Source organism: Emydura macquarii, unplaced genomic scaffold (assembly GCF_026122565.2).
Source record: "Emydura macquarii macquarii isolate MOO-44397 ecotype Brisbane River unplaced genomic scaffold, CSIRO-AGI_Emac_v2 contig_915, whole genome shotgun sequence".
NCBI lineage: Eukaryota > Metazoa > Chordata > Testudines > Chelidae > Emydura > Emydura macquarii.
The window spans coordinates 708,195-776,247 of NW_027131052.1; the positions used below are offsets into that span (position 1 = coordinate 708,195).

Sequence of the window (68,053 nt, forward strand, 5' to 3'; positions counted from 1 at the left end):
GCACACACAGAGCAGACGGGTGGGCCTGGCTCTGCCCGCGGGGCTAGTGGCCGTCTCCCTGGGCCAGGGCGCGCTGCCAGCACCCGAGCACCTCCCAAGGACCCAAAACTGAGACTTGCGCTCTCCCTCCCCCGTGGGAGCAAACCTGCCGATCCCGCGGAGCTGGCGTGTGAAGGGCTTGCTGGGGGCACAGCTGGGCTTGCATGCAGCCCGGGGCATGGCGAGGCGCGGCGCCGTTCTCTCTTGGGCAGCGAGTGCCACACCTGGGCCAGCTCCTGGGCCGGGCCAGCTCAGCCTGCCACGCTCGCAAGCCTCCCCCTCGGCAAGCGGCTGTAGCTGGGGGCAGGGGCTGGTCGCGGAGGGAAGGCGACTCTCGTGGGGACCTGGAATATCAGGACGGACCTGGGCCTGGGCTCTGTTCTCGGGGAGCCCCTGCAGAGCTGGGCGCTGGGGCATGTGCTGCCAGAGACCTGTGCTGCTGCACCCATGGGCTGCCATGCTCTGGACCCGCGGGCGCTTTCGCAGGGCGTGCGGCTCCTGCTCCAGACAGAATGAGCTGTGGCCAAGCCAGTGTGGGATGGGCCCGGGCCCGGGCCAGGTGTGCATGGACCATGGGCCATAGCACGGGGAGTCCAACAGGTCCCGGGACACTGAGGGCTGGATTCTGGGGGTTACCAAGGCGGCAGCTTCCCTCCTTTCACCATCCTCACCTCTGCCTGGCCTGGGCTCCCCACTGATCTCAGCCAGGCATGCTGCGCTGGGAGGCGGCTGCATGGTGATCTGCCCCAGAGGAGGTGCAGAGCCCAGGTCGTCCCCCAGCAAGAAGCATTTCCCAGGCCTGGCGTGCGGCTCTGCGGAGGCAGCTCAGCCACCGGGCCAGTCACAGAGAAGTTGGTGTCTCCGGGCCCAGCGCCTGGTGAGCCACCCCAGCATTGCAGACTGGACACTTGCCAGCCTGCTCCCAGCCACCAACGGCCTATTGCCATTGAGTCAACGGCCATGAGACACCGCCACAGCTTTGAGCATCTGGGCCTAGGTGCCCTGCGCCAGCGGCTGGCTCCCTGCCCTGGGCTGACAGACACCCGTGAACAATGGGCGTGTGACACTCCCAGACTGACCTGAGGTGCCCGGGCTGATGCGCTGCCGCCTGGTGCCAGCTCTGCTGGCAGCACAAGTGCTCAGCTCCGTGCACGAGCACCGCTCTGCCATGCGACAGGCCAGCAATTAGCACCCCCCGCCCCGTGTTATACGAGTGCCAGCCCCCTGCCTTCTGGCCCCCCGCACCGAGCCTGAAGCACTGGCTCCGTGGAAGCCGGGCAGCCCGGGTCACGCCACGCTTGCCTTAGCACAAGGCACTTGTTCGTGTCCATTGTGAAACCAAACGTACGTTTATTGACCAGCGCACGAGAGACGGAGCCAGCACAGCAGCAAGTCCAAGGGTTGCAAATACCTGGCTACAGATAAAAGAAACGCCCCAGGCAGCCTGAGCCGCGCTAGGGACACGTTCCTGTCCGGCCTCATGAGGTGCTTCTCCCCCGGTCAGTCCGCACAGCGCCTGTCCAGCCCAGAGAGCTGGGATCCGCTTTCCGGGCGGCACGTGGCTGTGTGCCGCCCGCACTGATGGTAACGCCATGTGCCCTGCCCCTTTCCTTGCTCAGACAGTCCCAGCCTTTGTCTCTTCGTCATCCGGGCCCTGAGGGTCTTTTCTTGGGGTGCTTGTGTCTTCACCACTGCTCAGCCCTGCGTCCGGGCCAGACTGGAGACCCGGGCAGGGCTGGGAGGGGTGGAAGGCGGCTGATCGGTCTCCCTCAGTTGAGTTAGCTGAGACCCAACCTGCCTGGGGTCACCTGCTTCAGCTCCCGTCGTTTGGAGCATCAGCTCCTACGTTACAAAAACATCCCCCATGCAAACACCCGGCACTAACAGCGCTGCCCAGCGAGCTCCTGGCTTTTGGCAGAGACCCCGCCATGGTGGAGCACCTGGAGCCGGTCAGACGCCGTCCTAGCCCTGCCACAGCATGCCTGGGCATGCCCATCTCACAATGCTCTCAGCAGATGGGTCACTGCAGCCCAGCCCAGCCCAGCCCAGCCAGGGGCTCGTCCCTCCCCGCCTCCCACCCCCTGGGACATGCCGGCTGCTCTGCAGCAGCTGTGGAGGAGACAGTAGCCGCAGCTGCGGGCTCAGGCTGCCCGATGGCGCTGCCATGGCGCTGTGCCCCGGACGATGCCCAGCGCGCTGTGCCGAGCTGCCACCGCTCCCATAGGGGGGTTGTTGGCAATGGAGGCAGCGCTGAGCACGGGTTCCCCCCACACTGGCTCCTGCAGCGCCCATGGCTGGGGGCAGCCTACACCCGGGAAGCTGCCAGATCGCCAGGCCTCGGGCTGCCGCCTGCTGAGAAACGATGGCCTTGGCAGGGCCACCACCAGGGCAGACCCATCTCAGGGCCTGTCCTGGGGAGAGCAGCGGGGCACCCTCCGCCGGGTGCAAGGCAGCCTTTCTTCCCCAGCACAGCCGGGCCCGGCCCAGCCACACACCCAGCGGTCGCCCTTGTCTCTCGGCTGTGCCGCCCCCACACTACGGAGACCGGATCGCTCCGGCTGTACCGCGACTGTGCCTCAGTCGTCTGACAGGCGCTAGCACAAATGGTACCAAGAGTCCTGCTGCTGCAGGCGAGTGTGAGGAGCCGAGCCCCGGCTCACAGCCTCCTCTGGGGCCAGCTGAGCCCCCTGCCCCACCCAGGCCACTCCATAAATCCCCCCACCCCCGCGTTGTTCTCCCTCATGCCCCAGCTCTGGCTCCAGTGACCGCTAGAGTTACTGCACCAGGGACGTGGCACAGCCTGCGGGCCCCGTGGGGCACTTCTCGAGGCAGTGATGGCGTGGGGGGAGGCGGAGCGGGACAGCTGGGGTCAGCCAGGCCGGAGGAAGTTCCATCTAAGGGTCTGATGAAGGTCTGGGGAGTTGCTGGGCCGGAGCCCATGGGTAGGGGGAGGCGGAGGCCAGGGCTGGGGGCACATGTCCACAAGCATTGATGGAGGCAGGGGGAGGATAATGTGGGGAACACGGGAGGGGGGGATGGTGCTTCTGCCAGGGCTGCCTGCACAAGGGACAGGTGATGGTGGCTTGATGCAGCTGCTCATCTCCTAGGTCCTGGAGTGCGGCCTGCCCCGGCCCAGCCACTCATGCCTCCGGGGGGCCAGGCTGTGCTCCACACTACAGGGTAGGGTCTTGCAGGGAGGAACGCCCCTTGCACCTGAGGAGGATGATGACTCTGGTCCCTAACAATGGTGTTGCCCACAGGAGCACTGCCAAATGTCACCAGGGAGCTGCTAGTGAATGTTTTGACTGTTTACAGACTAACAGGGCTACCCGGCTTGAACTCTTCTAATGAATGTGCTTCCTCCCCTCGGGCTGCCCGCCCCCCTGCAGCCCCACTGCCCTCTCTCCGGCCTGGGCGCCCACTGTAAGGCGGCGGGGCAGGGGCCGCAGGGGCCAGCGCCTCGAGCTTCCGCGGATTTGGGGCCGCCCCCGGTTCGTGGGGGGAGCGCACGGGCTGCAGCGGCCCGTCCCGATCCCGCCCCGGGGCTCCGCATTCCCCAGCTCCGCGCTCGCCGGGGCCGGGGCGTCGGGCGGGATCGGGGCCCCCGGCTGGGGCGGGCAGGACTCGGAGCTGCCGGCGGCCCCCGGCTCCCTCGCCGGGCGGGCGGCAGCAGCGGGCAGGGACGCGGCCCGGCGCGGCGGGGATCCGCTTCCACTCCCCGGGCGGGGCAGGGCCGAGCGGTCCCGGTGCCCAGCCCAGCGCGCAGCCCCGGCGGGGGCCGGTGGGTCGCTCCTGCCCCCCGGGCCGGGCCGGGGCGGGCCGGGCCCGCGGCTGGCGGCGGCGGAGGCGGCAGGGGGCGCTGGGCTGGCTCCGGCTCCGGCGCGGCGGGCTCTGTGCAGTCACGTCCGGAGGGAGGCGCAGGGCAGCGGGGGCCGGGGGCGGCCTCTCCCGGGGAGCCGAGCTCGCATTCGGCAGCGCGCCGCGGCCGAGGGCAGGGAGCCGGGGAGCCGCCTGCGCCCGCCAGTCCCGCCCCGCCCAGAGACCCTCCCGGCCCCGGGGAGCCGCGGCCAGGGCCGGAGGCGGAGCGCGGGGCAGCGGCAGTGGGGCGCGGCTGCTCCGGGCGCCCTCGGCCGGCGGCGGGGATGGGGCGCCCCGGGGCGCAGCGCGAGCGGGGCAGCGGGCGCCGGGCCGGGCCGGGGCCGCTCCTGCTCCTGCTCCGGCTCCTGGCCGCGCTCTGGGCCGCCGAGCCCGGCGCCGCCAACCGCAGCCTGAGCCTGGCCGTGGTGCTGCCCGAGCGCAACCTGAGCTACGCGTGGGCCTGGCCGCGCGTGGGCCCCGCCATCAGCCTGGCCCTCGAGGCGCTGGAGCGCGGCGACCCCCCGCTGCTGCCCCGGCCGCTGGCCGCGCGCCTCCACTTCGCCAGCTCGGAGCTGGGGGGCGCCTGCTCCGAGTACGTGGCGCCCCTCAACGCCGTGGACCTGAAGCTCTACCACGACCCCGACGTGCTCTTCGGGCCGGGCTGCGTCTACGCCGCCGCCTCGGTGGGGCGCTTCGCCTCGCACTGGCGCCTGCCGCTGCTGACGGCCGGGGCGGTGGCCGGCGGCTTCGCGCTGAAGCAGGAGCACTACAGCACCACGGTGCGCACCGGGCCCTCGGCGCCCAAGCTGGGCGCCTTCGCCTCGCAGCTGCACGCGCACTTCAACTGGAGCGCGCGGGCCGCGCTGCTCTACGTGGACCACAAGACGGACGACCGGCCCTGCTACTTCACCGTCGAGGGCGTCTACCAGCAGCTGGGCGACGCCGACAACCTGACGGTGCGCTACCAGGTCTACGAGCCGGGCGGCGCCGAGGCCGCGGTGCACTTCATCAAGGGCAACGCGCGCGGTGAGTGCGCGCCAGGGGGCTGCGCGGGGCAGGGCGCAGGACAGGGCGCAGGACAGGGCCGGGCGCGGGGGGGGGCGGGGGGCCGGGCGCGCTCCTGGGCTCTTTCCGCAGGTGTCGCCCCCCCCCCCCCCGCTTTGATCCCTGGGTGGGCGCTGAGGGTGCGCAGCCCTTTGGAAATCGGGCTGAACGTCTGCGCAGGAGGCATGGCCGGGCGCACGGGGGCAGCGGCAAGAGCCGGGACATGCCCGGCCCGGGGAGTCTCCCTGCCCGCCCCGGCTACCGGCCAGCCCTGCTCCGCTCCACGCTCCACGGCACCTGCCAGCCTCCCTCCCTCGGCAGCGCCCCGCCGCCCCCAGCCCTGGGCACCAGCCGCCCAGCTCTCCTCGGGCCCCGCGGAGCCCGCTGGGACACGGCGCGCTGGCCGGCCGGGCGGCGTCCCGGGGCTGGGCGGGACGCGCTGCTGAGCTGCAGCCGGCCCGTGGCGCGGGGGAGCCGGAGCCGGAGCCTTGCGAGCAGCCGCGGACCGAGGCGCGCAAGTCCCGGTTCCTGCCGCGCCGGGCTGCGGAGCCTGGAGCCGGGCCGGGCACCGGCGGGGCAGGGGCAGGGGCAGTCCCCGAGGGAGTCGCGGCTCCGAGGCTGGGGAGGAGTCGGGGGGGGCTGGTGGACCCCAGCTCTGCGCCCCGGCCGGCGCTGGGCTGAGACCAGCCGGAGAGGCACGGTCTGCTCTGTAGGTCTGGTCTGCGCGCCCGGGGCGCCCGGCGCTGGCAGCTCCCGGCCCTGCAGCCGCCGTCACGGGGGGCTGAGACCTGCCTCGCTTGGGGCTTCTCTTGTTGTGCAGGATGGCCGCACCCGGGCACTGGGCTCAGGGGCCCTTGGGCCGGGCCGGCGCAGAGCCGGGGGCAGGCGGGGCAGAGCGGGGCGGGCGGAGGAGGTAGCGGTGCCGTGCTGGAGTTTCGGGCTGGGAAGAGCCGGGCAGGGGGCTAACGGCCCCGCGCAGGGGGCGGCCGGGCCAGGCCAGTCTCTGAGCTGGCACAGGCTGGGCAGAGGCTCGGGCTCGGGCCCCAGCGGGGTCCCCGCGAGGGGCAGCTGCCGGGGAGCTGGGCGTGAAGCCGGAAGCAAGTGCGTGACTTTTGCAGGCAGATGGGGGGGGGGGGGCTGCCGGCCCGCCGGGCGAGGTGGCCCTGGAGAGCGGCTCTCTCGGGAGGGAGCGCACGGAAATGGAGAGGATTACGGAGCCAGCTGGAGCCCAAGGGCAGCCTGCTGCTGCTTCATTATTGATGAGAAGGTTATTGATTCCGGAGGCAGCTGCTGGGCTCCTGGCTAATGGATGCTGAGATGCTGTGTCATTAAGGAGGGCAGGGAGTCGGGGGCGCTGGAGCCGGGGTGGCGGGCGGGCTGCAGGCGCGCTGCGCGCAGGGATGCCTGGCCACAGCAGGTGGGGCAGTCAGTCATTCGCACCGGCTCCTGCCCCAGGGGCTGGGACTGGGGCTGGCGGTGCCCTCCGTGCTGCCCCACACTCACACTGGGAGAAGGGGCAGGAAGGGGGGGTGCAGACCCAGGCTCAGTTATGGGTGCTGAGTTAGGAGCTGAGTGTGCAGTGACCTGGCCCTGGGGGGGCGTCCTGTCCCTGAAAGCATGAGGGGACCCGGCAGCCGAGCCCAGCACTGGCTCTGAATGCTGGGCCCCGAGAGCCCGATGCCCACCTCAGGGAGGGCTCAGGGACCCAGCCCCCCATTGCTAGGGTACCATCCACAGGGGGCTGTGATCATGGGGACTGGGCTGGCGGAGTGGGACTGGGTCTGTTCCAGTGGCCGGGGCAGGAGGCTGGTGGCAGGAGACCCAGCTTCTAGTCCCTGCGCCAGAGATGGTTTAATTATTTATGCTGGCGGTTGCTGACCTGGTCCAAGACACCCCATAGCCCGGTGTGTGTGGGGAGATTGCCAGATCCCTTCTGCTCATCGTGCGGTGGAGTCCCCAGCCTCCCCATGTCCCAGCTCAATGTCCTAAGCACACGCTGGGGCGAGAAGGGACCCACTGGTGTGTCCCGCCAGGCTTGGCTTGGACAAAAGGGCCTGAGGTCAGCCTGAGAAGTATTGGGCTGAGACGTAACGTTGGCATTAGGTCGAATCTAGCTGCCCCCTGCCCGGCGAGCGGCTCCGGCCATGTGTCCCCCCCCTGCCCGGCGAGCGGCTCCGGCCGTGTGTCCCCCCCTGCCCGGCGAGCGGCTCCGGCCGTGTGTCCCCCCGTGCCCGGCGAGCGGCTCTGGCTGTGCATCCTCAATTCACAATTCAGGCCGGGTGGAATGAAAGGGCATTTTTTGGCAAATAAACTACTAGCCCACAAAATTTTGCCCAGCTGTAGTTGGGTGTGTGCATGTGTGGAGGGGACATGGCTGAGCATAGGGAACAGATGACATAGATTCATAGACGATCAGGGTTGGAAGGGACCTCAGTCCAACCCCCTGCTCAAAGCAGGACTAACCTCAGCTATATCATCCCAGCCAGGCTTTGTCAAGCCTCAGCTTAAAAACCTCTAAAGATGGAGATTCCACCACCTCCCTAGGTAACCCATTCCAGTGCTTCACCACCCACCGAGTGAAAATGTTTTTCCTAATGTCCAACCTAGACCTCCCCAACTGCAACTTGAGACCATTGCTCCTTGTTCTGTCATCTGCCACCACCGAGAACAGCCTAGCTCCATCCTCCCTGGAACCCCCTTTCAGGTAGTTAAAGGCCGCTATCAAATGCCCCCTCATTCTTCTCTTCTGCAGACTAAACAAGCCCAGTTCCCTCAGCCTCTCCTCAGAAGTCCTGTGCTCCAGCCCCCTCATCATTTTCATTGCCCTCCGCTGGACTCTCTCCAATTTGTCCACATCCTTCCTCTGGTGGGGAGCCCAAAACTGGACACAATACTCCAAATGTGGCCTCACCAATGCTGAATAGACGGGAATAATCACTTCCCTCCATCTGCTGGCAATGCTCCTACTAATGCAGCCCATTATGCCATTAGTCTTTTTGACAACCAGGGCACACTGCTGACTCATATCCAGCTTTTTATCCACTGTTACCCCCAGGTCCTTTTCTGCAGAACTGCTGCCTAGCTCGTCGGTCCCCAGTCTGTAGCTGTGCGTGGGATTCTTCCGTCCTAAGTGCAGGACTTGTTGAACCTCATCAGATTTCTTTTGGCCCAGTCCTCCAGTTTGTTAAGGTCCTTCTGTATCCTATCCCTACCTTCCAGGGCATCTACCACTCCCCCTAGCTTAGTGTCATCTGCAAATTTGCTGAGAGTGCAATCTACCCCATCCTCCAGATCACTGATGAAGATGTTGAACAAAACCAGCCCCAGCACCAACCCCTGGGGCATTCGAGCCATTGATCACTACCCATTGAGCCTGATGATCTAACCAGCTCTCTATCTTGTAGTCCATTCATCCAACCCATACCTCTTTCACTTGCTGATAAGAATACTGTGGGAGGTGGTTGTTGGTCCAGGGATCTATTCAGATCAATTCATGTACCCACAGCTGGGCACCCAATAACCGTACCAGTGAAGACCAGGATTCAGTCTCTTGGATGCAGAGCCGTTTATTGAAAAGCAGGTATCACAGACAAATAGAAAGGACCATACAACGCCTCTCCTGCCTCTGCTTAGTAAGCCTCAATTTCCCAGTCATAAACCCTCAGTAACTCTGCTGGCCCCACGCAGTGTCCTGGTAGGTAAACAAGGCGGGACAGCTCCCACTCCTAGGTGACGAGTGTCTCTGCCTTCTTTAAGTTCCCACCGGTCTTTGGTCTGTTCTCTGACCCCTCGTAGTGGGGTCTTGGCTACCCCATGGCCCTCTGGTCTCACGTCCCTCTTCTGTCGGACAGTGTCACACAGAAAAATAGCGACAGATAGCGACAGAAAAAGCCAGCTGCCCTGTGAGCTTCACAGACTGACCCCCTCGTCCGTGTCCCCAGATCAGCAAAACCTGCTGTGCTAGCGAATGATCTGGCCTGTGACAATGATTCATGATTTGGGAGGGGGCTGCAGGGATTGGCTGATAGTCACCTTCCATAACTCCTCCCCCAGGCACCTGACATCAGGTCATTCCATGGGGTCAGGCGACCCAGATCCTCTAGTCCCAGATTCGCCGTCACACGCCTCCCTCCGCGGGTGCGCACCCGGCGAAGCGGCCATTGGCTGCCGTGACCGCTGGTCTCCCACCTCAGCACAGCTGCACGCCCGGGGCCTGGCAAGGGACAGGCTCATGGCAGTGCCAAGTGCGAGTTTGGCCTTGTCAGTGATTCCCCGCAGCCTCCTGCTAAGCGACCCTGCTCCCAGAATCCTCCAGCCTCAGCTCCCCAGACCTGTCCACTGTGCTACTGTGCAGGGACCCGGCTCCGGTGCCAGCGGCTTTGCTGAAGTCATGCCTGGGCAGGGTCCTGGCCGCGAGTCCCCGGTGCCCGCTCTGCCCGCGGTGTGGCACTAGCCGCATGTCCTTGGTGCTCCTATTTTCCGCTGCCCGGTGAGCAGTTCTCGCCACAGGTACCTGCTGTCCGCGCTGCTCTCTGCCTGCTGAGCCTCTCCGGCCACGTGCCCTTGGTGCCCACGCTGCCCTCGGCCCTGCCAACGGCTGTGGGTGGGTGTCCCCGTCCCTGCGTTCCCCTCTGCCCTGTGGCTCTTGGTTCTATGGAAGGAGCTGTGCTGGGTTTAGATCTTCGGCTGTGGAATTTCTTGCACCGCGACGTGTGTAACGAGCCGGTGCTGGGAACCGGCCCAGCAGGGCCAGGAGTAGCCGAGAGAAGGTGGCCCCCCGCAGCTTTTCCTTCCCTCTGGTGGGCGGGGGGGGGGGTCGAGTCCCACCCACCCCAGTCCAGCCCCATCACTGCTCTGCTTGTGGCCTGGCCAGCCCTGCCGTCTCCGTCTGCACTAGGCCAGCTCTGCGCCTCCTGGTTGCTGGGCCTGAGCGTGGGCCCTGCGCTCTGCTGGGGCTGCCTGGGGCGCTGCCCAGCCTGCCAGGCGGGGCTCTCGCCCGGGGCCGCGCTGGCTCCCGGCTATTGCCCGGTGGCATGTGGCTTTCAAGGCCTGTGGTGTCCGGCTGGATCGGGCCCTGCTGCCTGACAGGTGATGGTGTGCGGCTGGCTCAGGGTCCCCAGGAGGAGGGTCCCTGCATGGCCCGTGTGCTGACCTGCCAGGCCCGGCTCTGCTGGGGGGCAGGCGGTGCCGGGTGACCCTGAGCTCTGGGGGCTGCCTGGCCTTGGCTGGGCTGGTGGGGTTTGCACGCAGCTTTTGGGGAAGGCGTGTTTGTCCCCAGTCCCGCCGGCTCCGCACTCCAGCCTGGGAGACCTGCTGGTGCCTGGAGCCTGCGCGCTCCTTGACTCCTTCCAGCGCCCAGGCCCAGCGTCTCCCTCGTCCCCTGCCTGCAGTCTGGCCGGTGCCCCATCCCCCCACCGCAGGGCGTGGGCTCGCCTGTGTGCAGGGGCTTGGCCCACAGCAGCCTGTGACATTCCTGCTGCCGCCTCCTCCCCCCTCTTGCTCAATCCGACGTCCTGCTGGGGTGAGGGGGCCCCTTTGGGGAGGGGATTTTCAGCCGGGCTCCAGCCCAGAGCAGCTGGCAGCGGCGCCTGGGCCTGGGCTGGCGGTGGCCTGGGACTCGGCCCTGGGCAGTGCTGGCGGCGGGGGCGCTGGCTCCCCGGCTGCGCCTGGCTCTGGCCGCCCCCTTTCCTGCAAGCGGAGACGCCGGCAGGGCAGCCGCTCTGTTTCCAATTAGCGTCGGAGCGGCGCACGGGGCAGGAATCCAGGGACCTGCACATTCCTGCCACGGCACCGCAAACCCAAACATGTTTTTTACCCTGCCTGGAGCCTGGTGGCCGTGGTCAGGGATTCCCCGGCTGCGCCAGGCTCCTGGCCCCAGGGCCAGGTCTGAGCCAAGGGGGACAGGCCAGAGCAGGCTCCCCCAGCACTTGTCTGGCCCACACAGCCGGGCCCGCCGAGCAGCCAGGGCCTGTTTCGAAGCCTGTCCCCCATCCAGAGCGGGCGCTGGGCTGTACGAGGGGCTGGGCGCTGGGACAGTGAGGAAGAGGAGTCGGGCACCTGGAGCTGGTGGGGGCTGAGTTCTGGAGACGGGGGGTGGGAGGAGCAGACGGGAGCTGTGGGCGAGGGTGGGTTCCCACTCTGCTACTGGAGCAGTACTGGGGTCTGCCTGGTCTGTGGGGCTGCCTGGGGTCTGCCCTGTATGTGGGGCTGGCTGGAGGCCTGTAGGGGTGCAGTGCCCAGCATGTGGGGAGCTAGGAAAGGGGCTGACTGGGGGTCTGTAGGGGGCTGGCTGGCACATGGGGCTGGCTAGGGGTGTGTGGGAGAGTGGCTGGCTGAGGGTGTGGGGTAGAGGGGGGGCTGGCGACGGGTGGGGGGGTTGCTGAAGGCGTGTGGTGCGTGGGCTGGCTGGCTTGGGGCATGTGGGGAGCTGCGTGGGGCTATGTGGGGCACTGGCTAGGGTTCTATGGGAGCTGGCTAGAGGTCTGCGGAAGGGTGTGGGGGGCTGACTGGCATGTAGGGTTGACGGAGGGTGGGCGGGGGGCTGGCTGGGGTGGGCGGGAGGCGGGCTGGGGTCACTTTGCTGTGTGTAATTCGCTCTCCTGTGAGATAATGCCAGTCTCTGCAAGGCGTGGGGCGGGGCCGTGGGGGGATGTTCACGTTCTGGCTCTCGGTCAATGCAGCGTGGAGCCACGGACCCAGCTCGGCTCAGGCACCGTCGACTCTCTGGCCACAGCCTGCCTGCAGGAGAGGGACAGCGTGCGGGTGTGCGTGTGCCCGTGAGTGTGCCTGTGCGGGTGTGCCCGTGAGTGTGCCCGTGCGGGTGTGCCTGTGCCCGTGCGGACGCACGTGGGTGGAGGTGTGTGTGCGCCTGTCAGTGTGCCGGGGGGGGGGGGTTTCACTGCAGAAAAGATGCGTTTCTCACCCGGGTCCCAGCAGCGGTGCTGGCCCGGCCCGGCACTGAACTGGGCCCAGCAGCTGGGGTCTCTCCCTGCCGGCAGCCCGGGCTAGAAGCGGTTTAGCCACGGGGCCGTGTCTGCGCTTCGGAGCTCGCCTTCTGTGCACACACGCAGTGACAGCAGGGGGGGGTGGGGACGAGGGTTTGGGGGTGGCAATGGGGTGGGGGGCTGTGGGTGACAGCGGGGGGGAGGGGGCCGTAGGTGGGAGCTTTTCTCGGAGAAGGGGCCCAGGTGAACTTTGCATTCTTGCCCAGCCAGCTGCCCCCCCCCGTCTCCCCCTTCACGCCCTCCCCCGGCTCGCGTGGGTGGGGCTGGTCTGGGGTCCCCAGTGCCACAGGGGCAGCGCATTGCGGAGCAGCAGCTGCCCGGGCAGGGAGGCGAGCGGTTCAGGTCACTGGACTTGGCCCAGGCAGCCCTGGCTGTAGCGCAGGAAGGGGGTGCTGGAGCCAGCGTCCTAGGACCAGTCTGACCTGGGGTTTCCCGAGCGCCAGCATCGCCTGGCCAGAGACCACCCCAGCCACTCCTGCCCCCCGAGCCGTGGGGAGTCCAGCTGCAGGGACAGACACCCCATCTGGGTGCAGGGCTCGTCTCCACCAGCTTCCACCAGACCCCTCGCTTGTGCACGTCTGGCTGGGTTTGTCTAATGCCAGCTTCCAGCTTGCCCGCCCTCACCTGCCAGGCCGAGAAGCCCTCTGCCCTCAGGAGCCCCCCGCCGAGGGGCTGACAGATGGGGGGTGACGACATCGCAGCCGACAGTCTCTTCAGCAAGCTCACGCGACCAGCTCCCCTGGCCTCTCGCGGCCAGGCCGGGTTCGTTCTCACGGCCTTCTCCACTGTCCCCAGCCTCTGGGGAGCAAGGACCCCCCAAGCTGGGCCTGTCCCTTGATGGACTCCTGGCCCCATGTGCTGCGCATGGGGCCATGCCGGCAGCACGCCGCCCCTGCATAGCTGAGATGCCGTCTGTCTGTCCCCTGCCCCCCAGCAGTCAGTCTGTCTCCCTGGCTGGCGGAGGGGGCCGCTGAGCGCAGCAGGGCACGGGCAGCCCTATACTGGCTGGAGGTTCTTGCTCTGCCCCAGGAGGGCACCAGCCCCTTTGCCTCTGCTGCTCTCCCGAGTCCGGTCAGCGTTGGTGCTGCAGAGAACGCGGTTGCCCACGTCAGGCCGCAGCCGCCCAACACTGGGTCAGGCGGGCAGGGGCCCGGTGCGTCGGGGTTACGCCTTCCTCTAGAGCATCGAGTGCTGGCTGGCCATGGGGTCAGGCCGCTGAGCGAGTGGGGCCGGGCACAGGCGGGTTCCCAGGTGCCCGGAGGCTGATTGCTCTGAGCGGGCGTCAAATACGGCAAGCATGTGCTGGCAGCCCCGAGGGTGACGCTGCAGACAGCCCTGGAGAGCTGGGCAGATCTGGCCCTGGGTGCCAGCTCCCTGCGCCCAGGCCGGGCTGTTGGTGCCAGGAGAGGGGCTGCCTGGGCCCCAGCAGCAGCAGCTGGGAGAGAGTGAAGCCCCCACGGCATCTCTGTCTGTGTGCCCAGCACAGGCAGCTGCCAGGGCGGGCGGCTGAGCCGCGGATCTCTGGGGAACCCAGCTAATGGGAGCGGGGGCTGGGGCTGGGGCCGACCTGTCCCTGTGCTGTGGAGGGAATCAGCCAGGGAAGGGACCCCAAATGGAGGGGGAGTGGCCTTGTTGCTGGGGGTCTGGGCATGGAGGAGCTGTCTTGGGGCGGTGACTCTTGTTGGGGGGGGGCATGGACGTGCCATCCCAGGGGTGACTTGTTGGGTGAGGCGTGGAGGGGCCGTCCCAAGGGGGTGACTCCTGTTGGGGTTGGGGCATAGAGGGGCTGTCCTGGGGGGGAATGATGGGGCGCACAGGTTGTTTTGTGTGGGGGTGTAGTCGCTTTAACTAGAAAGGTCGATTGGAAGCATGCCCTCTCCCTGGTTCCCACCACGAGGGGAAAATTGAAACAGCCAATGAGGCTGAAAGGAGGAGAATTGAAAATGGATCAAAGGAAACTCTTTTTTGTAATTAGCCAGTGGAACTCACTGCCACAAGATGTGATTGAGGCCAGACTTTTAGCAAGCTTCAGAAGGGATTGGCCATTCCTGAGCGTTACAGGAACATCCAGGCTGTAGTTCTGGCAGGAAGATGAAACTTCATTCTTGGAGCTTGAACCAATCTCTCGCTGTTAGAAAGCAGGATGGGACCTGATGTGGGGCACAGAATCCCACACCTGCTACTGCAGGGTTGTTGCACCTTCCTCTGGAGCATCTGAAGTTACAAATTACTTAGGCTGTGTCTACACTACAGAGTTAAGTCATCTGGAGTGATGTTGAAGGTTCCAGTGGGGGATGTAGGAATGCCCAGTGATCCTGGGAGACCCCGCTAACTCCTTGCTTCTGTGGCTCATGAAGCCTTACACTGGGAACCCGGACATCAGCAAGGAGCGCTTCAACAACAGGCTCAGCAGGTGCCGAAAAGGTCGCTGGCGCTGTCTTTTTGGCCTGTTAGACCTCAGTGCGGAAAATATCCCAATGGTCGTTGCAGCCTGCTGTACTCTGCATAGTGTTTGCAGGGGGAAGGGGAAGCTGTGGACCGCTGAGACCGATTTGTTAGCTGTTGATTTGGAGCAGCCAGATAGCAGGGCAATTAGAGAGGCACAGGGGGAGGCTTTGAAGGAGCATTTTGACAATGTTTCCAGCTGTGTCTTTATGTGATGCACGGGGCCAGGCAATGTTTACTTGCCACCTTGAATGACCCCTGTAGTGCTTGCTTCCTGAGCGTTAATTGTACTGGGCAAGTATTGTACCTATGGCCGCTGTGTTTGAATGGTAGCCCTGACTGACTTGCTCACTCACAAATGACTCACTTTGTTTCAAAGACTCAAGTTTAATAACAAGACAAAATGCAAAATGTTGGTCAGACGGGATGTGGCGATGAGGAAGAGCCTCGTGGTTGGGCCTCTTACAGCTGTGTGTAACTCCAGCTTTGGTTGTGAACCCAGGCCCTAGGCATGGAGTACACGAAGCACAGTGAGGGACCGGGACTGGAACCGGGACCAGGACCACGCGAGGACTGCGGTGGGGAGTTTGGGAAGGGCATGGAGCGGAGTTCTGTATTGGATGCAGGGGGAGTCGTGCTCGGATGTGCTCAGATTGCAGCGTGATGAGAGACTTCAGCAAAACGATGAGGGGGCTGGAGCACAGGACTTATGAGGAGAGGCTGAGGGAACTGGGCTTGTTTAGTTTGCAAAAGAGAAGAGTGAGGGGGGATTTGATAGCAGCCTTTAACTACCTGAAAGGGGGTTCCAGGGTGGATGGAGCTAGGCTGTTCTCGGTGGTGGCAGATGACAGAACAAGGAGCAATGGTCTCAAGTTGCAGGGCGGGAGGTCTAGGTTGGACATTAGGAAAAAGTTTTTCACTAGGAGGATGGTAAAGCACTGGAATGCGTTACCTAGGGACGTGGTGGAATCTCCATCCTTAGAGGTTTTTAAGCTGAGACTTGACAAAGCCCTGGCTGGGATGATATAGCTGAGGTTAGTCCTGCTTTGAGCAGGGGGTTGGACTAGATAACCTCCTGAGGTCCCTTCCAACTCTAATATTCTATGATTCTATGATCTCTGTCTGGCCCTCCAGGAGCATTATCCACCCTTGCCCCTGTGCCTTTCCCCAGCTATCCAGCTTGAGGCTTTTGTTAATTGTCTTCCTCCACGCTCTTGTTCACAATGGGTTGTATCTGGTGACTGCAGCACTTTGCGAAACATCCTCCTCACTCCACCTGGTTCATCGCCTTATCTGGTGGAGGCGCTCCGCCGGTGTGGAGGAGTGAGTACTCAAGGGCACTTCTGCAGAAGGCAAAGAAACAATGAAGAGAGACAGGATTGTGAGTGTGCTCACCGCCGTGAATCACACAAGTTACACACCCCCTTTCTCCCTGTCCCTTGGCTAGCACACAGCCGGCACGAGTACCAAATGTGGTGAGTTCGAGGCGGGGTGGCAAGGGGAAATTGGCAAGAAGGGACAAAGGGTGGTTTGTGACGGGGGCTACAAGCGGCTCGGGAGCCTATTCTGAATATTGGGACCTTTTCCACAGGCTAGGGCGATCACACCCGATATCTCACTCCTAAGGGTGCATCTCCTGCATGCATGTGGCTTCAGACCGGCTCCGTATGCTGCTGGCCTGGGTGCCGCTTTGGTCCCTACAGAAATAATTGCTGGGTGGCGCGGCAAAGTTTCCCACAGCGGGGGGAGAAACAAGGCAGCTCTGTCAAGGAACCTTCGGCAGAGGATTGCAGAATACCTACTGGAAAGTTTCCTAGAGATCTCTGTGGAGGATTCCCAGGACATCCCCGTGTACATTAATGAACTTTTCCACCGAGCCCCCATTGCATAGATGGACAGGGGTTGTTAATTTCTGTCCCTTATCCCTCCTCTACCATATAACAAAGTACATGAGAGTGCAGTCTCTTCTCACTGTGCAGTATCAAAGCAAAACAAACACTTACCAGAGCTCCCCTCTCCTGTATCCTGCGCCCCAGAGCCGGAGTGCTGGGACTGGCTAGACCCCTCTGGAGTCAAAGAGGTCCTGACTTGTCACACCACTGGATGGCCCTGCCACGTGCTCCACGTCGTCCTCCAGCTCCACTTCCTCGTCCACCACTTTGTCAGTGGGGCTGAGTCCACTGGCAGCTGCCTGCAGTCCCCCTGCAGTATCCCCAGGGCTCTTGGTGGCAGCAGTGGGGTCGCCGCCGAGGATGGGGTGCAGTTCCTCGTAGAAGCGGCATGTCTTCAGCACCACACCAGAGTGACCGTTGGCCTCCCTTGCCTCCTGGTACACCTCCATCACCTCCTTGATCTTCGCACGGCACGGCACTGCTGTGTCCCTCTTGTGCCCTTTCTGCTGCGTGCCGCTAGCGATCAGCACGCAGCTATCAAAGTTGCAATGGCTGGAGCAAAGCTGTGACTGCACAGCGTCCTCGCCCCACAGACCCAGCAGATCCAACCGCTCCTGTGTGCCCCGTGTGGGAACGCCTCTGCTGCGGAAAGCCTTCGTGATCAGCTGCGGAGATGCTGTGAGAACTGGACGCGCCTAGCAAACAAGAACTGGAATTTCAAAAATTCCCAGGCCTTTAAACGGGGAAGGGGATGCATACCTGTACTGCAGGCAGCGGAGTTCAAACTGCTGGCCAAAGCGGTCAGGATGGGCATCGTGGGACATCTCCTGGAGGCCCGTTAGAGTGACGTAACCAAGCGCAGTAACTACACTGAGGCAGCGTCGCTCGAACTACGTCACAACAAGCTCCGTGCTGCTCACCGGGGAGTTACGTCAGTGGGAGGAGCGTTTCAGGGTGTGCACCTCCGCTGGTTTGTCCACGAACGCTGACTTGTAGTGTAGACAAGGCCTTAGACAGGTTAGATGTCTTCAAGTCACCGGGGCCTGATGAAATGCATCCTAGAACGCTCATGGAGCTAACTAGGAGGTATCTGAGCCATTAGCGATTATCTTCCAAAAGTCATGGAAGACGGGAGAGATTCAGAGAACTGGAAGAGGGCAAATACAGTGCCAGTCTCTAAAAGGGAAATAGTGTCAAGATGGGGAATTACAGACCTGTCAGCTTAAATTCAGTATCGGGATAGATAATGGAGAAAATAATGAAGCAATCGGTTTGCAAACACCTAGAAGATAATAAGCTGATAAGTAGCAGCCAGCATGGATTTATCAAGAACAAATCCTGTCAAACCAACCTGATGGCTTTCTTTGACAGGATAAGAAGCCTTGTGGATGGGGGGAAGTGGTAGATGTCTTATAGCCTGACTTTAGTATGGCTTTTGATACTGTCTCGTGTAACCGTCTCATAAACAAAATGGGGAAATACAGCCTAGATGGAGCTATGATAAGGTGGGTGCATAACTGGTTGGAAAACCGTTCTCAGAGAGTAGTTCTCAGTGGTTCGCAGTCAAGTTGGAAGGGCAGATCGGGTGGGGTCCCGCAGGGATCAATCCTGGGTCTGGTTCTGTTCAGTATCTTCAATGATTTAGACAATGGCATAGAGAGTACACTTACCAAGTTTGTGTACGATACCAAGCTGGGAGGGGCTGCAAGTGCTTTGGAGGATAGGATTAAAATTCAAAGTGATCTGGAAAACTGGAGAAATGGTCTGAAGTAAATAGGATGAAATTCAGTAAGGACAAATGCAAAGTGCTCCAGTTAGGAAGGAACAATCAGTCGCACACACACAACATAAGCCATGCCTGCCTAGGAAGGAGTACTGCAGAGGAAAGGGATCTGGGGTCACAGTGGATCACAAGCTAAATATGAGTCAGCAGAGTAACGCTGTTGCAGAAAAAGCGAACATGATTCCGGGATGTATTCGCAGGAGTGTTGTAAACAAGACACACAAAGTAATTTTTCCGCTTTACACGGTGCTGAAAAGGCCTCAACTGGAGTATTGTGTCCAGTTCTGGGCCCCACATTTCGGGATAGATGGGGACAAACTGGAGAAAGTCCAGAGAAGAACAACAAACATGATTCGGGATCTAGAACACATGACCTCTGAGGGAAGACAAAAAACTGGGTTTGTTTAGTCTGGAGAAGAGAAGCCTGAGAGGGGACATGAGAACAGTTTTCAAGTACATAAAAGGTTGTTACAAGGAGAAGGGAGAAAAATTGTTCTCTTTAACCTCTGAGGACAGGACATGAGGCAACGGGCTTAAACTGTGAGCAAGGTTGGAGATTATGAAAAACTCCCTGGCTGTCGGGGTAGTTAAGCACTGGAACAAATGGCCTGTGGAGGCTGTGGAACCTCCGTCATTGGAGGTTTTTAAGAGCAGGTTGGACAGACACTTGTCAAGGCTGGTCTAGTTATTCCATAGCCCTGCCTTGAGTGCAGGGGATGGGACTAGATGACCTCGTGAGATGGTTTCCAGTCCTACGCTTCTATGTGACCATGATCTAGTACTGCCCGGAGTCAGGAACGGGGTCCTGGACTGATGGATGCCGGGTTTGATCCTGCCTGGCAGCGCCCGTGTGCCTGCGTTCCCGCCCACGTGCTGGGCCTGGGCTCTGAGTTCATTCATTGCTGTACTGCTGCTCCGGTGTGAGCCCTGCATCGCCCCCGAGCCTCCCGCGCTGCCCCTTCCATCGGTGGGTCCTTCTCACTCGCCTCTGGATCCTTTCCCGTTTCCCTGCATCCTTCTGTACATTGGTGACCAACGCTGGCCTCAGGACCCCAGCCAAGGCCTACCCAGCGCTGCGTCGAGCGGTGCTGTCACCTCCTGTGACTTGCCTGCCCTGCCTCTGTTCATGCAGCCCAACACTGCCCTTGGTTTGTGCAGCGCAGCGGCACCGCGTTGCTGGCTCATGCTGAGTCTGGGATCCACCACAACGCCCAGATCCTCCTCAGCCGGGCTGCTGCCAGCCAGCTGTGTCCCGCACGCTACATCTGTGCATTCGGTTTTCTTCCCTCACCGCCTCCCCCCCTGCCCCTGGTGACCAGCACCACCCTGTCCCCACCAGCTCTCTGCCTGTCTCTGCCCCCCGTGACTGACACCACCCTGTGTTCCCCCCACAGTCATCTACATCTGTGGTCCCCTGGAGATGCTGCACCAAGTGATGAGGCTGGCCCAGCAGGAGGGTCTGACCAACGGCGACTACGTCTTCATCTATGTGGACGTGTTCGGGGAAAGCCTGCGTGCCAGCGCCACCCGCGACGCCTGGAAACCCTGGCAGAACAAGCAGAGTCAGGACGTGGGCCTGCACCAGGCCTTTCAGGTACCTCTCTGGGGCTGGGGTAGGGGTGGGGAGTGATCCTTAGGGTGCCAGGCAGGCCCAGGGCCTCCAAGAATCCAAAACTGGGCTTTTGCATGCCCACGGTCCCTCTGGGGCTCTAGAGAGGGTCAGCTGCCTGCAGAGCCCGCTCGTGCCCCCAGGCACCTCTGCAGTGCCCAGCCTCTACTTCCCCTTCTCCAGGCTCCATAAACAAACTCCACCTTGTCCAACGAAGATGACGCATTCCCCACCCAGGGCCCAATCTATTCTGTCCTCTGGCGTCCAGCCCCGGTCCCTGTTCAGGGTCTCACTCCGGATACTCCCAAAGAACAAAGTCTTTCCAAGTACTGTGCGCACTCAGGCAGCCCCCATCCCAGCTGCGGCTGGGCACAGTGCCTCCCCCTGAGGGCCTGTCCTGCCCCCCAGCCCCTTGCCCCTGGAGTGTGTCCTTCTCCACAGGTCTTCCCCGCTGGTGCCTTCCCCCCAGCTGCTGACTCAGGGCCCTGCAGGAGCCTCCGTAGGCCACGTCTACACTACAAACCTCAGCTGACACGCGTTACATCGGCATAAAGCCGCTGCAGCTAGGACATGGCTCGTGCGTGTGCACGCCAGGCTCCGTGCGCCGACACTGCGCACACCCCCCAGGCGTGCCTGTGGCAGTGCAGGGTGCAGTGCACCACGGGTAGGTATCCCAGTGTGAACGCGCCATCACCCGGCGCTCTGTCTGTTGAGATGCAAGGTGGGACGAAGCGAGTTGTGCCGGGTGGCTGGGAGTGAGGAGTCAAGTCCGCCAGCCCTAGCCGGCAATTTTTGCGCCTTTTAAAAGAATCCCGCAGACCCGCACAGCACTTCTCGCACTCTGCTGCTGACAGGAGCATGGAGCCTGCCCAGCTCTGCTCTGTCATCACGCAGGAAGAACCCCATCAACAGCCAACAGGACGGTTTCGTGGAGGATAGAGGACAGAGGCTGGAGCACTGCTTCTGGGCCCGAGAAACAAGCCCTGCCTGGCGGGATCACATCACAGTGCAGGCTGGGACGGTGTGCAATGTGCCGCGCTCACCCCAGCCCTCCAGCGCAGGGACACCAGAATGAGAGCGGCACTGAGGGTGGAGAAACGTGTGGTGATCGCACTGTGGAAGCTTGAAACGCCCCATTGCTACTGGTCAGTGGGAAATCATTTTGGAATTGGAAAACTCACAGTGGAAGCCGTTCTCCCGCAAGCATGCAGGGCCATTAATCATCTCTTGCTACGCAGGACTGTGACTCTTGGCAGCGTGCAGGACATGGTGGGTGGATGTGCAGCAGTGGGGTTCCCAAACTGCAGTGGAGCAATAGACGGCATGGCTGGCTCTGGTTTGGCCCCAGACCACCTTGCCCCAGAGCACATCAGCAGAAAGGGCAGCGTTTCTGTGGTCATACAAGCGCTGGTGCATTACCGAGGATGCTTCCCCGAAATCAATGTGGGCTGGGCAGGGAAGGTTCATGACACTCACGTCTTTAAGAACACAGGACTGTTCAGAAAGCTGCAAGCAGGGGCTTTCTTTCCTGACCGGCGGATCACCACTGGCAATGCTGAAATGCTGATGATGATCCCGGGGGACCCAGTTTACCCCTTACTCCCCTGGTTCACCTGGTTCAAGGAAAGACTCAGCTACCGGCTCAGCAGATGCAGACTGCCAGTGGAATGTGCTTTTGGTAGAGTGAAGGGGCGCTGGCGCTGTTTGCTCACAAGATTGGATTGTCATGAGAAAAACATCCCAATGGTTAGAGGCGCCTGTTGGGTCCTGCATAATATTGGGGAGGCACAGAGGGGAAAGTTGCCACTAGCATGGAGGGCGAGCGGCTGTCTGCTGAGTTTGCACAGCCAGACACAAGGGCTGTTAGAAGAGCTCAAGGCAAGCTATGTGGCTGGGGGAGGCTCTGAAGGAGCCCCGGAACAGTGAGCCACAGTGATGTGGTGTGCTGCGCTGTGCTCCACCTGGCCCTCCCGTGTTGGGGTTGTTAGGGACTGTGTGGTGCCTGGTGTACGTTTCTGGTTATAACCCCGTTTGTCAGCCTCCGGTTAATTTGGTGGAGCTTGCTGTGCTGTTATCATTCGGCACTGAGTGTGTCTCTGATGCCAAGAGTCCCGTTGCCCTGCACAATAACAAATGGTGGGTGTGTTCAGTAGCGCTAGGTCTTCTGTATCATATGCTGATAAATCAAGATATATTATATTCCCCAAATCCCATTTTATTGGGTACCAAAACCCGTGCATAGAAACGATGTGCAATTAAAAAACAAATACCATAAAAAGTTCAAAAATAAATTAAAGGAACAGAACTAAACAAGGGGAAAGAACATTCCTGTCCACTTGGGCTCCCCCTACGGCAGCCGTGGCTCTCACGGGTCAGTGTCTGTAATGCTGTGGTTGTCCTTGCTATCCCTTGCAGTGCAGGGGTGCAGCCCTCATAGCATGTGGAACGTTGAGGGGGGTAGGGAGGTGCTAAAATGGAGTTCTCCATGGGCTGCAAAGGGAGGCAAATCCCTGCTTGTTCAACCTGTAGGCCCACAAGAGTCTGCAGCATGTATGTTTGCTGGCAGAGAAGCCCCATTGTATCCTGGTGCAGCTCCCTCTCCAACTCCTGCAGGGACTTCCTCTTGTCTGCTCTTTCCTTCTCCATGCAGTCGGCAGGATTCACTCTCCAGGCCCTCTGCTCACGTCCGATGCAGCACTGGCTTGCAGGATCTCACAGGACACGTCATCCCAAGTCGTCTTCTTTCTCCTCCTTCCCTGGCGCTGGTGTTCTGCGGGAGTGGAGGGGGAACCCCGCAAGGCCGCAGTGGTGGAGCGACCGCTAAAACACACAGCGGTGCCCTTGTCTGTGGAGTCACAACGGAAAGTGGATGTTAGGGGTCAGACATCCCCTTGCGCCCTGAAAATTTGAAACAAGACATTCTTCTTGACCCCTGTGTTGGAGTGCTTGTGCACGGCAGCGTTTCCCAGTCCGAGCCGGGGTGAATGCGGCCTGCCAGGGCCGGGGGCGAGGGAACTGTTAGCTGCGTGTAACGTCCGCTTCTAGGGAACGGCACCGAACGCTGGCACTGCATTCCACATGGGCTGATATGTCGCTCCTGAGGGTCGCAAAGGCACAGAGCGCACAGTGGCTGCTGGCGTCCCGAAGCGACGTGGGCCCCTAAGTCGCCAGCCTGTGTAGCGTCATGGTGCCATGGTGCCAGCCCCCGTCATCGTGGACTGACGTGGGAACGTGTCCTACCACGGAGGAAGAAATCTGGCCACCATCCTTAGAAACCTTTGGGAGAGGATTGCAGAGTCCCTCCGTGAACGTGTCATCGAGCTCGCTCGGGAGGATTCAAGGAACATCCCTGAGGACATAAATAAACTGCTCCGCACGGCCCCCTGGCCTAACGCTACAGGGCAGTGACAAGAAGATACCAGCTCTACGTCTTGTCGTTGTACCGCTGCTTCTTCTAGGACGAAGGGAACCCGATGGCTGCATCCTGCTCCATTGGGGGCTGGCGCCATCAGTGCATTTAAGGACAGTCATGAGAAACGCATTGACGCACTTGCCTGAGGTTCCTTCCTGGGCACCAGCCTCGTCCGCGCTGGACTGCCGGGACTGCGGTGGCCTCTCAAACAGGTCCTGGCTCGCGGTGTAGCTGGAACCACCGGTTGTATGTCCCTCCTCCTCCTCAGTGTTCACAGCGGAGGTCTGGGTCTCGGCCGTGCTGTGTGGGTGGGGTCTCCTCTGGGGTGGCATACAGCTCTTTATCAGAGCAGCAGGTCTGCGTCCTGGCAACCGATGGATTGGTGGCTTCCCTGGCCTTCTGGTACGCCTACCACAGCTCCTTGGCTTTCACACCCCTTCTCCTGCGTCCCCTGCAATCTGCTCGGACTCTCCAGGCGTAGCTGGGTCTGCACAGCCGCGTCTCCCTGCAGGCCTGGGAGATCCAGCACCCCTGCGTCTCCAGGCAGAGCATGTCTGGAGCGCGTGGCCGGCCTGCTCGGCTGGGCAGTTGCACCCGACAGTGGCGAGCTGGGTAGCCAGGAAAAGGCATTTCCGATACGTCTGGAGTTTTTAAACAGGGAGGTGGGTTCCAGTCTCTGTGAGTTCACAGCTGTGGCCAGCGTGGTCGGTGCTGGGCATTGTGGGACAGGTCACGCTGCATTGACCTCTGTCCATCCAGCGTGTCACCATGATGGGGCGTGTCCGTTGGCGGGAGACAGATTGACGTGTGGAGACACGCACAGCGAGTTCGACTCCAGGCGGCTCGTGTCGCCCTGACTTTGTGGCAAACTTGTATCTACCCCATCCTCCAGATCATTAATAAAGGTTGAACAAAACCGGCCCCAGGACCGACCCCTGGGGCACTCCGCTTGTGACGGGTTGCCAGCTAGACATGGAGCCATTGATCACTACTCGTTGAGCCCTCGCTCTCTGCAGACGTAATAACCGCGGGTTCTGGATTTCCTGCCTCTCCTCTGTAAGCCTCAATTTCCCAAGCCTAAACCCTCAGTAACTATGGGCTTGCTGCTGGCTGTGGGGCCCACGGGCTGTGCTTTGCCTTGCAGACGGTGCTGGTGATCACGTACCACGAGCCCCAGAACCCCGAGTACCAGCACTTCCAGACCCAGCTGATCCTGCGCGCCAAGGAGGCCTTCGGGGTGGAGCTCAGCTACTCGCTGGTAAGTGGGCTCCGGCCTGCCTGTGCGTGTGCCGGGCACCGTCCCCACTGGGCCATGGGCAGAGCAGGCTGAGGGGGCAGAGCCTGGCCTGAGCATCTTGGCGAGGTCCTGCTCTCAGCCAGCCAGCCCCTGGGTTGGGTCAGGACAGGACAAATCCCTTCTCCCAGCAGCACCTGTAACGCCGCAGGCGCCCTGCCCTGGTGCACGCCCGCTGCCCTCACTGCGCTCACGCGGGGGCTGGAACAGTTTGGATGGGGGGTGCTGAGAGCCCCGGAGATGATGAAAGCACCCGTATTCCAGCCCCTGTGCGCTCACTGCCCTCGCACAAACCCGGCCCTTACACAGGCATGTTCACACTGCCCTCACCCACGCGGGCACTGCCCTTATGCCCTTACACATGCATGCACACTGTCTTTACACACACATGCACACTCTCACTGCCCTTACACCGAGCTCCCCTGGGGGGGCACGGAGGAACCTTTGGGGGGGTGCAGCAGGACCTGGGCCAGCCCCCGCAGGGACAGAAAGGAAGTGCCAGCCATGCTCTGCCCCCATCTCCACCGCCCCAGCCGCGGCCCCGGCTTCGGCTCCCAGCCCCATTCCTGGCCCTGGCCCCAGCTCCTTTCGCGGCCCCAGCCGCAGCTCGGACTCCTGACCACAGCTTTGCCTCCACTCCCAGCCCCGGCTCCGACTGCGAGTCCCGGGGGGCGTGGACCAGATAAGGGGGGCACAGCCCCAGAAGTTTGGGGACCGCTGCCTTCCACACACACGTGCACAAACACACGCTGCCCTTCTGGAAAGGAGCCAGGAGCTGTGTGCACACGAGCGCCGAGTGCCGGAGCTGCGGGCCAGGCGTAGCCCAGGCTGCGCTCCCTGTATCTGGCACGGCAGACCCAAGCAGCCACAGCGACGGTGGGGGCTCTTCTGTCGCTCGCTGGAGATCGGACCCGCTGGCGTTTTCCCCTTTAACAGGGTCCCTTCAAGGACATGCCCCGGCGGGGCATGGGGCAGAGTTAAGGCCGCCGCGGCGCCCTACTCGGTGACAGCAGCCTCTGATGGCGGCGCGGCCAGGGGGAGGCTGAGGGCAGCCTTGACCTGGCATTTGCTTCTTGCCAAGTGCCAGGAGCATCGCTGGGTTGGGACGGGGCAAGGCGGCCGGGCGGCCACGCTGCCGTGGGAATCGCCTGGCCTGCCGCTCTCGGCGGTGCCCGCTGTGCCCGTGGCATGGCCTTTCCCCCTCTCGTGTGCTAGGAGGACGGGACGTGCCGGGGAGTCACAGCTGGTCAGGGGCGCGGGATGACGTGTAACCGGCTGTTTCCGTGGAGGAGGAGAACCGCCAGCCTGACGCTCCCAAGCCTTGACCCCTGCCCGGAGTGCGGGGGCTGCGTCCCATCCGCGGGGCGGGGCGGAGCTGGTCCGGGGCTGGGAAAGGCAGGCGCTGGGCTGGGGGTGCTGGGCGCACCGCTGGGTGCCTGGCGTCCCTGGGCCTTTATGAAGGAAGAGGCTCGTGCTGGGAGAGGGAGCCTGTGTACCTAGGTCAGGGCGACCAGACGGCAAGTGTGAAAACCAGGCCGGGTGATAGGCCCCTCCAGACGACAGGGCCCCGAATATCGGGACTGTCTCTATGAAATCGGGACATCTGGGCACCCTAGTCGGGGTTCAGCCCCATTCCGTGAGAGCCGAGGTCAGAGTTGGCCCCTGTTTCACTGCCCTGTGCCCAGGGGATCACTGCTCAGCCAGGAAGCTGCAGTCTGTCTACACAGCAAAGCAAAGCAAAGCAAAGCAAAGCAAAGCCCGCGGCTGCCCCACACCAGCCAACTCTGGCTCATGTTTCAGCGCTGTGCTGTGTGAATGTCTGGGACCCTCCCACCCCACAGGGTCCTAGAGCCCAGGATCCAGCCCAAGCCCAGGCATCCACACAGCGAGGGAACGGCCCCGTGGCCTGAGGTTTTGCTTTGCCGTATTGACCCCTGGCTGGGTGGGTGGCGGCCGGGGAGTGGGTGGGCTGAACGTTGCTGTGGAATAGCCGGGGCAGAGGCTGGGGTTGGGGCCAGGGCTCGCTCTGGCTGTTGGAGAGTCTCTGCTGCGTGGCTGGATTCCCAGTTTGGTTGGGCTGGGCTGAGCTGGGAGCCCAGCAAGTTGCCACTGGGCTGGGAGTGTGCGGAGGAGGCTGCCCGGCAGACCCCGGTGCCCCGGGTTCGGGGTGCAGCGCTGTGATGGGCGGCACTGGACGGGCTCCCTGTGTCGGCAGTGCCCGCTCCCCGCGGTCCTGTGCGGACGCTCCCCTCAGCGAGGAGCCAGCTCATGGCCTGCACCGCGTGGCCGGGGCCAGGGGCAGCGGTAGGGGCTGGGGTTGGGGGCAGCTCCAGTGATGGATGCGGGCTGGATGGGCCAGAGGCCAGGAGCCGCCACGGCTCAGTGCCTGGGGCAGGTCCTCATGGCCCAGGACAAGCCAGGGGGTCAGCGGGCGCCCGGGGGAGCGTGGGGGGAGCCCACCTGCTGCCTGCAGGCCCCTCCCGCTGCGGGGCAGGGAGCTTGGACTGAGAGATGCCAGCTGCCTAGCTGGGAGAGACGGGCAGGGGCTCACGCCCCTAGGACAGCGGAAAGTGCACACGAGGGCCTCCTGCGCACCCCACCCCAGCCCGGCCTGCACCCCCTAACCTGCGCCTCTGAGAGACCAGTCAGGGCCTCTCCTCCCCCTCACACGGGGAGTTTCCCCAGCCCCTGCTCGCTCTCCGTGCCCTTCTGAGCAGCCCTTTATTCCTGCTGCCTCCTTGCCATGGGGCACCGGGGGTGTGGGGTTGTATCGGCCATGTCAGGGATCGGGGCCAGGGAGCTGTGGGGCTGTCTCTGGTACAGGGACCGTGTCGGCAGTCAGGGCCATGGAGCTGTGACCATGTCGGGGCCATGGGGCTGGGGGGCCGTGTTGGACACGGGGCTGTCTGGCGTGGGGGGGCTGTATGGGCCATGCCGGGGATCAGGGCCATGGGGCTGGGGGGCCGGCTGGCGCAGGGCACCGTGGCCGGCGCAGGGGCTCTGATGTCTCTCCCGCGGGCAGATGAACCTGGTGGCCGGCTGCTTCTACGACGGGGTGTTGCTGTACGCCATGGCGCTGAACGAGACGCTGGCCGAGGGCGGCTCCCAGAAGGACGGCGCCCGCATTGTGGAGAAGATGCGGGACCGGAAGTTTCAGGGTAACGGCCTGGGGGCGGCTTTGGGGGGCTGCTGGCGGGGGCAGGGAGCGCTCTGGCTGGCACGGCCGCGGCTCTGCTCAGGGGTGTGCCCTCATCTCTACCCCAGCAAAGCTGTGCCGGGGCAGCCTGGTGCACCTGTGTAGGGAGCAGCCCCGGCCTTGCTGCCGCTTGCTGAGGTTTCAGGAGAGGGGCTGGCGCTGAGCGCTTGCTGGGCAGGGGGGACCCCGCTGCTCCCCCCCTGCTCCCCTCAGCCCCGGGGCTTGCTCACACCTGCCCTCCCTTCCAGGGGTCACCGGGCTGGTGAGCATGGACAGCAACAACGACCGGGACGTGGACTTCAGTCTGTGGGCGATGGGGGACCCCGAGAGCGGGGCGTACGAGGTGGGTGCAGGCCCTGAGCCGGGGGGGCTGGAGTCCGGGGCCGGACCGGCTGCGGAGCCGCCTCCCAGGGCAGGGCTGGGGCTGGGGCAGGGAGAGGCGGCAGGGTTCGGGGTGAGGGAGGCTGGGGGGGAGCAGAGCCGCGGGCCCAGCTGTGCCCTCTCTCCGTGCAGGTGGCTGGGCACTACGTGGGCGCGGAGAAGAAGCTGAACTGGCCAGGGCGGCCCATTCGCTGGGTGAAGGGGGCGCCCCCCCTCGACAACCCCCCCTGCGTCTTCGATCCAGATGACCCCTCCTGTGATAAAAGTGGGTGTGATGGGGAGCTGGCTGGGCCCCCCCTGGCGCCCTGCCTCCCATCAGCCTGCCCCACGGGGGGGAATAGGGGCTTCTGGCCTGGGAGGCGCCTGCCCCACGAGCCAGAAATGCCCAGCTCAGCCAGGAGCACCTGGGCTCCCGGCAGCCCTTTCCCCGCAGGTCTCCTGAGCCCCCCACCTCCCTAGGGGCTGATGCCCCCCAGAGCCACCCCGGCTGTCAGCACAGGGAGCCCCGCCAGGCCTGGCTGCTGCCCTCGGGGCGGGAGATGGGGCCCACCTGGGTGCCATCGATGGGTGTCTGGAGGCAAGGGCCGGGCGGGACGTGGGGGCTGGGAGGGGGGAGCCCTGTCCCCGTCCCCGCTAATGAGCTGCCGCGCCCCTCTGCAGCCCCGCTCTCCACGCTGGCCATCGTGGCGCTGGGCACGGGCCTGACCTTCGTCATCTTCGGCGTCTCCAGCTTCCTGATTTTCAGGTGAGACGGCCGTGCCTGGCCCTGCCCCCCTCCGACCCTCTTCCCTGCCCCCCCCCCGCCCTGGCACCCTGCCCCACCCCCGGCCCTGGCACCCTGCCCCGCCAAGCCCCCACCCCCAGCCCTGGCACCCTGCCCCAGCCCTGGCACCCCACCCCCAGGCCCTCTCCCCCCAGGCCCCTGGCACCCCGGCCCCCAGGCCCTTCCCCGCCCCCAAGGCTCCATCCTGGGGCTCTGTCCCGCTAACGGCACGGGGGCAGTAGGGTGGAGATGGGAGGACGGGGAATGGGGCCCGGGCCGGCTGGTTCTGATCCGTCTCTGTGCTCTCTGCGTGGGGCGCTGTTGCCCTGAGATGCGCGTGGGCGTGTGAGCAGTGACCAGCGAGGGGCCCCGGGGACGGGTCCCTGGCTGCCGGCTTTCCCGGCGTGGCTGTAGAGGGCTGGAGCAGGGCAGGATGTGGCCATCTCCCCAGCCCGTTGTGCCCTTCGCCCCTCGCCTGGGCGCCGCGTGGCACCGGGTCTGATCCGGCCAGGGCGGGCGGCCGGACTCCCTGGGACACTGCAGGCCACCCCCGACATTTCCCCTGTGGGCCTGGGGCGCCCCTGACCCTGGTGCCCGACCCCTCTGCTCCCCAGGAAGCTGATGCTGGAGAAGGAGCTGGCCAGCATGCTGTGGAGGATCCGCTGGGACGAGCTGCAGTTCGGGAGCGCCGAGCGCTGCCACAGAGGGGCGGGCAGCCGGCTCACCCTGTCCCTGGTGAGAGCCGCTGGCCCCGTGCGCCCGGCCCCGCCCCTAGAGCGCCCCGGCCCCGCCCCTAGAGCGCCCCGGCCCCGCCCCTAGAGCGCCCCGGCCCCGCCCCTAGAGCACCCTGGCGCCTCGGCCCCGCCCCTATACAGCTCCCCTGCCTCAGGCCATCCCTGTACCACGGCGTCTCCCCTATAGAGCCCCTGGGCCTTGGCCTCTCCCCATGCAGCCTCCACACCTCAGGCCACCCCTGTGTGGTGGCCCCCTCCCTGTAGAGCCCCTCTCCTTTGCACCCTGCCCTATGCACCCTGCCCTATGCACCCCCTCAGCCATCCACAGAGACCCTACATAGGTGCTCTCCCCTGGAGCCTGCCCCGCATCCCGTGTAGCTCTTGTAACACCCCCATCCCCCGCACCCGTGACCACCCCCTAGCCTAGCGCCCCCCCGGCCCAGCCTCTCCCCTCCACTCTCGCCCTGGCCCTGTCTCCTGACTGTCTGGTTCTCCGCAGCGCGGCTCCAGCTACGGCTCCCTGATGACAGCCCATGGCAAGTACCAGATCTTCGCCAACACTGGGCACTTCAAGGTGAGTCGCTGGTGTTCAGAAGGCACCGGCACCAGCCCTGCACCTTGCATTGATCTCCCCACGGGGCACCGAGCCCCACGCGGCGCTGACCCTGTCCCTGCCCTCCAGGGGAACGTGGTGGCCATCAAGCATGTGAATAGGAAGCGGATTGAGCTGACACGGCAGGTGCTCTTCGAGCTGAAACACGTACGTACTGGGGAGCTCTGGGGCTGGGTTCCCGGCAGGGGCGGGGGCTGGACTTCATCCCAGGGCAGTGGGGGGGCCCAGGGGTCTGTTTGGGGACAGGAGTGAGACGACTCCTGTGGGGTTGGGCGGGTCACCGGCTGAGCCTCGCTGTGTGAGAGACACCTCCGGGGCGTGTGCATCTGTGTGGGCGGGGTGCACACCGCAAGGTCCCTGGTTCTTGCTCCTCCTCCGCCCAGGGCCCCGGGAGCCCCCTTTTATCATCTCTTGGTGCCGCAAAGCCAGGCCAGGAGCAGCTGTGGCTGGGGGCCCGTGGAGCATGTCCCGTGGCTCTGAGTCCAGGGTGCCTGCAGCCGCAGGCTTTGCACTGACTGTGCCGGATGCCCAGAGGGTCCCTTCCCCTCCAGGCCTGGTAGCATGGGCTGCCCAGCCTGGCCTCTGACAAGTCCCTGCTTCTGTCTCTGGCCCTAGATGAGGGACATTCAGTTCAACCACCTGACCAGGTTCATCGGCGCCTGCATCGACCCGCCCAACATCTGCATCGTGACGGAGTACTGCCCGCGGGGCAGCCTGCAGGTGAGGGGCCGCAGCAGGCAGCTGGCTCCCTGGCCGCTGGGCGGGGACCGCCGGAGAGCCTGCCGTGGCCGGCACAGCCCGGGAAAGGGGCTGGTGGGCTGTGTTACAGGCCTCTGGCCCAGCCAGGGAGCAGGCACCTCTGTGCAGCGCGTGGAAGGCAGAATTGCATTGCCGTGGCTGACCGCAGTCAGGAGATCTCCTGCAGCCAGTAGAAAAAGATTATGAGAGTTTCTAAACGACTCAGTGATGATTTTCTGCCGCACAAGGTGTTACTCCCAGCCCCAGGGAGCGCGGGTGGACCTCAGTATGATGGTGCCGATGAATTAATCACTGGGCTGCAGACCGGTGGTTGCCCAGGGCCCAGAGCTCGTGACCTGACCGCACTCAGTACGAGTAAGCAGAGGGCCGTTGTCACGGACGCCTGGGCTTGGAACCGCTGGCCATGAAGTCAGACGCTGCTAGTGTGACACCCCTTGGGGCCCCCTTTCACTAGGGCACGTCTCCCTGGCTTCAGCGCCTCCGTGGGTCTGACCTCGGCGCATTCAGCCCCTGTTCACACCGTGAGCTCCCTGCAGTGAGTCCTGCTGGGGAAGCCTCACACGCCCCCCCCAAAGGGGCCGTGCAACCATTTGCAGTCATCAGCGACTCTGCCAGCGAGGTGGAGCAGAGGGTTTATCGGTCGTCGGGAACACAGCGTAGAACAGCTCTTGTTAGCACAGCACGTGTGGACATGCGGCAAAGCCCATCTCGGGGGATCCAGAGCCCTGGGCTCCCCCCACGAGTTTCAGACCAGGAGACTGACCCACTTCCAGCCCCCCTCAGTCACGCCCAGCCGCCCCCGCTCCCCCGTCCTTTGTCTCCCTGCCAGGCAAACTGGTGGCCTGGTCTGCGCCTCTCTGTTCTCCAACTCCTCCGGCTGGCCCTTGCCGCGGACGGGCCCGGCCCCCATTGCCAGGATACAGCGTGTGGGCCACGGTCTGTGTGCAGGCAGCCAGAGGGCCGTCACCTGCCTCTAGGGCTCACGGCAGAGATCACACACCTGGTCCCACCACCTCGGTACTGGAGTAACAGAGGGGAAACTGAGGCACAGACAGTACTCAGACAAAACATGAAAAAAGTTCCCACTTTGTCACAAGGTCCCAACCAGGGAGCTCAGTACTTGCTGCTTCGAAGGGGCTTTTCCCAACGCAGAGGAAAATTCTGAGTGAACTTCATTGGGAGGAAAAATGTGAATGAAAACTGGGAATTTTTGAAGCATAGTTTATTGGCTGGCCAAAAAGCCAGGAGCCCACAATTGTGAAAGAGGAGAACCCGGACTAAGAGCTCATCCTGGGTCCGTGGTGACGTGAAGGCAGCAATTAGAAATGAGAGACTAACGTATGACACATGGAAAAGGGGAAACAGGTGTCGACAGCAGCGACGTGAATTCGAATGCGTGAAGTGAAGGAAGCTCCTGTATTTGTAGAGCTGAAGGCTGGAAGGGGCCATTAAATCGCTGGTCTGACGGGACCCCTGCGGAGCCCAGGCCAGAGAAATTGCCCCCGTTTCCCCAGACTGAGCCTCATAACTTGGCTTGGATTAAAGCAGCTTCCAGAAAGGCCTCGGGGGCTGCTCTGAAGACACCAAGAGACGGAGACTCCACCGCTGCCCTTGGCAGTCCGCGCCCAGGGCTCCTCAGCCTCCTTGTCCAACACTGGTGCCTCATTCCAGTTTGCATCTGTCTGGCTTTGACGTCCAGCCTTTCCCTGCTAGATTCAAGAGCCCTCCCGTGGCCGGGATTCTCCGCCTGTGACGTGTTTACGCACTGTAATCATGTCCGCTCGCCAGCTGCCTTGGATAAGCTCAGCAGACTGAGCTCTTTAAGTCTCTCACTGGCTGGGGTTTTCTGCAGCCCTCGAATCGTTGTTATGATTCTTTCCTGCCCTCGTTCCAAGTTCCGGTTTAAAATGCGGATCCCAGAACTGGACACAGGATCTAGTGTCTGTCTCCTCCATGCTGAATACAGAGTAAAATCAGAAAGAAGATTGCGCGGTGCCTGGTTTACAGTGCATACGTGTCTTCCCGGGCAGCAAACCCTGCGTAGTGACGGGCTCTTCAATCTAGCAGAGAGAGGCTGCACAAGACGCAACGACTGGAAGTTCAGCTTGGAAAGAGAGTAGAAATGTGGAGCAGTGCGGGTGACTGGCCGCTGGCAGAGACGGCCAGGGGCCGTGGTGCTTTCTCCATCTCAGTCTCTGCAGTTTCTGGAAGATGCTTTGCCAGACAAAGCGACTGGGCTCGGCACAGGGGTGCCGGGGTGAAGTGGAGCGGCCCGTGGTCACAGCAGTTCAGACTAGCTGGTCGAATGGTCCCTTCTGCCCTTACGCTCTGAATCTGTGAAAAAGAAACCTGGCCCTGTTGATTGCAATGCGGTGTCTGTGGGGGGCTTGCTGTGTCCAGAGACCTTGGCATGGGGCCAGGAGGGCTGGGGCATGTCTTGTGGGGGGGAATCATGGTGCAGGCGGCTGGGGTGTCTCATAGGCTGGGGCACACCTCCCCATGGAGGTGGCCTGGCTGGGGTGCCCGGAGCCCACGCCTGACACACTCCCTCTCCGGCCCTGCCAGGACATCCTGGAGAATGAGAGCATCAACCTGGACTGGATGTTCCGCTACTCGCTCATCAACGACATCGTGAAGGTACGAGCGCGCGGGGCAGGGATCCTCTGCCTGGGGTCCGCCTGCTCGTGTTGGGGCCCTGCTGGCAATGGGGAGGGGGCAGCGCTGGGGTGAGCGAGCTCCATGGCCAGACAGCGTCACCGATTCTGAAGGCGACACTCCCCGCTCTGGGCTGTGGTGTTGGTGCTGGGGGAGGAGGGGCCGACCCCACACACTGAGAGGTGCCAGGGAACTAACTCTCTCTGCTCTCGGTGCCCCAGAGAGCCGGAGCCCCATGGCAGCAGCCCCCTAGCCTGGGTGGGATGCTGGCACTCTCTCGCTGAGACCCCTTGGTGGCCATGGCTGGGTTGTGGCAGCTCTCGTGCCCCCAGGGCCCTATGGGCTCTAGTTTCTGCCCCGACAGGCTGGGGGAGGTCAGGGCTGTCTCCTAGTCCAGGGGCCCCTGGGGTCCCGCTGGGCGACGTCTCGGCAGCGTGTCTGTCTGCGCAGGGAATGGCCTTTCTGCACAACAGCATCATCGGCCACCACGGCAGCCTCAAGTCCTCCAACTGCGTGGTGGACAGCCGCTTCGTGCTGAAGATCACAGACTACGGCCTGGCCAGCTTCCGCTCCAGCTGTGACGGCGAGGACAGCCACGCGCTGTATGCCAGTGAGTGTCCGCCCCCGGGAGCCCCCCGCCATCCTGCCAGCCACGGGGCATCGGCAGATCCCTGCCCGGAGCGGAGGAAGGGGCACCTGGGGCACCCCTGGGGATGGAGGTGCTTCCCATCTGTTCTGCAGCCACTGGCCCCAGCCTGCCGAGGGCAGCTCAGCATGGCCCTTCGGTCTGGGCTATCCCACCGCCGACGTGGCCAGCAGCCCCAGCCTGGATGTAACACCGCACTCCTCCGGGGGGCGGGGGGCCCATGGGGCTCCGGTCAGACCTGACTCTGCTCCTTGCTCCCCGCAGAGAAGCTGTGGACGGCCCCAGAACTGCTGCAGATGGGGCACCTGCCCCCCCAGGGGATGCAGAAGGCCGATGTGTACAGCTTCAGCATCATCCTGCAGGAGATCGCCCTGCGCAATGGGCCCTTCTACATCGAGGGCATGGACCTGAGCCCCAAGGGTGAGCGGGGAGGCGGGGTCCCTAGGGATGGGGCAACGTGGGCCTGGACCCCAAGGTGCAAGTCCTGGGGGGCAAGGCCGGGTCTGTAAGGATGGGGTGATGTGGGCCTGGACCCCGAGACCTGGTGGGCAGGGACGGGGCGATGTGGGCTTGGACCCCAAGGCGCGAGGGCTGGTCCAACCCAGGGCAAAGACACCCTCGCAGCCAAGGATGGGTCTGAGCCCCAGAGGACAAGGCCAGGCCGGTCAGGCGGCAGCCCGGGCGTTGGTATCCCCACCGTGCTTTCGCCCAGCCTGGTGACGCTCGGGTGTCTGCAGAGATCGTGCAGAAGGTGCGGAACAGCCAGAAGCCGTTCTTCCGGCCCTCCATCGACATGGGGCTGCACAGCGAGGAGCTGGCCGTGCTCATGGAGCGCTGCTGGGCGCAGGAGCCTGCCGAGCGCCCTGACTTCAGCCAGATCAAGATCTTCATCTGCAGATTCAACAAGTGGGTGCCCGGCCCGGCTGGGGTGGGACAGGGGCAGGGCCAGGGCCAGGGCTGCAGCCTCCTGTCAGCTGGGACCAGAGCCCTGCGGATCTGCGGGTAGCTGCTTGGTAGCCGCTCTCTCCCCTAGATGCAGATGTGGATAGCCGCAGACCAGGACTTGCAGGGTCTAGCCGGGACCCCCAGGAACACGGGGCACTGGCGGGAGGTGTTGGGGCTGCACGCCTGGGGTGGGGCAGAGCCGAGGGATGGGGGCGCACTCAGGAGCAGGAACGGGGGAAAGGACGGCGTCACACCCCAGCACCCCCTATGTGTGAGCGCACAAGAGCGTTAGTGTCGCACACGGCTCTGCAGGGAGGGGTGATGGGGGGGGTTGGGGTTACAGTGTCGCTGATCCCCACCCCTGCCCTGTGTTCTCAGCTGGGGAATGTTGCTCCGCCGCCCGTGGGGTGTTGGGTTTTCGGATCCTCCACTGAATGGATGCCGGCCTCGGCCAGCTGGGCAACATTCATAGCCGTGTGTCAGCCCCTCCCTTCCCCCTCCCCTGGAGCCATGCAGAATGTAGGGGAAACTGAGGCACACATGGAGGTCATAAAAGATACCACAGAAAATTCCCACTTGGTCCCAGTGACGGCTGGGTCCGTGGGGTGTCACACCTTGCCCTGAGCGCCAGCCCCAGGGGTGCACTGGGGAGCGGCCCCCTTGGGAAACAGCCGCTGGATGGAGGCCATCATGGTGCCCCGGTGTCATGGCCTCTCCCCACGTCTCCTCCCATGGCCTGTCTGCAGGGAGGCCAGCACTAGCATCCTGGACAACCTGCTGTCGCGCATGGAGCAGTACGCCAACAACCTGGAGAAGCTGGTGGAGGAGCGGACGCAGGCCTACCTGGAGGAGAAGCGCAAGGCCGAGAACCTGCTCTACCAGATCCTGCCCCAGTAAGAGACCCCGTGCGCTGGCGGGGGGATATGCCAAGCTCCCCCACGAGTGTGTGCTGGCACGGGGTGGGTGTGCGGAGCACCTCCAGTGGGGTAGGAGCAGCGTGCGCTGCCTATTGCCCAGGGGAAGGGTGAGCTGGGCCAGTAAGTCATAGCACCCCTGTGATGTGACAGGCACGGGCATGCACCCCCCGCCCTGGCTGTGCACCCGCCCTCACACACTGGGGCAGGAGGGTGCCGCTGCCCTTGCTTGGGGAGGGGGGGGCTTGTGGGGGTCAGGTTCGGGGAGGTTTTCTGGGGAGGGGGGGTCCAGCAGCAGATGCCTGAGCCACATCTGGGCATCCCATGGGACCATCTTGTGCCCCACTCCACGGGGCCTCCCCAGCCCCACAGAACCCTTGCCGTTCCCTCAGAAACCCTCCCCTGCCCTGGCCCCACAAGACTAACAGGCGGGGCAGGCTGTGGGGGCGTCTCCTCGCTGAGTCACAGGAATCTGCCCCCCAGCTCCGTGGCCGAGCAGCTGAAGCGCGGGGAGACGGTGCGGGCCGAGGCCTTCGACAGCGTCACCATCTACTTCAGCGACATCGTGGGCTTCACGGCCCTGTCGGCCGAGAGCACCCCCATGCAGGTAACGGGGGGGAGCGCCCCATATAAACAATCGGGGGACAAGGGCACACCTGTGCAGGTAACGGGGGGAGGTGGAGAGCACCCCCCATGGATAACCGGGGGGGGGGGCAGAGAGCTCCCCATGCAGGTAACGGGGGGGAGAGTGCCCCTTATAGACAACCAGGGGACGAGGGCACACCTGTGCAGGTAACGGGGGAGCACCCCCTATGGATAACCGGGGGTGCAGAGAGCCCCCGCATGCAGGTAACGGGTGGGGGGGGTCTGTAGGACACAGCTGATGAGCAGTCCCTGGGGCTCTTGGCGTGGGCTGGCCCATGCGCGGGGGGACGTGGCCCTGCAGAGGCATCCCCCATGCCCAGCGCTGCCTGCCTGTAGCCGGGCCCGGAGCAGCACGGGCTGCCCAACGCGTGGCCCGGGAGGCTGCACCCGGCACTCACCTGTGCTCCCCGCCCCAGGTGGTGACCCTGCTGAACGACCTCTACACCTGCTTTGACGCCATCATCGATAACTTCGACGTCTACAAGGTGAGCTGAGCACATGGGCCAGCGGGGCAGGGCCGGCCCTGGACACGCGGCCTTGGGGAAACCCAGCGCTCGTGCCCAGAGGGGCTGGAGCCTGTGGGGAGGACCTGAGAGGGGAGCTTTGGCAAGGGGGCCCTAGGGCCTGGCTCCCACTGGGGGGGGCGGGGAGTGTGACCCCAGCCTTGGGGGGCGGGGGTGTCTCCCCCTTTGAACGCTGCCCTCCCTCCCCGGGGCTCGGCCCCGACTCTGCTGGGCCCCCAGGTGGAGACCATCGGAGACGCCTACATGGTGGTGTCGGGGCTGCCGGTGCGGAACGGGAAGCTCCACGCCCACGAGATCGTCCGCATGGCGCTGGCGCTGCTGGAGGCCGTGAAAACCTTCAGAATCCGCCACCGGCCCAACGACCAGCTCCGGCTGCGCATCGGCATCCACACCGGTGAGCCCGCCGGCCCCTCCTCCAGCGGCTGGGGACGGGCACGCTGGCTCCCTGGCGGGGCGCCGCGCTCAGCGTGGCCAGCTGGGCTGGGGGGACATGGCGGCCTGGCCCGGGCTGAGGGAGGGGGTCCCTGGGACCGTGCAGTGCTGACGGCTCTCCCCCCCGCAGGCCCTGTCTGTGCCGGGGTCGTAGGGCTGAAGATGCCCCGGTACTGCCTGTTTGGGGACACGGTGAACACGGCCTCGCGCATGGAGTCCAACGGGCAGGGTACGTCTCCTCCCCTGCCAGCGCACACCCGGCCCTGGCACCCGGCACCTCGGCTCACCCATCCCTCCCGCGTTCCCCACTCCCCGGCGGGTACGGTAACAGCCCCGCCCTGCCCAGCTGCAGGGGTGCTTGGGGCCCGGCCCTCACTGCCCAGTCGCCAGGCGGGTTGGAGGGAGGGGACGCCGGGGAGACTGTCCAGTCTGGCCCACCTAGCCCAGTAGGGCTCCCCCATCCGAGCAGTGGGTCTGAGGGCGTGGCGCCAGCACCCCCTGCTCTGGCCCCTGCTGACTCCTCCCTCGATCTGACCAGCCCTGAAGATCCACGTCTCGTCCACCACCAAGGAGGTCCTGGACGAGTTCGGCTGCTTCGAGCTGGAGCTGCGCGGCGACGTGGAGATGAAGGTGCGTCTGGGAGGGCCAGTGCTCCCGGGCCCCCAGCACGGAGCGGGCACTGGGGAAGCACGCACATGGGAGCAGGTGTGCCCGGGGGGCCTGGCCCTGGGAACGTGCAGCTGAGAGCCCAGCGGCCCTGCCCACCAAGGGCACAACTTGGCAGGGGGGGGCGCCCCTCGGGAACCAGCCCTGCCAGAGCTCAGGCCACCTGCTCACTGCGAGGCTTGGAATGACCGGCCCAGCCGAGCCTGCGCATGCAGCGTCCCCCGTCCCGTCCCTCCCTGCCCACATGGGCAGCCCAGGCTCTGGGCACAGGAAGTGGGGAGCGGCCCTGGCTCCTGCTCTGCGACGTGGGGAACGCGGGGGTGAGAGGTGAGTGAACCCTGCTTGGGGGCCAGCCCCAGGCAGCGGCTATGGCCTGACTGCTCCCGTCTGGCTTGCAGGGGAAAGGGAAGATGCGGACGTACTGGCTGCTGGGCGAGCGGACAGACGACAGCATCATCTGAGGCCGGCCGCCCGGCTGTGACTCGGGCTCTGCGCCGAGTGGGGTTTCCGTCGCTGAGCTTTGCGCGGAGGAGGCTGCGCTCCGGCTGAGCACCGCTCTCCAGCCGCGGCTCATGGGCTGCCACCGGGCTCTGCCGACGGCCTGCAGGCCCGAAGAGACCAGCTGGGGTCCGCCAACCAAGCAGGAAGGGCCCCCGCGCTGCTGGCAGACGCGCAGGGCCGGCACAGCCCAGGCATCCCTGTGCACAGAGCGCTCTGCTGCCCACCCCACTGCACGCTCCTGCTCAGCTCCATGTCCAAGGTCTGGTGGCGATAGCGAGCGCAAGCCAGGCCCTGACTGGCACCAGCAGGGCCACGCAACCCCTCTGCACTCCTCGCAGCCTGGCTGCCCCACATCGGGGGGGGGGCTGGCAGGGCCCTGGGCACTGCCTGAGAACGTGCCCCTGGGGCTCCGAGTTTATCCCCGCTCCTGGCTCAGCCAGCTCGGAGCCCATCACCCCCAGGGGCCTGGCTGCTCACTCAGCACCTGGCAGGAGCTGCAGCCTCCCGCCAAGGTGAGCAAGCCGAGGGGCTGCTGCCAGGGCTGGCCCCCAGGCAGAGAAAGGGGTCAGGTGGCCTGGGTCCCATGGGCACAATGCAGCTGCTCACACCTCCTTCCCTTGGAAATGCCCCACCTTCCTCCTCCTTGTCCTGTAAATACCCCGGCGGCTGGGTAACCACCACCTGGCCAGTGCCCCCAGACTCCCTCCCGCTGTACATACAGGGAGCAAACTGCAAACTATTTTGTTGAAATACAGATTTCCCGACCTAGAGCCGCAGCGACCCCCGCGTCTCTCTGGGGGCTGGGGGGGTGGGAAGTATGCCTCAGTGAGGCTGCCATGGGGTGACCCCCTGTGGTTGTCTAGGGGGGAAATGGGGAGCTGGTGCCAGTTTGAGCAGAGGGCTGGGAAACCCAGGCCTGGGCCCATCAGGCTGCGGGAATCCTGTGGTAGATACTAGGGGCCGAGGCAGGGTGCCCGTGGTGCAGTGATGGTCTGGGCACTACAGTGCAGCCCTCCTCCCCCTGGCCACGGAGCCCTGCAGCAGCTGTGGGCCCTGGCCGGCGCGCGGCGCTGGGCCAGGAAGGCGGCCGTGCTGCGGCGCCTGGAGAACGTTCAGGGCCGTGGTAGGCCGGGCTTGCTGCCCCCACCAGTTTGCTTTGGCTTAGCCGAGTGCTTTGCTGTGAGCGCAGCGCCGGCTGCTCAGCCAGCCCCTTACTGGAAGGCAGCGTTGCTCAGAGCACCGCGGGGGGGGTGGGGGGGACGTGCTGCCTGCCATAGAGCGTGAGCACCCCTCCCCCACGAGAGAGCAGGGTGGGGGGGTGCAGAAGCCAAGAATGCAGTGGGCCACGACCCGCCCCCTCCCTGCAGGATGGGAGGCGGGGGGAGTCTCCCTGAGATCACGAGGCCCAGGCTCAGTCCTGGGGTGGAATGGGAAGCGGTACGGCCACACGGGGGCTGGGCAGCTTCGGGGCTCACCAGCTGGGGCCAGCGGGAGCAGGCTGAGCCCGGGGGAGAGGCCCATCCAGTGGCAGGAGGGCAGCACTGGTCCCTGCAGGCTGGGGCCAGGAGGGGTGGGCTCCACTGTGCTGCCCCATCCCCTAAGCTTGGTGCCAGGAGATCGAGGACAGGCTTGCCCTGGCGTGAAAGCCCCTCACAGGCTAGGTGTGCGTGCCCAGCCCTGAGGCCCACGGTGCTGTCTGCGCACGGAGGAGGCAGGGGTCGGCTGGCAGCTCTGGCATCCCACCCTGGGCCACAGCTGCCTGCGCCAACCAGAGCAGCAAAGAAGTCAGCAAAGCTGCTGGCTTCAGCCACCCCATGGCAACTCCGCCAGCCCCAGCGGCAGCAGGGCAGGGGCAGGGCCGGGCCAGGCCTGCCCCACTGCGCAGCCAGCGGTGCCCTGTGGGATGGCCTGCTAGTGCCCCACACAGCTGCATGAGACGCCTGCAGGGCGGGGGCTCTGGGGAGGCTGTACCGCCAGGCCAGAGATAGTCTTACAGTGCCCCCAGCCGCACGCCCACTCAGCCAGTCTCCCAGGCCTGCTGCACCTGGGCTCACTGGGGGGCTCGGGCTAACAGCCCCCATGAAAGCAGGGTAGCCAGGGATGCTGTCAGGGCCCCGGCTCAGCTCGGACCCCCAAGTGCAGAGGTGAGGGGGCAGGGCTGGCTGGGGCCCAGGTCCCTGCCCGAGTGCCCAGAGCCTGCCCGGGGCACCAACCACCCCCTTCTGCGGCCTATGCTGCCGGCTCTCCGTGGCAGTGCCTCTGGTGCTCCCCACCCTGCTAGGTGCTGCACCCCAGCTCCCTTCCAGCCAGCACCACGCCGGCACCACGCTGGCCAACCAATCCCATCCACTCTTTATTGCCCGGCACGGCCTAGTTTGGGGTAGTTCTCGGGGGCGTAGGGCAGGGGCTGGTCCAGGTACTCGCTGATGGGGGCGGTGAAGGTCGCGTTCCTCCGAAAGGGGGTGTCGCTGGTACGGACGTTGGTGATGCCCTGAAAGAGGAACCGGAGAGCGGCCCCGGTGAACAAAGCAGGGCCCTCGGCAGGGCCCTCGGCTCGGGGACAGGGCAGAGGCGGGTGGAGCAGGAAGGGGGGGGACAGGTGAGCCCTGCGGCTGCCAGCTGTTGGCCTGGCTCCGAGCTCCGCCAAAGTGCAGGGAGGCGAGGGGCAGGAATCGCTCCACTCCCTCGCCTGCGGGGGCGGCTGCCAGGCTGTTCGGTCAGGCCCAGCAGCCGAGCGCAGGAGGGTCGCGGGACGCCGTGGGACCAGCTGAGCTGCTGGGGGCACTCGCTCGTGGCCTGCTGGCAGGTGGGGCGGGGTGGGGCGGACGGGTACTCACAGGCAGCTGCGGGGCGCTCTCCAGCCAGAAGGTGTGAGGCTGCTCCAGGCGATAGTCGTGCGGCTGGGAGAAGCACAAAGACAGACCGTGCCCATCAGCAGGGCGTGCCAGTCGGCTGCGCAGGGAGCGCCATGCCCCATAGCTCCCAGGCTGGGCAGCCCCAGCAGCCGTACCGCTCCTGGGACGGGCGCGCTGCTTGCTCTGGCTGAGTCTCCCTGGGCCATGGCATGCCCCAGCTGCCCCTAGGGCCCCAGCCACCCGAGGGGCTGCACTTCAGACGGCAGCTCAGCCCCCCCGTCAGCGCTGGCCGTGCCGCCGAGCCAGGGCCAGCAGGGGCTGAATGGCTGGGCTTTACCCGCAGCGGAGAGCACGCAGGGGGCAGGCCCCAGCCCAGCCACGTACCCTCCACGCAGTGCACGGGCCAGTCGCTCCGCCACCCGTCGCTGTGCCCGTCCCATCCCCTCTTCCCTGCAGGCTCAGTTCAGCAGGCGGGGGCGGCTGAGGGCAGAGCCCTGGGCCCAGCTCTCACCCTGCTGGGGGGTGGCGGTACAGCCTGGAAGCCCTCCTTGCCATAGTCCCGGTGTGTGGTGGAGAGTGACTCCATGGGCCCCACAGGAGGGTAAAGCTCCGCCAGGGTCTCCTTCCTGCAGAGAGAAGCTGGGGTCACTGAGAGACGGGGCGGCAGCGCCCAGTGCTGTGCTTGGGGCTCCCCAGACACCTGCCGCCCAGGGCCCCTGGGCACGTTCTGCAACCACGTGGGGCCTGGGTGTGCTGCAACGAGCCGCCCACCGCAGAGGGAAGAGCCTAGGCAGATCCCCCCAGCCCCAAGGGTGCTGGAAGCTTGGCTGGGCTGGGGCCTGGGGGAGCGTCAGTGTGTCCCGTGCGCAGGGCCCACCCGGGCTCCAGTGAGGAAAGCAGCAGAGTGGTGCGGCTCAGGCTGGGCTACAGCCTCCCGGGGGCTGGCGGTTCTGGCCAGAGCAGCATCCCCTCGGGCACCTGGCTGCTCCTTGCCCCCAGGGCTCCCATTAGTCAGACACCCAAAGCTGCTAGCCGTGCCCTGCGCCGCCCCAGAACAGTCCCTCTTTGGGACTCCAGGGGCCAGCTGGGGCACCCCACCAGGCCCAGAGACGGTAACGTTTAGCTGCCTCCCCCAGGCCAGGCCCATGGCCCCACCAGGCACTTCCCCCCCCCCTCCCCCCAGCCCGGCCATCACAGCGGCTGCTCCCGCGCACTCGGTGCCTGGAGGGAGCACAGCCCCGTCTCTCTCGCTCTGCTGCCTCTGCCCCTCTGCTTTCCCAGGCTCACAACAATGCTTCCCTTATCGGCAGGGCCTGGGGGAGCTGGCCCAGCGCAGGGCCCCACACGCTATCGCGAAGGAAAAGCAACAGGAAACAGCACCAGCCCAGCGCATGGCCCAGTTCAGCCCAGTGGCTCGGCACAGGACGCAGGCGAGGAAGGAGGCCTCAGGCCTCGATCTGATTCGGAGCACTTGCCTCCGGCTGGGGCCAGCGTACATTGGGCCAAACCAGGAACCGGCTGGCACTGGCCCAGGCCCTTTGGAGCAGTGCCTCAGTGCGACCGAGGGCCGCCCTGCAGGGTGGCAGAGCCAAGTACCACTGTACCGGAGATGTGGAAATCTGAGGGATCTGCCCCCGTGTTCAGCTCCTACCCCAGGCCGGGGCTGGAGTCCAGTGACAGCGGCACCCAGAGGGACTGTTGGCAGCACCAGGCCAGCGAGCTGAGCAACTCTGCACCAAGCTGGCACAGCGGGGCATTTCCATGGCGCTTCCCCAGCACAGGCTGCTTGGGCGCACTAGGCTGCAGCTGGCCCAGCGAGCGGGGCTCCGGCTGGCACGCTAAGACCAGCAATCTAGACGCAGCAGCACCGCAGAGACCGGGGTGGAGACCATGCTCGGCTGCCGTGGGATGGCTAGCCCGAGCCTCTGCCAGAGCTGCAGCGTCTGCTGCCTGGGCTGGGCGGCCCATCTCCCACTGCAGTGTGGTCACCCAGAGCGCCCAAAGCAGCTGGTACTTCCCCCTGCTCGGCACCCTGGTGGCCAGGGCTGTCAGGCACCGGTCCCTCTAGCCGCCACCCGAGATGGGGACCTTCTCCCTGCACCGCTCAGCTGAGCTAGGGGGCAGGCCCTCTGCAGAGGGCAGAGTGAGGCAGCTCCAGGAAGCAGCCCCAGCCTCCCCTGCTGGGAGCCCGAGCCTGGGCCCTCGCAGTGCCAGGCAGGGAAGGGCCAGCAGACTCACCGGTATTTCTGGTACAGCATTAACTCCAGCATGGCCTCCCGCTGCCCTGCAGGGAGAGACGGCAGGGTCAGCGCCTGGGGACTGCATCTGATGGACTGCGAGCCGTGGGGGGCAGACCGGGAGGCCGAGGGAAGAGTGCAGTGGAGCACCATGAACAGCTAGGGAAGGCAGCAGATCCAGCCCGAGACACAGTGAGCCACGCTGCCCAGCCGAGAGCAGGGCCTGCATTTACCTCTCCAGGGAGCGAGGGAAATGGGGGAGCGGCACGTCAGCCAGCCTGGAAGTTTGGTTTGAGTGGAGCAGAGGGGGATGAGCGGGCCGGGGAGGCAGAGGCTGTTACACGCAGCATTACGGCAGCATGGAGCTCAGCCATTCCTGCTGAGTCCTCACTGACCCCTCTGCCACCATGGGGGGCTGTGCTGCCTCACACAGACGGACAGTCAGGGCCCGGACCACCAGGGTAGTCTAATTGCCTACTGAATTCTTCACTTCCTGTCCCAAATGGCTGGGTGCTGCTGCGGGGCTGTTAAACAGCTGTCATGCCCCACCCCAGAAGCAGCTGCATTCCAGTGTTGCGTAAGCAATCCCTGCATACTCCGCTACAAAGACCGCCTGATCCTGTTACTGCCCCAAGCCAAGTGCGCTCCCTGCCCATGCACCGGGGATGCCAAGGCAGGGGGTGGGGCGCTCACCCTTCCACAAACAAGTACTGCCAGTCCCGCCCAGCCCCACTGGGGGGCATATAATTGGGTATTAGTTATTGGCTTGGCTATGGGGCTCATCCCCACAGGCAGGGACTGAGCCTGCTGGCCTCTGAGGAGCCAATCCCCATTTTATAGTGGGGCAGAGACAGGCACAGGCGAGTGGCCCAGGGGGCTGCACCCACCCCGCCCTCACACGGGAACACACGTGTAACCCCAGCACCCTCCCATCTCCCACCCTCAGCCGCTCCCGGGACCCCAGGCCTCACCTCTCACAGGGAGCCTGGTCCTTCGGGGTCTGCAGTAGGACTCCTTCATGGTGGTGCTGTCGGCCAGTTGGGCGAGGAGCTGGAGGGTGAGCAGCCCGCGGTGGCCATGCCGGTAGACGAAGCCCTCGCTGCCCAGCTCTGGGCTTGGGACTTGGTCCAGCTCATTCGTGGCTCTCTGGAAACAAGCAGCACAAAGTCCAGGCCTTGGGAGGGCGCAGAGGGACTGGACCCAGACCCAGCCTCCCACTCCAAAGGAGGGGACTTCCCTCAAACATCCGCTGGGCCGTGCAGCCTGTGGAGCCTGCAGCAGCCAGCATGCACTGCTCCTCTCCAGCTAAGCAGCCTGCCAAGGGACAGGGATCAGAGGGCGGCTCACCCCAGCCTAGCTCCTTCTCCAGTGGAAACACAATGAAAATACGCAACACCTGTGAACGTAAGGACTGCGCTCTTGCGGCACTGACAGCCTCCCACCAGCATGCACGTAGGGCCCAGGGCCGGGCAATACAGAGCCCAGCATGAGCCCCCAGAGCAGCCGCTGTGTAACCACAGGGCACAGCAGGGACTGAGACGGGGCCAGAACCGGAGGACGAGCAAAGCTTCCTCACTCTGTCAGGACGTGGCAGAGAGACAGTCAAGAGGGAAACAAGCCCTTGGCCCTGGGCAAGGAAAAAGGTGTAGATGGCATCAAACCTCCCTGCCCCACCTGGGTCACATCTCACTGTTCCCCTGTCATGATCCCTAGTGAACCGTCCTGGGCCAGGACCCCTCACCCTGGGAGAAAGGAGAGAGGTGGTTAAAGGGTGCTTTGATTACAGCGTGCAACTACCCGGCAAACACATATTTCATACTGGGCTCTCCAGGCTAGCAGAGAAAGGGTGACACGATCCAGGGGCTGGAAGTTGATGCTAGATGAAGTCAGACTGGAAATAAGGTGTCGACGTTTAACAGTGAGGGAGGGGAATTACCCACTGGAACAATTTACCAAGGGGCGTGGTGGATTCTCCATAAGGGGGAACTTTTAAGTCAAGACTGGATGTTTTTCTACAAGCTCTGCCCTTGTTCAAACAGGCAGTAATTCAGGGCAGTTCTCTGGCCCGGGCTGTGCAAGGGGTCAGCCTAGCTGGGCACAGTGGTCCCTTCTGGCCTTGGGATCTCTGAATTTAAGCCGTCAAACTGGCATCAAGGCACTGGGCCCCTCCCACCCTGGAACTCAATTCAAAGAGGCTCACTTGGCCTGAGGAGCAGGACAAGTGTTGCCATAGCATAAAAGAGACAGATGCTCTGAGTCTCTGAACACAAATAACAATACCCACACACCCTGTGGCGCCCATCCTGGCAGGCCCTGGGGCAATTAGGGGGATAGGACCCCACGCCCCCAGGGAGCCCCATCCTGGCAGGTGCTGGGCGTACAGGGTTCAGACCATACGTGCGCCGGGGAGCCCTGTGTAGGTGAGCATTGAAGATGACATTTCAATAATGAATGAAAGATGTTAGGGAGGGTGCAGATTGGCCATGCAGGGCATTGAAAGTGCAGACCAGCAGCTTGTGTTTGATGGGGAGCCAGGGGAGGGAAGCAAAGCGAAGGTTGACATGGTCCAAGTGACGGGCTCGGAGAACGACCTGTGCAGCAGCGTTCTGAAGGGCTCCATTTGTCAAAGCCAGCGAGAAGGATGCTGCCGGACTCGAGATGCTGAGAGCCCGGAGGAGCGTCTTAGCTGTGCTGGTGGATAGGAGAGGCCCAAGGCTCAGTTTGTAAGGAAAGAGGTGCCAGGACTGACGCAATTTTTTTACATTTATAACTGGTGCAACAAGCCCAGAGGTGCCGGGGCTCTGACCTGGCACAAACTAAGCACTGGAAAGGCCGTATCTTCGAGCTGCTCTGCAGAAAGAGTCAGGAAGCTTTAGACATAGCCGGGGTGTGAGGACCTAGAGAGATGCCCAAGTGGAGGATGATGCTGAGGTTATGGGCCTGTGCGGCAGGCAGGATGGTGGGGCATACCAACCTCTGCCAAGGAGGGTCTGATAAATGTGACCCCCTGCCCATGAATAGCTCCAGTGCAGCCTCTGGCACTGTTCAGCACAAGACACTGCTGTGGGACTTGACAGCATCACTACAGCTCACAGGGATGGAGAAGCAGCCACGAAACTGACCAGGCTTGTTAGTTTCTTGGGGCTGTTGCTGCTGCTTGGGAAGCCCAGAGCAGCAGCAGCAGCAGCAGCAGGGCCTGCCGGCTCAGGCAGAGCTCCCAGCTGCACTCACACACTGCTCACATTTCGGGAGGTTTTCTTCTCTGAAGCTACCACCACTGGACTCCGGCTCTTGGCTCTCGGCTCCCTAGGGCGACATTGCATCTCTCGGACATTTGGGGCATTTTGAGGCACAGGCAGGGCAGCCCTCTTCTGAGAGCAGCTGCCCGTGCCTTTGCCAGTGTCCTGCCCCGTGCTCCTCACCACAGAGATGCCCAGGCACTCGAGTGGGGCCATCTGGGCATCGCCGGTTACTGAGCCACTGCAGGTACACACAGTGGGGACTGACTCCAAAGCTGCTCTCTCCAGCTCAGACAATGGCTCAGCATCACAGAGGCATGGAGCGGCCAGAGAAGGGCTCCACAGGAGACATCAGGGAAGTGTTGCCTGAAGATAAACGAGGCGGTTGGCCCTCTAGGCTGGGCATGGGCATCCCGGGGAGGGCAGGCAGTCACATCCCAGGCTGTATTTCCGAGGGGCAGGGATTATCGAGGAGCGCTAACATTTGCCATGGTGTCAGCTAAGCCTGCAGCACAAGCAGCATAAAGCTCAGGAAGGGGTTCGCAGCCCCAGAACAGCGCTGCACAGCGAGGCACGTGATGTAGAATGGCTGAGGCTGGAGGGGGATGACGGGGAGGCAGGCTCAAGGAGGTATTGGTCTGATCTGGCACTGGGAGGTGGGGGGCAGCAGGCTAGATGGGCCCAGATGAAGAGTGGCAGGAAGTGGGGAGATAGCAGCCTAGCTGGGCCATTGGTCTGATGCAGTGCTGCAGGAAGGGGGGTGACGTAGGGACAGCACACTGGTTTGCGTCAATGCGGCATTTTCTATGTTACTGTGTTACTAGCAGGCAGCCACTTTGCTGCAGATCAGATGGGGGAAGTTACCTCCTCCTGCCAGTTATGGACGAGGCATTTCCCGCGGGACACAAGCTCCCTTGGTTGCTCCTCAGCCATCTCAGCCTTGCTGGGCAGTATCTCTACCATGCAGGGCGGCAGCTCTCCAAGGCTATCCCCTGGCTCTCCATGGCAGGGCGGCATCTCCACCATACAGGGCTCCGTCTCAGCCAGGCAGGGCGATATTTCTCCGTGGCAGGGCGGCACCTCTGCCACACTGGCTGGTGGCTCTGCATTGCTCACTGGCCACTCTCCCACGCCATGCAGCAACTCGTGCTCTGTAACAGCCGACCTGTTTGTATGGAGGAAGGAGAAAGTGCCGCCCTTTACATTGTAGTCATAGGGAAATGGGCTTCCTACCAACATATACTCTCTTCAGCAAATGCCATCTCACCCTCGTCCCAACCCAGAGACCCATAAAGAACCAGGCCGAGGTGTGCCATGATGCATAGGTCCCTGGGGCTCTACCTTTGCAGCTCTGCCCCATGCCATGGCACTACCCCTTCCCCCCAGTCCTGCCCTTCTCAGAGCAGTGGTGGTGGCAGGGATCTCCTTCTCCCCCACAAACAGGCAGAAGCAGCAGCAGGACCCCCGCTCCCTTCAGGAACATCAGGGCTTCCTGTTCCCTCCTGGAAAGAGGCAGGGGGTAACTAAGTGGGAATTTTCTGTAATATTATTGTGAGGCCTGTGTGTGCTCAGTTTCCCCTGTGTGCTGCATTATTGCTGAGTGGATGAAAGGGATCGTTTGCTTTCAGGGTGGGCTAAGAGACATAGCTGTGGATGTCACCCAGCTATCTGGGCCTTGGTACCCACATCAGTGGACCATTTGAAAAGACAATGGCAAATCCAGTCAGACATTGACACTTAGCACCCAACGACCCAGAGGAGTGGGCTAGGGATTTCCCCATCTTTCAGCAGGGAGGCTGCGCCACATTCCCCAGCTGGAGAACAAAGGACAGGGGAGGTGTGAGGTAGGGGATCAGAATTGGCTGCTGGAAGGAGGTCACCTGGAGTCTAATGAAGGCGGTCAGATAGAGAGACAGACAGAGCTTGAACCAAGGGGCTCACTACCGCTTGGCTGGATGCCGGGCTGGCCAGACCGGATGATGCTTTAACTTTAGTTCTCTGGGCAACCTAAGGACTCCCTGTGCTGTGTTCCAGGGAACTAATAAACCTGACTGTTTGGACAAGGCTGTGTGAGTGTCACTGCGCACGCTGGGCAAGGCGCATTAATCCCTCAGGAGGGGACAAGTCTCCCTCGGGGTCTGGCTCAGTGGGACTCGCTGCCCAGAGCTCAAGTGGGAAGCAGGGGGGCTGCAGACCCAGAGGTCCAGTCTAAGGAGTCAGTGAAGCTGCGTGGTGCATTCTGGAGGAAGAGTGTGATCCTGGGGGGTCTGGCCCACTCAAGGGGCTCCTCCTAGAGACCATTCCACTGCTGGTGATATAGCACGAATCCTGTGGATCCATAACACGGAGAGCAGAAGGTGGTGCCCCACCACTGACAATGCAGCTTCTGAGGTATCTGCTTTGATAGGAGCCAGGCCCCCTGGTTCTTTCCCCCCGTTACATACAGGTCCTTCTGCTGCCATGGGGCTGACACGACCCCCAAATTCTAAGACCTCATTGATATGCATAGGGAACTGTATCAGTGCCATCATGTGCCAGCTCTCTGCAGACGAGGGCGGCTGGGGCTGTCTGAGCGACGGGCGCAGGCTCTCTGCAGACGCGGGCAGCTCTGTCCAGACAGGCTCTCTGCAGACGCAGGCGGCTGGGCTGTATCAGGGCTGTCTGAGCGAGCGAGGCTCTCTGCAGATGCGGGCACGCAGGCTCTCTGCAGCTGGGGCTGTCTGAGCGACGGGCAGGCTCTCTGCAGACGAGGGCGGCTGGGGCTGTCTGAGCGACGGGCGCAGGCTCTCTGCAGACGCGGGCAGCTGGGGCTGTCCGAGCGACGGGCGCAGGCTCTCTGCAGACGCAGGCGGCTGGGCTGTATCAGTTCCAGCTCCGTCTGAGCGACGGGCGCAGGCTCTCTGCAGACGCGGGCAGCTGGGGCTGTCCGAGCGACGGGTGCAGGCTCTCTGCAGACACGGGCAGCTGGGGCTGTCTGAGCGACGGACGCAGGCTCTCTGCAGACACGGGCAGCTGGGGCTGTCTGAGCGACGGGCACAGGCTCTCTGCAGACGCGGGCAGCGTCCCTGCACCCCTGGCCTGGCTCAGGGGCACGCTGCACTCCAGGGCTGCAAGAGCCGGACACCGACGTCTCCAAAGGAAGCCAGGTCGCTGCTGTGTGGCCGGGCCCGGCCCCGAGCTCCAGACGCTCCTGGCACCTCGACCCACACCTGCCCTAGGCCCTGCCCCCGATTTCCCGGGGCCCCTCCCCCGCGCCCCACACGGCGGTACCCCGAGCCACATGACCTCTGACCCCGCCCTCTCACCCCTGCGGGCTCCCGTCCGCGCGCGGCCTCTCTGGCTCCATCGCTTGCGCAATCGGCCCCGCTGTCTCCATGGAGACTGTAAACACCGTGGGAACGAACCTTCCGAGGGCGCATGCGCTTCCGGCCCCCTCCGGCGCTGTCTCCTAAGCGACTAGACGCCACCCTCCCATTGGCTGATCGGAACACGTGGCGTCGAAGCACCGCCTCCCATTGGACGGCTGCTGGGCAAGCGTCTAACTGCAGCACCTGCCCCCTCCCCCGCGTGGGCCCGGCCGAGATGAGGCTCCCGCGACCCCTCCTCCCCCGGGCCGGGCTCCACAGGCCCCGCCCCCAGGCCCGGCCCCGCCCCCTGCAGCAAAGAGTGGCGGGGGCGCAGCCAGAGAAGAGGCGGGGCCAGGTGGGAAGGGGCGGGGCCTGGCTGTCCCTGGGCATGGAGGTCGTGCCCCTCCCCTGTTAACTCTGAACCCTACTGATGTCCCGGCCCAGCTGGCAGAGCCCGGGCACTGGGGTGGGTGCGGCAGCCATGGGGGGTGGGAGTGTCCCCTGCCCACCGCCTGGCTATACCCACCCCATGCCTCGCGTGTTAGCTGGACGGGCAAGCTCTGCAGGGCAGGCGCTGTCTCTGGCCGCGTGCCTGTGCAGCGCCTAGCGCGGTGCTGCCCCTGTGCTGCCTGCGCCCTCCAGCTGCTCCTGTAACCCAGCCAGGCACTAATTGCCCTGCTCTGAGTCCCAGGCCCCCCGGCTCCAGGGAGGAGACCAGGCTAGCCCTCTGCACAAGGCAGATGGGGCCCTTCCAAAGGTCAGCAGCTGAAGGAGCCTGGACTGATCGGCTGCAGCCCTGGCCAGCGGCTGAGTGCGAGGGGAGCTGCAGGGGCAGCGCCAGCGTCCAGAGCAGGGTGAAGTGATTTTGCTCAAGCTTTCCAGAAAGTCTCGCTTGGGGCAAGCCAGGGCCTCTGGCTGCAGCTTGGCAGAGCCGAGCCGAGCCGAGCCGAGCAGAGGGGAGCTAGGGGACAGGCTGGGAGCCTCCAGGCGAATCAGGGCTCGTGCTTTGGGACTTTGGCATCTGTGCTGGACCAGGGAAGCCTGGACGGTGAAAGCCTTTTACTCCTCGTTTTCCCCTAGCTGCTTGGGCCTGCCCAGCCTCCTCCATCTTTCGCTGGAGGTCTCCCAAGCCCGGCGGGGAATGCTCTCTGCTCTCTGGGGCGGCAGCCTTCACACACAGCTTTTCTCCCGGGTGTGTGATTCAAAGGCCTTGTCTTCACAGACAGAGGGGCAGCTGCGCGGCTGTAGCGCTTTACAGGAGACGCTACTATGCCGAGAGACCGTCTCCCGGCAGCGTGGTTAACCCACCCACCGCCGCGAGAGGCAGTAGCGATGTCTGCACCGGGGGGTTAGGTTGGTGTAAGTGCGTCACTCACACCCTGGTGCGGCAAAGCTGTACCAATACGGGTCTGTAGTGTAGACCTGGCCAGAGAGTTGTGAACAAAAGCAAAGTGCCAGAGCTGTCTCTGCCCTCACCCCCCACGGCGTCACCCCCATGGGACATGGGACCTGCCTGTACAGCAAACAATCCAGCCAGGCGCCTTCATCCATAAGAAAGGCGCCAAACCCACGCTGTGCTGTGCAGCTCACCCATCTAGCAGGTGCTTCACAAACTCCTGACAGCAGCACTGAAATGCAGCCACCTCTGGGGTGGACGACAGCAGCCAAGCAGAGCACAGTGCCCGACTGCACGAGGAGGACAGCTTTCCGTGGACATAGACCGGCCAGCTCTTGCTCTCTGCTCCCACCCCGCTCCCAGTCTTCCATGGACTCCCTGCTAAGGGTATGAGAGCTGCAGTTCCTGCTCTCCGGAGCAGCGTCTCGCTACCTCATTTCAAGCCTGAGCTGAAACCCTCTCCCCTGCCCAGGGCTGCGTGATCAGCGCTGCAGGGCGTGGAAGGGGTGCCGCGGGTACCACGCTGCATGCAGGAGAGCTGCGTGTGGCTCCGCTGGGCTGTGCAGATGCCCAGGGCCAGTTCCACTTGTGGGGGGCTGCATTGCCCCATGCCATGCTGCTGTCCTTGAATGTAAAGCCAGGGCTCCAGCGCCACACCCCCACCTCCCGCTTGTTCTAGGAGTGACCCTGAAGGGGGGTGTCCACTTGCCCTCCGCTCCTGCTGGGCCTTCCCCACTGGACAGGCCTGCGGAATCGGCCCCTCCCCGCCCTTTCTGCCCTGCACCTGGGGCCCAGGCAGGAGGCTCAGCAGCCCCATGGCAGGGAGCTTCCATCACACCGCCCGCGCCCCACACTGCCCTGTGTTCACCTCCACGCCTGCCGGAGTTGGCGTCCCTACTCCGGACACGCCCTCGCCCCCCAGCTGGCTCCCTGCTCCCCACCAGCCCCTTCCACCCACACCCCACCCTGCCCAGGGGATGTGCCCCACACCTCGCCCTGCTCCACACACACACACACACGCACACCCCTCACCCTGCCCTGGGACACACCCTCACCCCAGCTGGTTGCCTGCCCCCCCCATGTAGCCCTTACCCCCTGCAACACACTTTGAGCCACACCCCGCTCCACACACACCCCACCCCGAACCACAGCCTGCCCCCCACACACACACCAGCCGTGGAACAGCCTCGTCTCCAGGTGGCTGCCTGCCACACATGCCATGCCCTGGGACACAAACACACACAGACCACACAGTGAGCCACCCCCTGTGACACACACACACAACACATCCCATTAAACCCACACACTGCATTTCTCCCTCCCCACACGTAGACCGCTACACCCACACACCTACCCACACAGCCCCGCCACACCACCCGAGGCGCACACGCACTGCGTGCTCCACACGCGGCGCGGCGCCCCCTCGTGCACCCAGTAGCTGCGCCGGCCGTGCCATGTGCTGGCAGATATAAATACGCCGTCGGCTGTTTGCTTTGGGAACAGGAATGTTCCCAGGCCTGAGCTGAGAGAAACCAGCTGCCTCCCCTCCCCAAACCCACAAGCAGGCCCCTGGCCAGGAGCCCCCGGCAGCCCAGAGCCAATAGCTGGGCTGCCTGGGCCCGGGAGGAGCCCTGAGCCCCGGCCAAATCCCACAGAGCCAAGGACAGCAGCTCCCGCCTGCCACACGGGATATTTATAACAACAAGCAGCGCCTTGAGCCGTGTGTACAGAGCGAGCCGGCACGAGCGCCCTGCGCCACCCTGGCCTCGGCTGCCGGCACTGCCGTGCCCAGCGCCTGGGGAGGGCTTGGGCGTGTGCGGCACAGCGTGGGGCTCTGCCAGGCAACCGGGCTGAGGCACAGACCCCACTGAGCTGGAGTCCTGGCCCTAGCGCCTGGGGCAGATCCTGTTGCCCTGATGGGCCGTGTGTGAGGTCCGGTGGGGGGAGCTTGCTCAGGAGACTGGCTGTGAACTCTGGCTCCAGCGACGTGCGCCGTGGTTCCTGCCCTGCCCCTCCTGCCCGGCTGGGGCACCGTCGCTCTGCGGGATCCACTAGCTTGGGCAAATGCCCCATCCCTGGCCGTGCCCCGGGGGCAGCTGGTCCTCTAGCTCCTCAGCTCTCCGTGTAGGAGCATCCCTCATGGCAGGTGGCCAGACAAGGGCAGGGCTCCACACGGCCCAGGAGTGCTGGACCCGCAGAGAGCTGCAGGCTCTCCTCGCCCACAGACGCACCGCACACCCATTCACCCACCTGGACTGTCATCTCCGGTCACACCCGCACACAGCCACTGTCACACCCAGCCACAAAACCCATGCACAGTCACCGTCACACCCGGACACGACACCCACTGGCACAGTCACCCCGTTCACACCCAGACCCAACAGCAGCGCACACTTACTGTCAAACCCAGACACAGTCACCACCACACCAGGGCATGACACCCGCACACAACCACTGTCACACCTGGACACACCCAGCCACAAAACCCATGCACAGTCACCGTCACACCCGGACACGACACCCACTGTCACAGTCACCCCGTTCACACCCAGACCCAACAGCAGCACACACTTATTGTCAAACCCACACACAGTCACTGCCACACCAGGGCATGACACCCGCACACAACCACTGTCACACCCAGACACAACAGCAGCGCACACTTACTGACAAACCCAGACACAATCACTGTCCCAGCTATTCACTGAAGACGCTCCTCCACACTGCCCCCCACGCCTTGTCATACCCATTTGCAACACACAATCACTGTCACTGTTACTGGGGAGCCATCATCCACTGGGATTGTTTCTAGGGGGTCCTGCAGGGATCCGTTTCTGCCCGGTGCCGGGCAATGCTGCTATGAGCTGGATGAGACCTCGTTCTGAGCTGAGTTAAAACCCCACTGAGATTGAAAGGTGTGCACTCACCCTTGAATTTAACACAACTGTAAACATAAACCCCTACTCAAGACCAAAGGTGTGTCTGCACCAGCCCAGAAGCTCTTGGCTGAGTACTCTTTTCAGGGTAGGGGTGGGGATGTGTGCAGGGAGATCCCAGAAAAATTGAGAACAGACCAAAAAAGGGAGAGAGGGAGAGGCAGGAAAGCCAAGCAAGCGCTTGTGAGCACAGGGTGACCCTGGAAAACCTAGCGAGGCTTTTGGGTCTGTTGACTAATGAGGCTGGAGCTGTAAGTGAAGAAGCTGCTCCTTCTGTTCTTAGTTCCTCCTGTGTTTGGAGAAGCAGGACTTTGTACATTGCTTGTAAATACACAAACTTGCACCAGAGAGAACACCAGCCTGCATCCATTTCTACTTCCAGTGGGAACACCCCCAGGGCCCAAAATCTGACCAGCTGCTTGGGTTGAAAAGGGGCAGGCAGTACTAGTAACATTTGCGGATGAAACACAAATGGGGAGGTGGGGGGGCTTGGTGAATGATGCTGGGGACCGGACATTTATCCAGAGCAGGCTTGATCGCTTGGTAAGTTGTGCTCATCTGAACACCGTGCATTTTAACACAGCAGCTGCAAGGTCACACAGCTAGGAACCAGGAAAACGTGGTTCACACTTACCTTATCCTGGGAAGGGTGAATGGAAAGGACTTTGGGGTCCTGCTGGATAACCAGCTGGGCAGGAGCTCCCAGCGGGATGCTGTAGCTAAGGTAGAGGACGCTCTGGAGGTATGTGCTGTGGATACGGAGGAGGATTTAGCTCTGCACACACATTAATGAGACTGTTACTGGGACTGGGCCCAGGTCTAGTGTCCACACTTCCTAAAGGGTGCTGACAGACTGGAAAGCGTTTAGCAAAGAGCCTCAGGAACGAGTCGAGGCCTGGAAACCTGCCTGATGGGGAGAGACTAAAGACGTTCAGACAACGAGAAGTGTCAGAGGTGACTTGATCACTGAGCCCCTGCGTGGGGAGCAGTTTTCTGACAGCAGATCACAGGCGTAGTTTGACTGCTATAGTTGGGGGTGCAAATACACACATGCACACGCATGCACGCACACGCATACACGCTGAAGCCAGTCCCCTTGGCTAACTGGCTCTCTCCCCCCTCCTGGAGTGGTGCCTGGGCTGCCGGTGCTGGGGGGACAGGCCCGCGTAATGGGGGCGCCCCACCTGCTGCTGCAGCAATGGCGCTGCTCTGGGGCTGGTGCTGCCGCCGAGGGGGCTCCTGCTTCCCCTCACCCAGACCCCTGTCCCCTTCTCTTCCCCCATCCCATCCAACCCCCGCGGCCACTCATTCTTGTACAGGAAAGGGCGGGCACTAACACCCAGGAGGCAGTGACCCCCCTTGAGCCCAAAGGTGCTGGTGCGGGAGGTGCAGTGTGGGAAGGACAGACCCCTTCACCCACCCCACACCCCGTGGCAGGCCGAGCAGAGCAAGCCCTAGTTCAGGGCAGCTGTGCACGTGCAGAAATGGGCGGAAAGTGGCATGTGCCCCTGCGTGACACCCCCTCACACCTGGCCTCCGTCCCCCCGGCACCCCTTCAAACTACACCCAAATACATTGCTGTCTACACCCAGTCTGCACCGCTGCCATTAAACCGGTTCGCTGTCAGACGGGTGCAAACCCGAGCAGGCGGGTGCTCCTAGGCCAGTTTAGTGTCACCTCGTTCCTGATCCACCCCCAGCTAAACCCCGCTGGGCGGCGCGGCCCTGCCTGCATCACAGTCACACGCTTGGTTCAACAGGCGCGGCCGTCTGTGTCCACACTCGTGTGCGGCATTGCTGGCCCCTCACCCACCCTGCGCGGGGGGGCAGGGCCCGGGTCGAGGAGATATAGGCTGGAGCCGCCCGGAGCCTTCTGGGGTGAGCGAGCGGCTGGGCAGAGCGAGGGGGGCCCTGGGCAGGGCCTGGCGCAGGGAGACGCCCCCAGCCCAGAGGCCACGCAGGCCAAACGGGGGGAGGGAGGGGTCGTGACACAAATGGGGGTGGTGGGAATTGATGCTGGGAGAAGGGGCGTGTACCCACCACTAGAGCACGTGTCCGACCCGTGGCCTCCCTGCAGCCTGCGACGTGTGAGACACAGAGTGTGAGCGTCCCTCACGCCCCAGAGACGCTGGGGGGACCCGGTGCTGGGGGCAGCGCTGGGTGTTTGCCTGTCGCCTGTCCCGTTCTTTCCTTGTGTTGTGTTGATCACTGTGTATTGCTGGCATTGCTTTGCACTGCATGCCTGCCGTGGGGCAGGGGCGCCAGTGCAGAGAGAGCCCCCCCGGAGCGGGTACCCCAAGCCCCTGCCCTAAGGGACCACGACACGACCTGGGGGTCGAGCCCCTCAAATCCTGGGCCCAGCCTTGTCAGGGTTACGGGGACCCCAGCACAGAGCAGAGCGGGAGGGGAGCCCTCGAGGTCAGGTGGCCGCTGGGGAAAGAGAGTGGGGGCAAGGACTCAGATCCTTTCACCAGCCAACTGCACCGGGGCAGCGGGAGAGCCAGAAAAGGGCCCCACAAGAGCGGGCCCATTCCCCCCTGTACACTAGGAACTGGCGCCTTCTTACCGCACGTGCGCTGGCTACCGGGGGACCTGCCCCCGTGGCCAAGGCAGGGGTAGTAGTAGCAGACTGGAGCTGGGCTGGTTCACCACAGCCAGCCGAGCCGGCAGGAAAACCACAGCCAGGCCGGCGCGTGCCTTCACACAGGCCCTTGCGCCGCCTCGGCTGCCTCACTTCTACCAGCGCAGAGTGGGTGCACGTAGCCGGCGATCGGAGGCTGGCGTGTGGTGCCGGCCTGGGGGCCAGCCCTGGAATCCCGGCAGCCCTGTGCCCCACGCCCAGCCCCAGCCTGCGGACAGACAGCCGGGAGAAGAAGGGCCCTTTGATCGCTGAGCTGCTGGCTCCTGCTGGAATGTGCCGGGGCGCCTGAGTCAGGCTGTTATTCCAGGCAGCGCTGCGGTGTGTGCCTGAGGGGCGACCTTGTGCGAGGGGCACCAGCAAGGGGCTCTGCCGCCCTCCTGTGCACAGCACGCTGGGGCCGCACTCTGCCCTCTGCAAGCAGGGGTCCGCCCGGCCAGGGCCAGGGCAGCCTGGAGCCAGCAGCAGGCACAGACCTTCCTGGGAGCGACTGGGCAGAGAGCGGCGGGGCGGGGAGGACGGGGCCTGGGGTGGGGGTGCTGGCTGGGGAGGGGCCCGGGGCAGGGAGCTGAGTGGAAAGCCTCAAGGGCTGTGGCTGCTGCCAGCTCCGCCAAGGGTGCTCCAGGAGGACACGTCTCCTCTGTGTCCATCTGCCGAGCAGCTGCCGGGAAAGAGAAACAAACAACCCCGGCGCAGCGCTGCCGCTCCGCAAACAGCCCCCGGGGCGTGACGGCTGTCTGCACAGCACGCCCGGCCGCCGGCTGGGCCCCGGGGCTGTCAGTGCGTGTGCAGGGCCGTGCCTGTGCGTGGCACCGTGTGTGCACAGTGTGGTGAGCACGCGGGGTCAGGAGCGGGAGATGCCCCATTGACACTGAGCTCTGGGCCTGGGCCCAAGTGGGTGGGGGGGAGGCCCTGGGGCGCTGAGCCCAGGGGCTGGGCCGGGATGGGGGGGGGCCTGATCTAGGGCCACCCTGTGCCCTTGAGGAGGACGAGCCAGGAGCGTGATCAGAAATAGCCCCTGGCGTCAGGCCAAACGGCTGCTGTGAGTCCTGGCGCCATCTGCCCATGCCTGTGAAGGACGAGGGGGCAGGGCAGGCAGCACAGGGTCCCTCCTGCCACCCTGGGGCCCGGCTCCCGTGTGCCGTGGGCATCGGGCACCACGGGGAGGATGTCTGCGGCTGGCGCAGCGTGCAAGGGGCCGGCTGCTCCGGGCCGGCCGGGGCTCCCCGCCTTCTCCTACGGCCCCTTGGGTGGGAGCGAGGGAGCACGGCCGGCACCCAGCGCCCGGCACGGCCAACGGGGAGCAGCTGGGCTCGGCTCGGCTCGGCTCGGCTCGGCTCGGCTCGGCCCAGAGAGCAGCCGGGCAGCTCCCGGGGCAGAGACCAGGAGCTGTGGCAGAGGGGACTGGCGTCTCGGGCCTCCCGGGACCCCTGCTGCCACCCATCGCCCCGCACTGCCAGCCCCACCCCGGCCCCGGCCCTGGCGCGCAGCTGGCATGGGTCAGACCCCCCGAGGAGCAGGCGGGGTTCTGTGGTCGCCCTTTTCATTTCTGAGCCCCCCGCTGGGCTGTGTGTGTGTGGGGGGGTGGGGGTGTCCCAGGCCTGCCAGATCCCCCATCCCCAGAGCAAGGGGAGTAGGGGGGAGCATGGGGCAGACTGACCCATGACTCATGGGGGGGGGGAGCAGACTGACCCATGACTCATGGGGGGGAGAGCAGACTGACTCATGGCTCAACGGGAGGGGGGGGAGGGGAGCAGACTGACCCATGGCTCACGGGGGGGGAGGGGAATGGTGTCGGCTGCCCCTCCCCCGCTCAGTAACTTCTCTGGCTCCCGAGGGGGAGGAGCTTCACCTGCCTCCTGCCATGGTCTGATTGGCTGCTTTTCCCCTGGAGGCAGGGCCGTGGGGAAGCAGCCAATCAGAAAGGGTCCCCTTGGTAGGGGGGTGATGGCCCGGGAGCCCGTGGCCCAGGTTCTAGTCCTGCAGGGTCTTCCCCCACCCCCGCCCCCACCTTTGGGGTGGTGCTAGCGCAGGGTGAGCCCTCGGGCGCTCTCTCACCAGCTCCGGGGCCTGGGAATCAGGGTCCCAAGTGCACCCTTCGGTCGGGCCATGAGATAATGCAGGTGCCGTGTGCCCACCGGGCCTCAGGCCCTGCATTCGGACTGGCGAGGAGGGGGTTTGGCGGGGGAAGGGCTGCTCACTCTAGGTTTCAGAGGGGAAACGTGACAGTGTGGGTGCGTTTTGGGGAGGCTGTAGCTTACACGCAGCCAGGCTGAGCTGCCGAGGGCTAGTCCATGGCATCTCGGGACATACACAGCACGCATGGGAGTTCGGTTAGCTGCGACTTCTGCTCACATGGAGGCCCACCAGAAACCATGGGCAGCCATGCAGGGGGTCTTAAACCAGCCCCAGGGAGCCGGCAATAGAGTGCAGTGCGCAGACGCAGCACCACCAGTCGGGAGCGGCGGGGGGTGTACATCCACTCGAAGTGAGTGTCCCACCCACATGGAACCGTGCATCTTAGCCCTGGTGGCACAGACCGTGTTCCCTGGGCAGGCGGGCTGTCTTTTGAGGCAGACCAGATGAGTGAGACCAGGTCTTGATGAACTGCAGCATTGACCAGGCTCCTAGGTGTGAGGGGGGTGGGGGGGTGCAGGTAGCTGTCTCATTTTCCCAGGGGTATCCCCCTTTCATGCTGGAGCACCGGCGTTCCCATTTTGGTTTCCCGGGTGCTAGGTAATCACAAACTCAAACTGAGAACACGGCATGGTCCACCTCGGCTGCCTCTGGGTCGTAGCGTGAGCCTTGCAGAGCTACTCAAGGTTCTTGTGCTCAACAAAAACGTGGCCTGAACATAAGAACGGCCAGACGGGGTCAGACCAACGGCCCATCTAGCCCAGTGTCCTGTCTGCCGACAGTGGCCAATGCCAGGCGCTTCAGAGGGGCTGAAGAGAACAGGTATTGACAAGTGACTGGGTGCTGAGCTCCCTCAAGGTTTAGCCCCAGGACAGCTTGTGTGCGTATATAGCTTTTCTTATGACTTTAGTTGCTTGTTTGACTGTCATAGGTCGATACGTTCGTAACACAGTAGTTTGGCTGTAGCGCAAGAAAGCGACAAGCCACATCCAGTGTGAGGCGCTAAGGTGAGTTAGCACAGAGATGTTGGGACCGTCAGCCTAGATGAGTGATGGTGAGCTAAAGCATAAAGCATACACATGTCTGGGACCGTTCTGCTAGATAAGTCAGGCTGTGTTAAGATGGGGGGCTACCCCAGCTCATGCCCTTGGCAGACGTAACAGGTGCCCCACAGAGAAGGTGGCTAGGCCAGACATAACCGAGGGGAGAAAGAAGAAATTGTCTGAGAAGGGTAGAGATAAGTCGTGAATACGACCCACGTTAGCCTATCGGCTAGTGCAGCCTGCCGCTGGGTGCGTGCAGAGGTTACCTTTGGACATGGAAGGAGGGCAGAGATGCTCCGGTTATACGAGGGGCCACCCACCATGTTACGTTAGTCGTGTTCCTGGGCCTAGCTACCGAGTCCTGTTAGTTCTGCGTTAGCACTTATCGGCTTTCTGTAGCTCTCAGTGCTAGCATCCTCAGCTCTGCACCTCCACTGGAGAATGGAGGAACCTGGACACCAGCACACGGGCAAAGCTGGGTCTCTGCCTCTTAGCAGCAGGTTATCAGGGAAGGGTTTTATCTGAAAAGCTGCATAGTCTGTAATAGCACACGTCTCTCCAGAACAATAGTGCTGCCTCTGTAATTCTGCCTGATTATTAGCCATCTGAGCATGAGTCTGTTTTAACTCAGTAAAAGTCTTGAAGGCTGTATTTTGTTCTCAGTGTCATTTATCCCGAGGGTCCTTGCAAAACCCTTTGTAGCCTGATTCTGGGACAAGACCCTTGTTATCTTCAGATCAGCGCAATGGTGAGCCTACAACCCCATTCCACAAACAATCAGCTCACGCACCTGAAATCAGGCCACAAGGGCTGGGTGACACCATTCTTCAAAGCAGCTCTGGCTGCGGGCAGCTCTGTGTCCAGCGTTTCATCGGTCAGCTCTCCAGGGGCGTTTTCGAAAGCAGAAAGCACCAGGGTGCAAAACTGATGGGGTCTGAGTCACTGTGAGAGCAGCACCCTGTGGACACATCCACTTCCACTATAAATGGGCAAGCAGGGCTGGGGTTAGCCACAATCGGGGCTGTGGTGACAGCGGTCACGAGCTGGGCTTCCGGCGACCGAGTGAATCAAATGGCTTTATGAAGGAGGGAAGTCGGGGGCGGGGGACTGTTTGTTCAGAGACGCCGGTGATGAATCGCCTATAAAAATGTGCAGCGTCAGGAAGTGCTGCAGTTCTCGGGGGAGCTGTCCAGTTGCAGATGGCCTCCACCATCATTTGGTGGGGGCCTGGTCGACGGTGCACATCACTAGGCAGGTGTATGAACAATGCCCCTGTAGCCTCTCCTGGATGGGCAGGGCATGAAGGCAGAGCTGCTCACGGCTCTCAGGAAACACCCGTGTATCAGCCAGGCCGATGCTCTTGTGCTGGTCCAAGATGCCCTGTGCACATCGTTGCTGCAATGTGGAAAAGTTGCGGGGTGTTGCTAGGTATTCACAGTGCCCCGAGCAAGTACGGCAAGTGCTCTTCCCTTCGCTAGCACGCCTTGTGCTCACCAGAGATCAGGTGTCGTGAAGATCCTGCCAGTCCTCAGGCGGCCCAACAACTTCGGGCTGAGGGGCAGGGGCTCCTGCTCACGAAGGGTCACCTGAGTCCAGGCCTGGCGGTGTAGACAGAGTCATGGCGAGGTGTCCTTTCTGCACAGAGGGCTGGTGGCCCCACTGGAGAGGTGGCTTTCCGAATGAAGCCCGTGGCTAGGTTTTCCTGGGTGCATGCACCACACGCCTCCAGCTCTGGTTCAGAAATGGGGTAAATCCGGCCACAGACTCCTGTTCCCCAGGCTGAGGGGCTGCTGGACAGTTGTGCTCCCGGTGCAGGGATAGCGAATCCACACTTTCCCTTTCAAACCTAGCCACGTAGGCGCCATACTTGTTGGAAGCCAAGGCTCTGGTCTGGAGCCACTCCCTTCTGGTTAGCTCTCACTCTCTGGGGTCTTGCTTCCAAGCATCTTACCCACTCCTGGGGCCCTGGGTGCAGGTCACCCTGGGGCTGGTCGGTTTGTTAGAGTATCTAACAGCCGCTCCCGGAGATACACAGGCCACACCACTCCAACCCAGGAGTGCCCAGAAGTAGCCGGAAGAGTGATCACATCAAAGCATGTTATTCCCCGCTGCCCTTCCACTATGGCCTCTAGGGGGATGGTCTCCTGGGTCACTGGTCCTGACAACGGCAGGGACCCATCAATCGTCTCCCCCAGGTGCGGCAGGGCTTTGGCTGGTGCAGGATCTAGCGGGTTTGGGCTGCCTTAGTGTCTCTAAGGTCGGCAGTGGCCCTGGAGTCAACCACTGCTGGCTGCGGGGAATCTGCCTTGCCTCCCCCACAGACCCACCGCTGCACTGGCAACTGGAAATGTGGGGAGACGCTGTGTTCTCGGGTCAGGTCCTACTCGAGGGCTGGGGGGTGGGTCTGAGCATGGAGCTCTGGGGATGCCCAGGCTCTACACCCCCCCCCCCCCACACACACACACACACACTGGGTCTGGGCTGGTCTGTTTCCCAAGCTCTTTCGAGCTGGACAGGTAACCTCATGGCCCACAGTAGAACCAGGGTGCAGCAACCCTCCAGGGTGCCCCGATACCATGGGCACAGCAACCCCCCTCACAGACCCACCCCAATACCATGGGTACAGCCCGCAGGGTCCCCCAATACCACAAATACAGCACCCCCCCCAGGACCGCGCCAGGATCCCCCTAGTCCCATAGGCACAGCAACTCCCAGCAGGGTCCCCCAATATCATGGGTGCAGCAATCCCCTGTGACACGCTGTGCCCCGTGTGCACCCTTATGTGTGATCCGTGCATCTTTCATGTTCACCCTGACAGTGTAACTGTGCATTGTGCTGTGTGCGGTGTTCCTGGCATGCTCAGGGCACACTGAACATACTGTTGTGGTAGCATGTTTCCTGCACTGTCACACATGTACAGATATGAAACTCTGCGGTGCTGTATCCACAAATGTGTGTCGCACACGGTTTGAGCAGATGCAGGCCAACACAAGGCCGTGTTTCCATGCCCCGCAGAGGCCTGCACACAGGGACAATGGACTGGTCTGAGCACCTGTGAGCACTTTGGCTCAAGCAGGAGAAATCATGCCCATGGCCGGACAGGGCCGATCACCCGACCCCAGGGGGCGTTGGGGAAACTTGTTAAAAGCTGAGGCCTCTTTGTCTGTTGGCTCCCCTCTGGAATCCATCTTCTAAGCAACACCAAAGCCCGAGAATCCACCCACAGGGAGCGGGGGCTGGGTTGCAAGAGGCATCGCACCCAGCCTGTGAGATAAGCTGAATACAGACTGACGTATTAGTCAGGTTAAGATGCGAGTTACCTGTTAGTTAATTGTGATTAACTCCTTGATTTATTAATAATCGGACTTAGATTCACTTGAAATCTGTCTGTAGTCAATAAACTTATTGGTGTGTTTTATCTAAAACGGTGCCTGTGGGCTGAGTGTGCGCAGAGCCCTCGCGTAGCGTGACAGAGCTGGTGCATATCAATGTCCTCGATAAATTGACAGACGAGTGTAAATGAGCGTGCGGCGTGCAGCACTGAACCCTGCAAGACGGCAGTTCCCGGGGTTGCTTCTGGGACTGGGGGTGTTTGCTGGGATCTATGCCACGAGTGGCTGGCCAGAGTGCTCCTTCACTAGGTGAGGGACCGATTACACGCAGGAGGCTGGGCGTGGGCCGACCCAGGAGTGGGTGGTTCACACAGCAAAGTGGGGTAAGTCGGGGCCCAGGAGTGAGGAATTGGGGTGACACAGCTACACACCAGTCCGGATTGCAAAAAAAACCCCTCACAGGTCCTCCTCCTCAGTACCACGGTACAGCAACCCCCCAGGGTTCCCCGATACCAGGAGCACAGCACAGGCCCCCCCCACCCCCCGGGTACACGCCCCCACTTACACTCTGAAGGCGGTGCCTGGCTCACGCCTTAGGCCTGTCCCAGGGGGGTGCCGTAATGGGCGGTGGCGGCGGCAGACGAGAAGAAATTCTTGAACTTCCTGTCCAGCAACGCGAGGCGCCAGGGACCAGACCAGAGGAGCTGGAATCGCTCAGGGTTGAGCACGACTTGGATCCGGCTGCTGTTACTGAGACCCGCTGGGGTGATTCGCCGGTCGGCACGTTACAATCAGGGGTTCTCCAACCCAGGCAGGAAGGGTCGAGTGGGCAAAACACTGGCAGGATCTGTTTCAAGTCTGGTACCAGGGAAGCAAGTGATCTTGGCTGCTTATGGCTCCATGTCCTAACTGACAAGGTGCAGGTATTAGTTGCTGTCTGCTACAGACCCCAAATCACACCCGGGAACAGGGTGACCCTCTCTTTACACACCAGTCCGTACTGTGTAGGAAAATACGGAGTGCAGCCAGACGCTGGAGTGCGATGCTGCCGGTGCGAACACGTCCTTGGCAGCGCTGAACATTGTAGCCGACAATGTCCTGCTTCCAACAGCGCTGCAGCCAGCACGGGAGAATTCTTTACGAGACCTTGTCCGAACAGACCAAGAGGAGCTGGCCACAGAATTAAACACTGATGGCAGCTTATGAACAAGTGATCGTGCCTTGATCACATTTATCATGTGCCAGCAGAATCAAGTCCAGACCCGTCAGATCTAAAGTTGGTGCTTTAATAGGGACAGTTTCACAAAACAATGATGAGCCAGATCAGCCGGGAGGAAGAATTGAATCAGAAAAGTGTGAATGATCTTTGGGGATTGTTTAAGGACATCACAGGTGCCCAGAAATCCACAATCAAGGAAGAAGGCTCCCCGGGTTAAAAACTGACCTGGGAAGCAGGTGAAGGGCAAGTGGAGGCAACTATAAAAAAAATGTTTAAATGGAAAAAAAGGCAGTTGATGGTAATTCGTGTAAATCAGCAGCTCTGAATCGTACAAAATGGGTCAGGGAAGCAAAAGGACACAGGGAGACCTCTCTGGGCAGCAGAGTTAAGGAAGAGAAGAGGAATTTTTAAAGCCTATTAAGAACAAAAAGAATCCTAACAATGTTCTTGGGGCAGAGCGAGGTGGACATGGTAGAATGAGCAATAACAATGCAGAAGTAGGCAGGTGCCAATTCTCCGGAAAGGGCCATATGTTGTGGAGTTCAATGTACCCACCCTACACACACCCACATCACAGATCATTTGAAAGCTTTCTTGGTGTGTTGTGGAGTTGTCAAGTGGTGCCATAAGCCTGTAGGTGAAACAATGGTACCCAAAACGAGACAGGGTCATTTTCTGCACAATTCATGAAACAGCAACATGACTGTGACTCCAGTTTCTACTGTTTAAACTAATTTCAGCACCTACAACTGGTGTTTATTTGGTCAAAGCTGCCAAACAACAATGGATGAAAAGACGATTTTTTCCAGACACAATGAAGCTGTTTTAGCGTGCGGCAAATATCGACATGTGGCAATGTACTAACATGGAATGTGGCACATCTCAGATTCCTCATTCGCAAAGTACCTCCCACGTGAATAGAACAGTTTTCTATATCTTTAGTTAAATGTGCTGACCACATCAGTCTCACACTGCCGGTGGTGCACCAGGAGCACTAGATCGTGTGCCCACAGTTCGTGCTGCATCGTGGGGAGACAGAAGTGCAACCCTTCTGCAAGCTGGTGTCAGCAACAAGGGCTGAGGTCTGGTGTTCCTCTTAACAACAGAACTGGCTCGAGTCCCCACCTAGGAATCTGGGAAAACTGATGCCTGTAAGAGGCAATGCTTCCCCTCACAAGATGGGGACTGTCTGTCTGCGTACAGCAAAAACCATCCATTCGAAGGGAAAGGGACCCCAGCATTCATTTGGAAAATCACCACCACAGTGCTTCAAAAGCTTGGAAGCTTGGTCAGATGACTAGGGAGGATTATAAAAACACTGCTCGAACATGCAGGAATGAAATCAGGAAGGCCAAAGCACAATTGGAGTTGCAGCTAGCAAGGGACGTGAAGGGGAACATGAAGGGTTTCTACAGGTATGTTACCAACAAGAGGAAGATTAGGGAAAGTGTGGGCCCCTTACAGAATGGGGGAGGCAACCTAGTGATGGAGGATGTGGAGAAAGCTGAGGTGCTCAATGCCTTTTTTGCCTCTGTCTTCACAGACAAGATCAGCTCCCAGACTGCTGCACTGGGGCACAGAATGGGAAGGAGGCGAACATCCCACAGTGCTGAAGGAACAGGTCCAAGACTATTTAGAAGGATTGGACATTCACAAGTCCATGGGGCCGGATGCAATACACCCGAGGGTGCTGAGGGAGTTGGCTGAGGTGATTTCAGAGCCATTGGCTATTATCTTTGAAAGCTCGTGGCAACTCAGGGAGGTCCCTGATGATTGGAAAAAGGCAAATATAGTGTGCATCTTCAAGAGAGGGAAAACAGAGGATCCAGGGAACTACAGATCGGTCAGCCTCACCTCAATCCCTGGAAAAATCATGGAGCAGGTCCTGAAGGAATCCATTTTAAGGCACTTGGAAGAGAGGAAGGTGATCAGGAACAGTCAACACGGATTCACCAAGGGAAAGTCATGCCTGACCAACCTGATTGCTTTCTATGATGAGTTGACTGGCTCTGTGGATGTAGGGAAAGTGGTGGATGTGATATACCTTGACTTTAGCAAAGCTTTTGATACTGTCTCTCACAATATTCTTATCAGCAAGTTAAAGAAGTATGGGTTGGATGAATGGACTATAAAATGGATACATAACTGGCTAGAGCATAGGGCTCAACGAGTAGTAATCAATGGCTCCATGTCTAGCTGGCAGCCGGTCACAAGCGGAGTGCCCCAGGGGTCGGTCCTGTGGCCGCTTTTCTTCAACATCTTCATTAATGATCTGGAGGATGGGGTAGATTGTACCCTCAGCAAGTTTGCTGATGACACTAAGCTAGGGGGAGTGGTAGATACCCTGGAAGGTAGGGATGGGATACAGAAGGACCTAAACAAACTGGAGGATTGGGCCAAAAGAAATCTGATTAGGTTCAACAAGGACAAGTGCAGAGTCCTGCACTTAGGACAGAAGAATCCCATGCACAGCTACAGACTGGGGACCGACAAGCTAGGCAGCAGCTCTGCAGAAAAGGACCTGGGGGTTACAGTGGATAAGAAGCTGGATATGAGTCAGCAGTGTGCCTTGGTTGTCAAGAAGGCTAATAGCATATTGGGCTGCATTAGGAGGGGCATTGCCAGCAGATCGCGGGAAGTGATTATTCCCCTCTATTCGGCATTGGTGAGGCCGCATTTGGAGTATTGTGTCCAGTTTTGGGCCCCCCACTACAAAAAGGATGTGGAGAAGTTGGAGAGAGTCCAGCGGAGGGCAACAAAAATGATGAGGGGGCTGGAGCACAAGACTTATGAGGAGAAGCTAAGGAAACTGGGCTTGTTTAGTCTGCAGAAGAGAAGAATGAGGGGGGATTTGACAGCAGCCTTTAACTACCTGAAAGGGGGTTCCAGGGAGGATGGAGCTAGGCTGTTCTCAGTGGTGGC

General features: G+C 62.6%; 2 protein-coding genes across 3 annotated transcripts; one reads left to right on the forward strand and one right to left on the reverse strand.

Moving 5' to 3' along the window:
- Positions 1 to 4,181: 4,181 nt before the first annotated feature.
- NPR2 (natriuretic peptide receptor 2) lies at positions 4,182 to 39,970 on the forward strand. 2 transcript variants are annotated; one of them, XM_067543541.1, is made up of 22 exons: positions 4,182 to 4,923; positions 19,460 to 19,659; positions 24,231 to 24,344; positions 27,403 to 27,538; positions 27,825 to 27,919; positions 28,090 to 28,222; positions 28,618 to 28,702; positions 29,335 to 29,455; positions 29,954 to 30,028; positions 30,137 to 30,214; positions 30,683 to 30,787; positions 33,392 to 33,463; positions 33,932 to 34,091; positions 34,392 to 34,547; positions 34,865 to 35,033; positions 35,819 to 35,965; positions 36,470 to 36,593; positions 37,048 to 37,116; positions 37,375 to 37,549; positions 37,718 to 37,816; positions 38,126 to 38,217; positions 38,652 to 39,970. In XM_067543541.1, the coding sequence occupies exons 1-22, from the start codon at positions 4,182 to 4,184 to the stop codon at positions 38,712 to 38,714; spliced, it is 3,210 nt and encodes a 1,069-aa protein (XP_067399642.1). In that variant the 3' UTR covers positions 38,715 to 39,970. The 2 variants fall into 2 exon arrangements, with proteins under 2 accessions (XP_067399642.1, XP_067399641.1); XM_067543540.1 differs by having other exon boundaries at positions 29,954 to 30,214.
- Positions 39,971 to 41,101: 1,131 nt separating this feature from the next.
- SPAG8 (sperm associated antigen 8) lies at positions 41,102 to 50,461 on the reverse strand. The gene is made up of 7 exons (XM_067543542.1): positions 50,391 to 50,461; positions 47,950 to 48,250; positions 44,818 to 44,992; positions 43,848 to 43,893; positions 42,121 to 42,235; positions 41,592 to 41,654; positions 41,102 to 41,245 (listed from the first exon to the last, which is right to left on the reverse strand). The coding sequence occupies exons 1-7, from the start codon at positions 50,459 to 50,461 to the stop codon at positions 41,108 to 41,110; spliced, it is 909 nt and encodes a 302-aa protein (XP_067399643.1). The 3' UTR covers positions 41,102 to 41,107.
- Between the last annotated feature and the right edge of the window lie 17,592 nt (positions 50,462 to 68,053).

What these genes read in the sequence shown, in the direction of transcription:
- NPR2 (XM_067543540.1), top strand. Translation starts at nt 4,182, where the DNA reads ATGGGGCGCCCCGGGGCGCAGCGCGAGCGGGGCAGCGGGCGCCGGGCC. An exon ending in GCCTGCACCAGGCCTTTCAG is followed by an intron (nt 19,660 to 24,230) that starts GTACCTCTCTGG and finishes TTTGCCTTGCAG; the next exon opens with ACGGTGCTGGTGATCACGTA. An exon ending in GCGGGACCGGAAGTTTCAGG is followed by an intron (nt 27,539 to 27,824) that starts GTAACGGCCTGG and finishes CCTCCCTTCCAG; the next exon opens with GGGTCACCGGGCTGGTGAGC.
- SPAG8 (XM_067543542.1), bottom strand. Translation starts at nt 50,461, where the DNA reads ATGGAGACAGCGGGGCCGATTGCGCAAGCGATGGAGCCAGAGAGGCCG. An exon ending in GCGGACGGGAGCCCGCAGGG is followed by an intron (nt 48,251 to 50,390) that starts GTGAGAGGGCGG and finishes CCATACAAACAG; the next exon opens with GTCGGCTGTTACAGAGCACG. An exon ending in GACCAGGCTCCCTGTGAGAG is followed by an intron (nt 43,894 to 44,817) that starts GTGAGGCCTGGG and finishes CTCTCCCTGCAG; the next exon opens with GGCAGCGGGAGGCCATGCTG.